General features: G+C 46.2%; 1 protein-coding gene across 1 annotated transcript; it reads left to right on the plus strand.

The window, feature by feature from the left end:
- The first annotated feature begins 17,476 nt into the window (after positions 1 to 17,476).
- On the plus strand, positions 17,477 to 46,281 carry LOC140202293 (mitochondrial import receptor subunit TOM40 homolog). The gene is made up of 9 exons (XM_072267189.1): positions 17,477 to 17,839; positions 19,779 to 19,846; positions 20,428 to 20,520; positions 20,777 to 20,878; positions 39,520 to 39,625; positions 40,866 to 40,988; positions 43,602 to 43,678; positions 44,002 to 44,104; positions 45,463 to 46,281. Exons 1-9 carry the CDS (start codon positions 17,629 to 17,631, stop codon positions 45,600 to 45,602), a joined length of 1,023 nt encoding a protein of 340 aa, XP_072123290.1. The 5' UTR covers positions 17,477 to 17,628; the 3' UTR covers positions 45,603 to 46,281.
- The last annotated feature ends 25,808 nt before the right edge of the window (positions 46,282 to 72,089 follow it).

Consider the following 72,089-nt stretch of genomic DNA (forward strand, 5'->3'; position numbering starts at 1 on the left):
TGTTGAAATTTTGAATTGTTCTTACTCATGTAAACATTTTGTATATATTGCTATTTTTATAAACAAAACTTACCTCCAGAAGTGTGTGTTTTCTTTTTCAATGTTTTTATTAATTTTCTACATAGGAGAATACAGAGTTCAAGAAAAAAGAAATATATCAAATACATTATACTGAATCGCACGTACAAACTCCTTACTCTATATTCATACAAACTGATTAATTCATAATATTGAAATATAGTAAATTTATTATATGGAAAAAAACTAACCCACTACCAAGACCGAAACTGATTAGTAAAGAAGAAAAAAGAAAAAAAGTATATTATTAGCCATCATCCGTGCTTCAATGGCAAATAATGGTTTGGAAAATAGTTCAAAAAAGGTCCCCACAATGTTTGAAAGTCTTGATTAGATTCAGAAATTGAACACCAAATTGTCTCTAAATTTAAACATGACATCACATCACGCAGCCATTGAACGAGACTGGGTGGGACCATATCTTTCCATTTAAGCAAGAGCACCCTCCTACCCATAAGAGAAATAAAAGCCAAAATGTGCAAACCAGATTTCTCCAAAATAATATCCTTTCCTCCAACATTACCAAATAAAGCGGTCAAAGGATTAGGCTTAAAGTTTATTTTAAAAAGTACCGAGAAGGTTTGAAATGCTTCTTTCCAATATTTTTCAAGACTCGGGCATGTCCAAAACATATGAATGAGTGAAGCTTCTCCATTATTACATTTATCACAATACGGAGATACATCTAAATAAAAACAAGACAACTTATCCCTGGTCATGTGGGCCCCATGGACCACTTTAAATTGTAGGAGGGAGTGGTGAGCATGTAACGATGAAGTGTTAACCAATTTAAAAATTTAATTCCAAGTTTCCTCAGAAATTGAAGTCTGTAAATCTTGTTCCCAAAGATTTTTAATTTTATCTAAAGGAACACTTCTCATTCTCAGCAACGTATTATAAATATTAGACATAGATCCATCATAAAAAGGTTTCAAATTAAAAATTACAGCTAGTAGATTCTTATCAGGACTTTTAGGAAATGTACATAATTGAGACAGAAAAAAGTCTCTTATTTGTAGGTATCGAGAAAAGTGAGTTTTGGGTAAGCCATAATTAGCTGACAGTTGCTCAAATGAAAGGAGACTTCTCTCCACAAACAAGTCCTGGAAGCATTCGTGACACTTCTCACACTCTTAAACTTTTCGATGACTTTAAGTTCCCTGGTCCCCACCGCTTTATTTTCACCATGGATGTCCAGTCCCTATATACTTCCATCCCCCATCAGGAAGGTCTCAAAGCTCCACGCTTCTTTTTGGATTCCAGACCTAATCAGTTCCCCTCTACCACCACTCTGCTCCATCTAGCGAAATTAGTCCTTACTCTTAATAATTTCTCCTTTGGCTCCTCCCACTTCCTCCAAACTAAAGGTGTAGCTATGGGCACCTGTATGGGTCCTAGCTATGCCTGTCTTTTTGCTGGCTTTGTGGAACAATCTATGTCCCAAACCTATTCTGGTATCTGTCCCCCACTTTTCCTTCGCTACATCAATGACTGCATTGGCGCTGCTTCCTGCACGCATGCTGAGCTCATTGACTTCATCAACTTTGCCTCCAACTTTCACCCTGCCCTCAAGTTTACCTGATCCATTTCCGACACCTCCCTCCCCTTTCTAGATCTTTCTGTCTCTGTCTCTGGAGATACCTTATCTACTGATGTCTACTATAAGACTACTGACTCTCACAGCTATCTGGACTATTCCTCTTCTCACCCTGTCTCTTGCAAAATTGCCATCCCCTTCTTGCAATTCCTCCGTCTCCACCGCATCTGCTCTCAGGATGAGGCTTTTCATTCCAGGACGAGGGAGATGCCCTAAATACGAGGGAGTCGGCTGGGGTGATATACAGCATCCGGTGCTCCCGATGTGGCCTTCTATACATTGGCAAGACCCGACGCAGACTGGGAGACCGCTTTGCTGAACACCTACACTCTGTCCGCCAGAGAAAGCAGGATCTCCCAGTGGCCACACATTTTAATTCCACATCCCATTCCCATTCTGACATGTCTATCCATGGCCTCCTCTACTGTAAAGATGAAGCCACACTCAGGTTGGAGGAACAACACCTTATATTTCATCTGGGTAGCCTCCAACCTGATGGCATGAACATTGACTTCTCTAACTTCCGCTGATGCCCCACCTCCACCTTGTACCCCATCCATTATTTATTTTTACACACACATTCTTTCCATCACTCTCCTTTTTCTCCCTCTGTCCCTCTGACTATACCCCTTGCCCATCCTCTAGGTTCCCCCACCCCCGTCTTTCTCCCCGGGACCCCTGTCCCATGATCCTCTCATATCCCCTTTGCCAATCACCTGTCCAGTTCTTGGCTCCATCCCTCCCCCTCCTGTCTTCTCCTATCATTTTGGATCTCCCCCCCCTCCCACTTTCAAATCTCTTACTAACTCTTCCTTCAGTTAATTCTGACGAAGGGTCTCGGCCTGAAACGTCGACTGCACCTCTTCCTAGAGATGCTGCCTGGCCTGCTGCGTTCACCAGCAACTTTGATGCGTGTTGCTTGAATTTCCAGCATCTGCAGAATTCCTCGTGTTTACCTGGAAGCATTTAATACCTAATCTATCCCATTCTTTAAAAGTCACATCTATCATAGTGATGGAGTGAAGGGATAGGTAAATAGGGGTATAGACTAAGAACAATGATTAACAATCACCTTGTAGGCACCTTAGTTTACTGTTTTGGACAGTCAAAAAGGAGCTTTACCCAGCAACCGGTGACGTAGTAGTCATTGTTCTCCAAAGATAGGCAAAGGTTCAAATCAGGAACTATCTGATCTTGCAGAAGCATCTCAAGGTATAGCTAAATATGGGAAGTATAGTGTAAGGGCTAGAATGTTCTGGAGAAAAGGGGAAGGGTCCAAGTGAGGAACTGATGGGCTAGCTTTGGCTTAAAATAATTATAACTGACTAACCAATGATTATTTTACATCTGATTGAATCTTAGCATGTGATTGAAATTATTCTAATATTATCTAAACTTGTAATCGTAAGATTTCCTGCTACCTGATCAATGTTATAAATTGTGGAGAACTGTGTAATTTGGGGGCAGTGTCTGGACTGGCTCTTTTGGGAGATCAGTCTGTAACTTTCCCCATAGCATGCTATGAGTAAAGAATAAAGGTTTGAAAAAAGAATTACGTGTGTTAGTGTATTTCTGGTACTATTGTCTTTGCATCGGTCGGTCCAGTACAACAATAGAAGATTTTAAAACATAATTAGAAAAAATGGGACTTGAAAGTGAGAATCTCAATAAGCCGAAGTATTTTCGGAATTGTACCCAAATGTTCATAGTATGTTTAACTACCAAATAGTCAGTTAACTTACTCAGGGATAAAGGAAGTGAGGATCCAAGAAGAGAAATAATAGAAAGTTTATTAACAGAGTTAGCTTCTAAAGAAACCTACATCGGACAATCCTCATAATTAATGTAATATAACCAAAATGTAAGATTACGTATATTAACTGCCCAATAATAAAACCTAAAGTTTGGTAAAGCTAGCCCTCCATTCTTTTTAGCTTTCTGAAGATGAATTTTGTTTAGTCTAGAACACTTATTTTTCCATATATAGGATGATATAATAGAATCAAGAGAATAAAAAAAAAGATTTAGGGATGAAAACAGGTAATGCCTGAAAAAGATAAATAAATTTAGGTAAAATATTCATTTTAATAGAATTAATTTGACTAATCAATGATAACGAAAGAGGCAACCAATTTGATAGTGTCCTTTTTACATAATTCAATAAGGTAAGAATTTTTTTTTTAAATAGGCACTTACAATTTTTAGTAATTGTTATACCTAAGTAAGTAAATTGGTTTCTTACAATCTTAAAAGGAAGGTTAGAATTAGTTGATATCCAATTATTCAAAGGAAAAAGTTCACTCTTATGTAAATTCAGTTAATAACCTGAGAACTGGCTAAAACAGGAGAGTAAAGAAAGCGCGCAGGATAACGAAGTCTCAACATTAGAAATAAAGAGCAATAGATCATCAGCATAGAGTGAAACTTTGCGGATAGTGCCTCTCCTTAAAATACCAGTGATATCATTGGATTCTCAAAAGGCTATGGCTAAGGGTTCTAAGGCCAGATCAAAAAGCAAAGGACTCAGCGGACAGCCTTGTCTGGTGCCACCTTGAAGCTTAAATGGTTTGGAGTTCTGAGAATTAGTAATAACCCTAGCGAGGGAGCTAAATAAAGTAATTTAATCCATTGAATGAAATCAAGTCCAAAATTGAATTTTTCTAAAATTTTAAATAAATAATTCCATTCAACTCTGTCAAAAGCCTTCTCGGCGTCTAGGGATACCACACATTCCGATATCTCCTTAGAAGGAGAATAGATAACATTTAATAAATGACGAATATTAAAATGAGAATATCGATTTTTCATAAATCCAGTCTGATTATCAGAAGTGACAGATGGTAAAATATTTTCAATTCTACGAGCCAAAACTTTAGATAGAATCTTAGTATCAACATTAAGTAAAGAAATTGGTCCATAGGAACAGCATTCAATTGGATCCTTCTTCTTTTTGAGGATAAGCAAAATGGAAGCCTCATAGAAAAATTGAGGCAACCTGCACAACTGAAATGAATATGAAAAAAACTGAACATAAATGAGGTATAAGCAGTGAGGAAAAGGTCTTATAAAACTCTCCAGAAAATCCAGCTGGACCCGGAGCTTTCCTCGAGTGCAATGAGTGCACAGCCTCGACAATTTCCTCATAAGGAAATAGGTTGTTCCAACTGCTTTCTGTTGTCAACAGAGATTGTGGGAATGTTTAATTGGTTTAAAAAATTGTTCATTACAGTGTTATCCTTAGGAGAGCCAGAGCTATAAAGTCCAGAATAAAATTCTCTAAAAGTATCATTTATTTCTAAATGGTCAATTGTCCTATCACTGTTAGCTTCACATATTTCTTTAATCTGCTGCTTAGCTATAAAGGTTTTAATTTGATTAGCCAATAATTTACCTATTTTGTCTCCATGAATATAAAATTGACTTTTGTCTTTTAGGAGTTGAGTTTCAATTGGATAAGTTAAAAGGAGATCATATTTAGTTTTAATTTCAACACGCCTTTTATATAAAGCAGGATCTGGAAACAAGGCATACTGTTGGTCTAATTATTTCAACTGGATAGCTAAATCACTTCTCTCTTTATTAGCTTTTCTCTTAATACTTGCAGTATAAGAAATAATTTGTCCTCTAGTATACACCTTAAAGACAGCCCATCTGATAAGACTAGAAGTCTCCTCTAACCTATTCTCTTCAAAAAAGAGTACTTTGTCTCTCCATAAACTTTAAAAAATCTTTATCAGATAACAAAGTTAGATTAAAACGCCAAAACCTGTCTGTTTGAAGAAGGCCAGGGAGATTTAAAGATAAGAGCACAGGAGCATGATCTGAGACAACAATCTCTTTATATTTCACGGGATCGAACTAATGGAATCATTTGGCTATCAGTAAAAAAGTAATCAATTCTGGAATATGTATGATGGACATGGGAGAAAAACAAACATTCCTTGTTGACTGGATGAAAAAAAAACGCCAAACATCAACAATACCACATTTCATTAGAAAAGATTTAATAAACACAGCTGATTTATTTGGATCACTAGTTTAGAAGATGAACGATCTAAAGCTGGATCTAAACAACAATTAAAATCTCCTCCCAGCACCGATGAGTACAGACTCAGATCTGGCAAAAATGAAAAAAAAAATGCTCAGAGAAGCCTGGGTTATCTATATTTGGAGCATACACATTGGTAAATACCATTAATTTGTTACCTAGCTTCCCTGATACTATAACAAAACACCCATTAGTATCAGAAATTACTTTATGTTGAACAAAGGAAACTTTATTATCTATAAGGATCGAAACTGCTTTGGCTTCAGCCTGAAACGAAGAATGGAAATGAGATCCTCTCCATCGATTAAAAAGGCCTGAATTGTCACATTTACGTACATGATTTTCTTTAAGAAAAACAATTGGTACCTTAAGTTTTTTAATATAGGCAAAAATCTTATTTCTTTTCACAAGGTGACTTAGCCCTTTCACATTAAAATTAAGTAAATTAATACTTTGATCTATTTTAAAACTATTTATAAGAAAGTTTAGAATATCAATTGGAGGAATGTATATTAAACCCAAACAATAAACCTTGAGATATGGTAAATAAGCAACAGAGTTGACTAAATTCCCAAATCAGCTTCAAGAAAAAAGAACTCCCCATACCCACCCCCACAAAGGAAGAAAATCAGCCAGAGGGCAGCCGACGCCTACCCCCACTAATATCATCCCCCCCAAAAAAGCCTGCTGGAACCGCTCCAAAAAATTCAAGATTGATTACTGTTCCAACCAAGACAAAGCAAAATGCAGTAAAAAAAATAAGCTTATACAGTTTTACCAAACAAACGAAGCAATTATTCATACTGAAAAATATTAAACAGTTATATTACTTAGTCTAAAAATTTCTGAGGCTCTTCATTCACAAGAAACCATTTCTTTGAGCCATCTTGCATTGTAATCCTCAGCCGAGCCGGGTAGCGAAGAGAAGGCTTGAAGTTTTTGCTATAAAATTCCGCCATAATTTTTAACTTAGCATGTTCTTCCATAACTTCTGATGAGAAATCTTCAACAATACGAATCTTCTGACCCTTGTAGTCAATCATACCATTCCAACGGGATTCATGAATCAAAAGGTCCTTTACTTGAAATTCATGAAGGCATATAATGACCAATCTTGGTCTTGATTCTGAAGTCGATCTATAAATAAGCGATCTGTGAACACGATCAATCAAAGGTAAAGACTGAATAATATCAGGGAATAATTCCATCAGAAGGTTTGCAAAGAATTCCTTAGGATTATCTCCTTCCATTAACTCTTTAAGTCCCAAGATTCGTAAGTTGTTTCTTCTACTTCTATTTTCTAAATCAATAATCTTCTGTCTCAGTTTTCCATTGGACTTGGATTGTTTTTCATACAGCTTTTGCAGATCATCAGTTTTCTTATCTAGTATCATTATAATCTCTTCATGCTCTTTTATCCTCTTATCATGCTCAATTAAAGTTTATTGAATAACATCCAGTTTTGTTCCTATTTGTTTAACTTCAAAGCTGATTTGTTGTGAATCGACCGACGCTTCTTTTCTGAACTGATGAAGCTCCTCGGTAAGCTTTTGAGAGTCTGTAGAAAGCTTTTGAAGCAAGCCCGTTATAGATTCCAAAGCTGCTTTGGTAGCCATAGTAAGACAATAACATGCTTAACAGTAATATTTCAAAAGGTTGGAAACAAATAAGGAAGTAAACTAGAAGTACCGGGAAAGACCTGTCACTCCATCAGCGACCAGCAGGCAGGTCCGTGTTTTCTATTCACTGTCTCCTTTCGGTATCTAAGGCTTCTGATAGCCCACAAGCACCTGATGTAACATAGAAACATGGAAAACCAGCAGCACAATACAGGCTCTTTGGCCCACAATGCTGTGCTGAACATGTACTTACTCTAGCAGTTACCCAGCGTTACCCGTAGCCCTCTATTTTTCTAAGCTCCATGTACCAATCTAGGAGTCTCTTAAAAGACCCTATTGTATCCGCCTCCACCACCGTTGCCATCAGCCCATTCCACGCACTCAGCACTCTCTGCAGAAAAAAAAATTACCCGACACCTCCTCTGTACCTACTTCCAAGCACCGTAAAACTGTGCCCTCTCATGTTAGCCATTTCAGCCCTGGGAAAAAGCCTCTGACTAGCCACACGATCAATGCCTCTCATCATCTGATACACCTCTCATCCTCCATCACTCCAAGGGGAAAAGGCCGAGTTCACTCAACCTATTCTCATAAGGCATGCTTCCCAATCCAGGCAACATCCTTGCAAATCTCCTTTGCACCTTTTCTATAGTTTCCACATCCTTCCTACAGTGAGGCGACCAGAACTGAGCACAGTACTCCAAGTAGGACTCCAAGGTCCTATATAGCTGTAACATTACCTCTCGGCTCCTAAACTCAATCCCACGGTTAATAAAGGCCAATGCCTTCTCAACCACAGAGTCAACCTGCTTAGCAGCTTTGAGTGTCCTATGGACTCGGACCCCAAGATCCCTCTGATCCTCCACACTGCCAAGAGTCTTGCCATTAATACGATATTCTGCCATCATATTTGACCTACCAAAATGAACCACCTCACAATTATCTGGGTTGAACTCCATCTGCCACTTCTCTGCCCAGTTTTGCATCCTATCGATGTCCCACTGTAACCTCTGACAACCCTCCACACTATCCAAGACACCCCCAACCTTTGTGTCATCCGCAAATTTAATAACCCATCCCACCACTTCCTCATCCAGGTCATCTATAAAAATCACGAAGAGTAGGGGTCCGAGAACAGATCCCTGACGCAGACCACTGGTGACCGACCTCCATGCAGAATATGACCTGTCTGCAACCACTCTTTGCCTTCTGTGGGCAAGCCAGTTCTGGATCCACAAAGCAATGTCCCCTTGGATCCCATGCCTCCTTACTTTCTCAATAAGCATTGCATGGGGTACCTTATCAAATGCCTTGCTAAAATCCATATACACTACATCTACTGCTCTACCTTCATCAATGTGTTTAATCACATCCTCAGAGAATTCTATCAGCCTTGAAAGGCTTTGACAAAGCCATACTGACTATTCCTAATCATATTATGCCTCTCCAAATGTTCACAAATCCTGTCTCTCAGGATCTTCTCCACCTACTTACCAACCACTAAAGTAAGACTCACTGATTATAATTTCCTGAGCTATCCCTACTCCCTTTCTTGAATAAGAGAACAAAATCCGCAACCCTCCAATCCTCCAGAACTCTCCCGTCCACATTGGTGATGCAAAGATCATCGCCTGGGGCTCGGCAATCTCCTCCCTCACCTCCCACAGTAGCCTCTGGTATAGATCATCCGGTCCCAGTGACTTATCCAACCTGATGCTTTCCAAAAGCTCCAGCATATCCTCTTCCTTAATATCTACATGCTCAAGCAAGTCATCCCTACAATCGCCAAGATCCTTTTCTGTAGTGAAGCAAAGTATTCATTGAGTACCTCTGTTATCTCCTGCGGTTCCATACACAGTTTTCCACTGTCACACTTGATTGGTCCTATTCTCTCACGTCTAATCCTCTTGCTCTTCACATACTTGTAGAATGCCTTGGGGTTTTCCTTAATCCTGTCCACCAAGGCCTTCTCATGGCCCCTTCTGGCTCTCCTAATTTCATTCTTAAACTCCTTCCTGCTAACCTTATAATCTTTTAGATCTCTATCATTACCAAGTGTTTTTTAACCTTTTGTAAGCTTTTCTTTTCTTCTTGAATAGATTTACAACAGCCTTTCTAAACCATGTACTATGTAATTTGATTTTACTGCTAAAGAGTGAAGCGACTAATCACAGAAGATCAGACCAGCACCTGACAAGTGTTACATTAGGTAAATGTCACACTCCAGTTCTGCTGGTTCTGACTCATCCAGCCTTTCACTGGCTTGGGCCTGTGGCTAGAGATGACATCACTTGTTGTTTGTCTCCCATATAAGGAGATGCTCTGGCTTTATAAGGATCAAACTCGGAGTATTGTGAGCAGTTTTGGGCCCTATATCTAAGAGAGGATATGCTGGCATTGGAGAGGGTCCTGAGGATGATGATCCTGGTAATGAAAGGGTTAACATATGAGGAGCACTGATGGTTCTGGGCCTGTACTCGCTGGAGTTCAGAAGAATGGGGGAGGGGGTCTCATTGACATCTATTGAATATTGAATGGACTAGATATAGTGAATTCAGAGAGGATGTTTCCTATAGTGGGGAGAATCTAGGACCAGAGGTAACAGGCTCAGAACAGAGATGAGGAGGAATTTCTTTAGTCAAAGGGTGGTGAGCCTGTGGAATTCATTGTCATAGACGGCTGTGGAGACTAAGTCATTGGGGGTATTTAAAGCGGAGATTGACAGGTTCTTGATTAGTAAGGGCATCAAAGTTAACTGGGAGAAGGCAGGAGAATGGGGTTGAGAGAGAAAAAAAATCAGCCATGATGGGATGGTGAAGCAGACTCGATGGGCCAAATGGCCTAATTCTGCTTCCATGTCTGATGGTCTCTGATGGTATTCGTGGGTCATTTTCCCCTGAATCAGGCAATTTCAAGTTATATCAGATCATGAACAGAAACTATCCTTATAAACTTGTATTGATTCTTCTACCTTATCCCATAATTGACATCTGACTCGGACGTGATCTCCAATTTAGCAGATTATCATTACAGTGACCACTGAGCACATGTACATTCTGTAAAATGCTGTTGCTGGAAAGCAGCATCCATCATCAAGGATTCGCACCCCCCACCACCAACCACACAGGACATGCTGTCTTCTCACTGTTGCCATCAGAAAGAAGGAACAGGAGCCTCAGGATCCACACCAAGTTCAGAAACAGTTATCATCAACCTCAACCATCCGCCACTTGAACCAGCGGGGATAACCACTGAACTAACTGTTCCTACATCTTTCAAGGACACGTCATCTCATGTTTTCAATACTTATTTCTTTATTAATATTATTATTTCTTTGTTCCCTTCATTTTTGTATTTGCTGTTTGTTGTGTTTCACACAGTGGTGGGGAAGATGCTGGAGTCAATTATAAAAGATGAAATTACGACACATTTGGATAGCAGTAACAGGATCAGTCTGACTCAGCATGGATTTACGAAGCGGAAATCATGCTTAACTAATGTCCTGGAATTTTTTGAGGATGTAACTATGAAAATGGACAAGGGAGAGCCAGTGGATGTAGTGTACCTGGACTTTCAGAAAGCCTTTGATAAGGTCCCATATAGGAGATTACTGGGCAAAATTAGAGCACATGGTATTGGGGGGTAGGGTACTGACATGGATTGAAAATTGGTTGGCAGACAGGAAACAAAGAGTAGGGATTAACGGGTCCCTTTCGGAATGGCAGGTGGTGACTAGTGTGGTACCGCAAGGCTCGGTGCTGCGACCGCAGTTATTTACAATATAAATGATTTAGATGAAGGGATTAAAAGTAACATTAGCAAATTTGCAGATGACACGAAGCTGGGTGGCAGTGCGAAATGTGCGGAGGATGTTGTGATAATGCAGGATGACTTGGACAGGCTGGGTGGGTGGGCAGATGCATGGCAGATGCAGTTTAATGTGGATAAATGTGAGGTTATCCACTTTGGTGGCAAGAACAGGAAGGCAGATTACTATTTGAATGGTATCAAGTTAGGAAAACGGGAAGTACAATGAGATCTAGGTGTCCTTGTTCATCAGTCACTGAAAGTAAGCATGCAGGTACAGCAGGCAGTGAAGAAAGCTAATGACATGTTGGCCTTCATAACGAGGGGAGTTGAGTATAGAAGCAAAGAGGTCCTTCTGCAGTTGTACAGGGCCCTGGTGAGACCACACCTGGAGTATTGTGTACAGTTTTGGTCTCCAAATTTGAGGAAGGACATTCTTGCTATTGAGGGAGTGCAGCAGAGGTTCACGAGATTAATTCCCGGGATGGCGGGACTGTCATATGTTGAAAGATTGGAGCGACTGGGCTTGTATACACTGGAATTTAGAAGGATGAGAGGGGATCTGATTGAAACATATAAGATTATTAAGGGATTGGACACGCTAGAGGCAGGAAACATGTTTCCGATGTTGGGGGAGTCCAGAACCAGAGGCCACAATTTGTGAATAAAGGGTAGGTCATTTAGAACGGAGTTGAGGAAACACTTTTTCACCCAGAGAGTTGTGGATCTGTGGAATGCTCTGCCTCAGAAGGCAGTGGAGGCCAATTCTCAGGATGCTCTCAAGAAAGAGTTAGGTAGAGCACTTAATGATAGCAGAGTGAAGGGATATGGGGAGAAGGCAGGAACAGGGTACTGATTGTGGATAATCAGCCATGATCACAGTGAATGGCAGTGCTGGCTCGAGGGGCCAAATGGCCTACTCCTGCACCTATTGTCTATTGTCTATTGTGGCTGTTCACTGTCCTGTTGGGGGTGGTCTTTCATTAACTCTAATGTGTTTCTTATGTTTACTGTTGGGAGTGGTTTAAACTAATATGACAGGTTGATGGAACCAGGATGATAGAGCTGAGGATGAGCCAGCAGGTTTACAAGTACATGATGAATGTAAGGAAGGACAACCCAATGATTGGGTACAAGTGCAGACTGAGCAAAGAGTTAAATTGTACCAGAGAGACAAAATTCAAAAGGCTGAAGCTGCTGTACTTAAATACACGTAACATTCAGAATAAGGCGGATGAACTCCTGGTGCATTTAGAGATTGGTCGGCATGACGTTCTGGGCATCAATGAGTTGTGGCTGAATGAAGGTCATAGTTGGGAGCCTAACCTCAAAGGATATACTTTATACCAAAAGGACAGGCAGGAAGGCAAAGGCAGTGGTGTGGCTCTGTCGTTAAGAGATGGAATTACATCTTTAGAAAGAAATGACATAGGATTAGAGTGTGTTGAATCTTTGTGGGTGCAGTTAAGAATCTGCAAAAGTAAAACAAGGCATGATGGGAATCATATATAAGCCTCCAAATAATAGCCAGGATGTGTCATTGAGATTAAAAAGGGAGCTGGAAAAGGCATGTAATAAGGGTAACGATACCATTGTAATGGGGGACCTCAATATGCAAGGGGATTGGGAAAATCAGGTCGGTGTCAGATCGCAAGAGAGGGTATTTGTTGAATGCCTACAAGATGGCTGTTTAGAGCAGCTTGTGGTTGAGCTTTCAGGGAAAGGCTATCTTAGACTGGGTGTTGTGTAATAACAGAGATCTTATTAAGCTTTTACATTAGGCTGCCTAATGGGATGTAATTGTCCATCATTGTCCCTGTACCTAAGAAAACCAAGGTAGCATGCCTGAACGACTGGTGCCCTGTTGCACTTACCTCCATTCTAAGCAAATGGTTTGAGAGGCTGGTTGAAGACCGCATCTGCAGCATGCTACAACCCGCACTGGACCCCTACAATTCACCTACCAAAGGAACCGGTCTACTGATGACACCATAGCCACAGCCCTACACACCATCCTCACTCACCTGGAGAAGAGGGATGCATACGTTAGAATGCTGTTCCTGAACTACAATTCAGCATTCAACACCATAATTCCCTCCAGAATTGACAGGAAGCTCAAAGAGTTCAGCCTGCACCCCACCTTCTGCAGCTGGATCCTAGACTTCCTATCGGATCACGAACAGGTGGTAAGGATGGGCTCCTTCACCTCTGCTCCTCCGCCCCTCAACACAGATGCCCCCAGGGTTGTGTCCTGAGATCCTTCTCTGCTCTCTTTACACTCACGACTGTACTGCCACACACAGCTCCAATCTGCTGATCAAATTCACAGATGACACAACTGATTGGCCTTATTTCTAGTGGTAATGAAACAGCCTAGAGGAGAGGTTGACACCCTGACACAGTGGTGCCAAGATAACAACCTCTCCCTCAGCGTCCAAAAATCAAAAGAGCTGATTGTGCAGAATGTGTGGGGAATGGTGGGATATGGACATTGTGTGGACAGAGGGGATTAGTGTGTCAGACACACACATGAATGGAGGGATATGGACATTGTGTAGACAAAGGGGATTACTGTGTCAGACACACACATGAATGTGTGGAGAATGGAGGGATATGGACATTGTGTAGACAGAGGGGATTAGTGTGTCAGACACACACATGAATGTGTGGGAATGGAGGGATGTGGACATTGTGTAGACAGAGGGGATTAGTGTGTCAGACACACACATGAATGTGTGGGTAATGGAGGGATATGGACATTGTGTAGACAGAGGGGTTTAGTGTGTCAGACACACACATGAATGTGTGGGGAATGGAGGGATATGGACATTGTGTAGACAGAGGGGATTAGTGTGTCAGACACACACATGAATGTGGGGGAATGGAGGGATAATTAAACTAATTACTAGTTTAATTAGTTTGGCATAACATGGTGGGCAGGGCAAAAGGGCTCTATGGTCTGTGATGGTGATGTAATGCTGCAGTGGTGGAAAACACACAGGCACCACCCAGAACAAAATGGACACTTGGAATTTGCCAGGACGTGCCCCAGACACACCCCCTTCAAAACACCATAAATCATATCCCTCACAACCGGATTAAAACAGTTCACCCTCACCTTCAGTCTTTACCAAGCCTGTTCACCGTGGCTCTGTGAAGGAGCAGTCCAGCTCCTGGAGCTGACTTGGTCCATTCTGAGGCTGCGGTACCTCACTGTTACCTGGGGAGCTCTACAGACCTGGTACTCTTACTTACAAGATGATAGAAGAGCTTTCGGGGTAATCTAGGGGAGACTCACCAGGCTAATTACTGGGAGATCTACCCTATCCAGAGTTTACAGGTCTATATTCTCTGGAGTTTAGAGGAACAGTGAGACCAAAGTTCAAAGGACATTCAAACATAGGACATATCAAAGACTGTATACTATATACAACCTTGAGATTCTGAGCTTACAGGCAGTCGCAGAACAAAGAAACCCAATAGAACCCGCTTTATAAAAGACCGTCAAACACCAGATGTACAAGGAAAAAAATAAATCGTGCAAGTAACAGGAAGCCAGTAGCATTCAGAACTGAAGTTCACGAAAGTGAGTCCACAGCGATGAAGCAGAATAAGGCCATTCAGCCCATTGAGTCTGCTGTCTTTTGATCATAGCAGATTCATTCAACCCTTTTTCCCCGTAGCCTTTGACACTTCTTACTTATCAAGAACCCATCAACCTCCGTTTTCAATACATGCAACGATGTGACAACGAATTCCATAGATTCACCACCCTCTAACATCAATTTTCTACCTCATCTGTTCTAAAGGGATGTCGTTGTGTTCTAAGGCTCTGCCCTCTGGTCTCACACTGAATTTTATTCCAGCATACAAGGCTAATTGGCTTATTATTGTCACATGTTAATAAGCTACAGAGAGGGTCCGAAATGTCGACCGTTTATTCATTTTCATAGATGTTGCTAATTTCCTCCAATATTTTATGAGTTTTGCATCTGCAATTTTTCTCCTGTGCAATAAAAGCTTGGTTGGTATGCATCTGTGTCCAGGATGTTATCGATACTACAGGAAAGATATTGATACAATTAAAATGAGTGCAGAGAAAACTTGCAAGGATGTTGCTGGACTTGTTGAACTGAGTTATAGGGAAAGATTGAATAGGTTAGGACTATGCTCTGGTGCGTAGGAGAATAAGGGTGATTTGATATGTACAAGTGGAATGGATAGAGTTACAGCAATCACAAACAAGAGAAAACCTGCAGATGCTGGAAATCTGAGCAACACACTCAGAAAGCTGGAGGAACACAGCAGGTCCAGCAGCACCAGCCCTGATGAAAGGTCTCGGCTTGAAATATTGACTGTACTCTTTTCCATGGATGTTGCCAGGCCTGCCGAGTTCCTCCAGCATTTTGTGTGCTTTGCTTGAAGTAAATGCAAGCAGTCTTTCCCCACCAAGTTTGGGTGAGACTGGAACTAAAGGTGCAAACACAAGGAAATCTGCAGATGCTGGAAATTCAAGCAACACACACAAAATGCCGGTGGAACACAGCAGGCCAAGCAGCATCCATAGGAAGCAGCACAGTCAACATTTCAGACCGAGACCCTTCGTCAGGACTGTGCATCTTCCTACGGATGCTGCCTGGCCTGTTGCATTCCACCGGCATTTTGTGTGTGTTGCTGGAACTAAAGGTCATGGGTTAAGGGTGAAAGATGAAATGTTCAAGGAGAACAGGAGGGGTAACTTCATCACTCAGTTGATGATGGGAGAGTATGGGATCAAGGAATTATCTTTAGTGTCCATTCAAGAGTCTGATAATAGCGGGATAGACGCTGCCCGAGCCTGGTCATGCATGGCCTTGAGCTTTTGAATCTTCTACCCAACAGAATGGAAAGGTAGAATGACTGAGTTCTGAGGGGTGATTGATTATATTGGCTGTTTTCCTGAGGCAGCAGGAAGAGAAGTCGATGAGGGTTTACAAGAATGCGGCAACTATACTGAATCATCTCAGTTCCCTAGGGGACAGGACAGTAGATATTGAGTCACCAATGAGTAAATATAACTCCCTCCATGTCAACCTGCCCCCTCCACACCACGCTCCTTCTTCAGAAGTTCAAAGGTCAGTTTTTTTTAAATCAAAGTACATATATATGTCACCATATACAATAGGATTCAATTTCCTGTGGGCATACTCAGCAAATCTATAGAGTAGTAACTGTAACAGGATCAAAGGAAAGATCAACTAGAGTGCAGAAGACAACAAGCTGTGCAGAAGCAAATATATATAACTAGTAATAGATAATGAGAGCATGAAATAACAAGAGTCCTTAACTCGAGATCATTGATTGTGGGAATACGGCAATGGATGGGCAAGTGAGTGTAGTTATCCCCTTTTGTTCAAGAGCCTGATCGTTAACTTCTTGAACCTGGTGGTGCGAGTCCTGAGGCTCTTGTACTTTATACTTGATGGCAGCAGCAAGGACACGGCCAGGATGGTGGGGATCTCCGATGCTGCATGCTGCTTCCCTACGACAACATTTCATCCATATGTGCTCAATGGTTGGGAGGGCTCTACGTGATGTATTGGATTGAATCCACTATCTTTTGTAGGATTTTTCATTCGAAAGCACTCCTCCCTTGCCGTTGCCTCCTCACTCTCTCCATTTCCTGCTGCGTGTGTAAATGCACAAAGAATGCTCACAACAGGGAGGGAGGCCATTTGTCCCCTATGGGTATACACTAGCCCTCTCAGCCCCGCCCTCTGCTAACTTCCCAGAAGTTCTTTTTCCTCACAAGGTTAATGCAGTTTCCCGAGATTGCTCCAGTTGTTTAGGCCTGCAATCATCCCCCGGCGTACCATATGCAGAGCCCAGCCACCGGCACTGAGTAAAGCAATCCTCAGCAGGACCGGCAGCTTCTCTGCAGCACTACATGCCGCAGTATGCGTGCAGCCGCGCCGCTGGCACACCCTTGGAGGACAGGAACGACACTGATCTTTCCCCCATTCATTCGCAATGGCTGCGACTTGGCTCCTGACCTTCAGAAGCACATGGGTCCGCTGCTCAACCTACCTTGGAAAGAGGCCCTTCTGACGGGCGGATCGGACAGCCAATAGGCGTCGCTGGTCGCGGGCAACTACCCAATGGCTAGAAACGGGTGGGCCAAGCGGCAACGCACAAGTTAGGGCGCCGGGGTGAAGGTGGGGGGTAAGCGTCAGACGAGCAAACCTCTGCCTGTGATTGACACCGGAATTAGACCAGTGGAAGGGCGACGTGATGACGTCAGTGGAGGGTAGTGGCCAATGGGAGGAGAAGAAGGCCAAGACGTGGGGCGGGAGAACGGCGCCCCGGAGCTTGGTGGCGCTGCGTGCCTTGCCGTGGATCTCTGCCGGTTGGCCGCCGGGAGCGGCGGTGTGGGATTGGCGAGACCTAGTTAGTCGCGAGTTAAATCTCTGGGTACTGGGCGGTTAACTGCTTCCCCGAGCATGGGCAACGTGTTTGCGGCTGGCTCACCCGTGCCCAGCGCCGGCTTCTCAGTGCCGCCAGGGTTCGCCGTGCCGCCGGTATCGGGCCCGGAGCAGCAGCGGGCGGCGGCGGCAGGGATCGGGCCTGGGACCGGTAACGGGAACGGAGCCGGCGGTGTCGGCGGGCTCCCGAACCCCGGCACCTTCGAGGAGTGTCACCGCAAGTGCAAAGGTAGAAATGTGCCCCTCCGGTCGCTCTGCACAGGGCCATCGCATTCTGACCCCCTCTGCCTAATGACCTGTCTCCTCCTCATTTACCCCAGTGTCCCCTCATTTCTTCCTCCCTCTCCTCTTAACCACTATCATTTCCTGTCCCTCCCTCCTGCCCTGCATTTCTAACCCTCGTCCCGTTGCCTCTTATTTCTGTGCTCAGGTGGTGATGTAGGCAGGAGCTTTTCCTCACGGATGGAGTCTGCGACCAGGGTCCCGGTCTCAGAATGACGGGTTGGATGTTCCTTCAGCTAGAGAGGCAGGGATCCTGGAGATTCTCTACCCGTACGCACTCCCACGCCAATCTCCCTGTGTCCAAGAGGGTCTTCCTAATATTGAGAGGGTAGATGGCTCTGGGAGAGGAGATCAGCTGTTATGATGGGGAAAGGGAGAGCATGGAAGAGAACCCGAATGGCCTCGTGGAGGATTAAATGTGGATAAATGTATAACACTTATATTGTCGCTGTGTAACACCAAGGTGCAGTAAGAACCTCCTGCTGGTCTTTCACTGTTAACCCCAGGGTACGGTACTGGTGGGGACAGATCTGTCACTGTATAATAACAGGGTTCAGTACTGGTGGGGATGGGCCTTTCACTGTATAACACTGGGGTACAGTACCAGTGGGGATGTGTCTGTCACTGTATAACACGAATACAGTACTGGTGGGGATGGCTCTGTCACTGTATAACACCGTGGTACAGTACCAGTGGGTACGGATCTGTCACTGTGTAACAAGAATACAGTAATGGGGACAGGTCTGTCACTGTACAACGCCAGGATACAATACCTGTGGGCTGGGTCTGTCTAGCACAGGCGTACAGTACCGGTGGGTACGTGTCTGTCAGTCTGTAACACCAGGGTGCAGTACAAGTGGGGATGGGTCTGTTACTGTGTAACACCGGGGTACAGTACTGGTGGGGATGGGTCTGTCACTCTCTAACACCAGGATACAGTACCGGTGGGGACGGGTCTGTCACTGTATAACCAGGGTGCAGTACCAGTAGGGATGGGTTCTTCACTGTATAATACGAACATAGTATTGGTGGGGATGGGTTTGTCACTCTCTAACACCAGGGTGCAGTACCGGTGGGGACAGGTCTGTCACTGTGTAACACCAGGGTGCAGAACAAGTAGGGATGGGTCTGTCACTGTAAAACCAGGGTACAGTATGGGTGGGGACGGGTCTGTCACTCTGTAACACCATGGTACAGTACCAGTGGTTTTGTGTCTGTCACTGTATAACACCAGGGTACAGTACCAGTGGGGACGGGTCTGTCACTATAACACAGGTATAGTATGGGTGGAGATGGGCCTGTCAGTCTGTAACACTGGGGTACAGTATGGGTGGGGACAGGTCTGTTACTCTCTAACACTGGGGTACAGTACAGGTGGGGACAGGTCTGTCACTGTGTAACACGGGTACAGTACAGGTGGGGATGGGTCTGTCACTGTAAAACCAGGGTACAGTATGGGTGGGGATGGGTCTGTCACTCTGTAACACCAGGGTACAGTACCAGTGGGGATGTGTCTGTCACTGTATAACACCAGGGTACAGTACCAGTGGGGATGGGTCTGTCACTGTATAACACCAGGGTACAGTATGGGTGGGGACGTGTCTGTCACTAACACCAGGGTACAGTACAGGTGGGGATAGGTCTGTCACTGTGTAACACTGGGGTACAGTACGGGTGAGGATGGGTCTGTCACTGTATAACATGGGTATAGTATGGGTGGGGACGGGTCTATCACTGTGTAACACTAGGGTACAGTGGTGGGGATGGGTCTGTCACTGTGTAACATCAGGCTACAGTACCGGTGGGGACGGGTCTGTCACTGTATAACACCAGGGTACAGTACCGGTGCGGATTGAGCATATTCTGATCTCTCTTCCTCCTCGCAGAGCTCTTCCCGATCCAGATGGAGGGAGTGAAGCTCATCGTCAACAAGGGACTGAGTAACCATTTCCAGGTGGGTTATGGCAGCTCAGGGTGCCACCAGCTATCTGACACATTTAGGTGGTATCCCTGTGTGCAGTGCTTTTACCCTGACCACCTCACCCACTCCGTCCCCACCACCCCTGCACTGTGACGCCTTTCGTACCCCTGTGGGTGTTGGCTATGCAGTGGGAAGAGGCTCTCCCAGATCCCAGAGACCCAGGTTCGATCCCCACCTTTGCCACTCTTTGGTGTTTGCATGTTCTCCCTGTGATCCCATAGGTTTTCCCTGGGGTGCTCCGGTTCCTTCCCATGTCTCAGTTACATATGGGATCGGCAGGTGAGGGGTGGGTGGGAAATGTGAGCAAGAATGGGATGAGTGGGTGGTGGTCAGCACGGACTCGGTGGGCCGATTAGCCTGTATGGCAGTGTAGGAGTTGCTGTTGGATCTTTTAAAATAGTCCTGCGATTGGACTGGGGTTAAATTGTTGGGTTGCTGGGTGATGGCTGGCTGTACCATGCTGCCTCTCCAGGTTAACAGATACATGAATCAGTCTTGTCCTGTGTGTTGTTGCCTAATGTTACTCTTCCTTCCACCTTCCTCCCATTCCACAGGTCAATCACACCGTCTCTCTCAGCACAACGGCAGAGTCCAGCTATCATTTCGGAGCCACGTACGTCGGCACCAAACAGATTAGTCCAACTGAGGTAAGATTCTCACGCACTTCATGTTGTGAAGGCCAGGAGAGAGCAGGAAACTCAATGCGTCGGGTGTGTGGAGAGGGGCTGGCAAGTGGTGTACACAGTGTGGGTAAGGATCTAATCCCGGGGGCCGGGGGTGGGGGGGCATTATATATGGAATAACAGATCCCTGGGAGTGGGTTGCAGGTGGGAATCTACTGAGCTGTGTTCTATTCATTGTATCTGTGTTCCAAATGTGTAACTGTGTTGTGCCATGTTACAGGCATTTCCAGTGTTGGTTGGGGACATGGACAACACGGGCAGCCTCAATGCACAGGTGATTCATCAGGTCACCAACAGAGTCCGCTCCAAAATGGTGCTGCAGGTGAGTGACCGGCGGACTGGCATTCTGGATGTGGGTCACTTTGGGAGGCGCTCCACACCAGCTTCATTCTGTGTCCAACCCTTCGACCACAGCCCCCAGTTTGTGCTGGGTAGTATCTTATTTATAATGAACACTGTCCAGAAGTCGATCAGCAGTGGGAGAGTCTACAAATCCACTGGGGAATTCCAAGACGCAATGTTTACGAGTCCACCAGAGGCTGTGTGGGTGGGTAGAAGGGTCTTGTTTACCTGATGTGCACACTGCATATGCTTCATCTGCAGGCATGGGCCTAACCTGTAGACCATCAGACATAGATGCAGAATTAGGCCATTCAGCCCATCAAGTGTGCTCCACCATTCCATCATGGCTTATCGCAGATCCTACTCAACCACAAACACCTGTTTTCTCACCGTAATCTCTGATGCCCTGACTGATCAGGAAACTATCAATTTTCACTTTCAATATAGCTTCGTACTTGGCTTCCACAGCTGCAGAGCATTCCACAGATTCGCTACTCTCTGGCTGTAAATTTCCTCCTTACCTCTGTTCTAAAGGGCTGCCTCTCAATTTTGAAGTTGTACCCTCTACATCTGGACACCCCACCATGGGAAACATCCCCTCCACATCCACCTTATCTAGGCCTTACAATATTCAGTAGATTTCAATGAGATCTCTCTGCTTTCTTCTAAATTCTAGTGAGTACAGGCCCAAAGCTGCCAAACTTTGCTCATATGTTAACCCCTTTGTCCCCAGAATCATCCTTGTGAACCTCCTCTGAACTCTCTCCAACGACAACACATCCTTTCTGAGATACGGGGCCCAAAACTGCTGACGGTGCTCCAAACGTGGCCTGAAAAAGCTTCAGCATTATCTCCTTGTTTCTATATTCTATTCCCCTTGAAATAAATGTCAACATTGCATTTGCCTACTTTACCACAGAGTCAACCTGTAAAATAACCTTCTGGGAGCTTACTACTAGGACTGTCAGGTCCCTCTGTACCTCTAATGTTTCAACGTTTTTCTCATTTAGATAATAGTCTGCACTATTGTTCCTTTTACCAAACTGCGTTATCATACATTTCCCAACACTGTATTGCACTTGCCACTTTTTTACCTATTCTTTCAATTTGCCTATGTCCTACTTAAATCCCATTGCTTTCTCAGCACTACCTACCCCTCCGCCTAACTTTGTATCACCCGCAAACTTTTCCACAAAGCCATCAATTCCATTATCTAATTCATTGACACACTATGTGAAAAGTAATGGTCCCAATACTGACCCCGAGGAACACCACTAGTCACTAGCAACCAACCAGAAAAAAAAACCGTTTATTCCCACCTGTCAGCCATTCCTCTATCCATGGCAGTATCTTTCCTGTAATGCCATGGGATTTTATCTTGTTAAGCAGCCTCGTGTGTGACACCTTACCAAATGCCTTCTGAAAATCCAAGTAAAGGACATCCCTGCCTCTCCTTTGTCCAATTTCCTTGTTACTTGCTCGAAGAACTCTAACAGATTTGTCAGACAAAATTTCCCTTACAGAAACCTTTACAGCCCTGAGGGGCACCTGTGTTGAGGATCAGAGGGGCGGAAGTGAGGGAGCCCACTCTTACCACCTGCCAGCGATCTGACAGGAAGTCCAGGATCCAGCTGCACAAGGCAGGGTGAAGGCTGAGGTCTCTGAGTTTCTGGTTGAGCCTGTGGTGTTGAATGCTGAACTGTAGTCCAAGAACAGCATTCTCACATAAGCATCCTACTCCAGATGTGTAAGGACAGCATGTAGAGCAGTGGCTATTGCGTCATCTGTCAATCGGTTGGGTACGCGAATTGTAGGGGGTCCAGTTTGGGTGGTAGCATGCTGCAGATGTAGTCCTCGACCAGCGCCTCAAAGTATTTGCTTGTTATTGAGGTGAGTGCAACAGGATGCCAGTTGTTCAGATATGTTACCTTGGTCTTTTTGGGTATAGGAACAGTAGTTTTCTGAACTAACTCTGGTTGGACGTAATGGGAGATGGCATAACAAACCTCAAAGGAAATTTAATATCAATTACATATGTCACCATATACTACCCTGTAATGTACTTTCTTGCACACATTTACAGAAAGACCATAAGGCATAGGAGCAGAATTAGGCCGTTCAGCCATTCCAGTCACCGTATCCTTTGACGCCCCAAACAATCAGGAAACTATCAACTTCCACTTCAGATATACCCATGGACTTGTCCTCCATCGCAATCTGTGGCAGAGCATTCTACAGATTCACTACTCTGGTTAAAAAAAGTTCCTGTTCTAAAGGGTTGCCCCTCAATTTTAAAGCAGTGCCCTCTATTTCTAGATACTCCCACCATAGAAAATATCCTCTCCATATCCCCCCTATCTACTCCTTTCAATACCTGGCAGGTTTCAATGAGATTCCCCCCCCCCCCACATTTTTCTAGATTCCAGTGAGTACAGGCCCAAAGCTGCCAAACGCTCCTCATATGTTAACCTCTTCGTTCCGGGAATCATCCTCGTGAACCACTTCTGGACTCTCTCCAATGACAGCACACCCCTTCTGAAATATGAAGCCCAAAACTGTTGACAATACTCCAAGTGCGGCTTGACCAGTGTCTTATAAAGCCTCAGCGTTATCGCCTTGCTTTTATATTAGAAAACCTACAGCACAATACATGCCCTTTGGCCCACAAAGCTGTGCCGAACATGTATTTACCTGAGAAATTACTGAGGGTTACCCATAGCCCTCTATTTTTCTAAGCTCCATATACCTATCCAGGAGTCTCTAAAAAGATCCTATCGTATCCACCACCACCACTGTCACCGCCAGCCCATTCCACGCACTCAGCACTCTCTGTGTTTAAAAAAAAAACTCACCCTGACATCTCCTCTGTACCTACTTCCAAGCACCTTAAAACTGTGCCCTCTGGTATTAGCCATTTCAGCCCTGGGAAAAAGCTCTCACTATCCACACGATCAATGCCTCTCGTCATCTTATACACCTCCATCAGGTCACCTCTCATCTTCTGTCGCTCCAAGGAGAAAAGGCTGAGTTCACTTAATCTGTTCTCATCAGGCATGCTCCCCAATCCAGGCAACATCCTTGTAAATCTCCTCTGACCCATTTCTATGGTTTCCACATCCTTCCTGTAGTGAGGTGACCAAAACTGAGCGCAGTACTCCAAGCGGGGTCTGATCAGTGCCCCATATAGCTGCAACATTACCTCTCAGCTCTTAAACTCAGTCCCACAATTGATGAAGGCCAATACACCGTATGCCTTCTTAACCACAGAGTCAACCTGTGCAGCAGCTTTGAGTGTCCTATGGACTCAGACCCCAAGATCCCTCTGATCCTCCACACTCCCAAAGGTCTTACAGTTAATACTATATTCTGCCATCATATTTGACCTACCAAAATGAACCACCTCACACTTACCTGGGTTGAACTCCATCTGCCATTTCTCAGCCCAGTTTTGCATCCTATCAATATCCCACTGTAACTCTGACATCCCTTCACACTATCCACAACACCCCCAACCTTTGTGTCATCAGCAAATTTACTAACCCATCCCTCCACTTCCTCATCCAGGTCATTTATAAACATCATGAAGAGTAGGGGTCCCAAAACCCTGAGACATGCCACTAGTCACCGACCTCCATACATAATATGACCCGTCTACAACCACTCTTTGCCTTCTGTGGGCAAGCCAGTCCTGGATCCACATAGCAAGGTCCCCTTGGATCCCATGCTTCCTTACTTTCTCAATAAGCCTTGCATGGGGTACCTTATCAAATGCCTTGCTGAAATCCATATACATTACATCTACTGCTCTACCTTCATCAATGTGTTTAGTCACATCCTCAAAAAATTCCATACACACTTTTCCATTGTCACACTTGATAGGTCCTATTCTCACATGTCTCATCTTCTTGCTCTTTACATACTTGTAGAATGCCGTGAGGTTTCCTTCATCCTGTCCGCCCGCGTTGGCCTTCTCATAGCCCCCTCTGGCTCTCCTAATTTCATTCTTAAGCTTTTCCTGCTTGCCTTATAATCTTCTAGGTATCTATCATTGCCTAGTTTTTTAAACCTTTCGTTCTCTTCTTTTCTTCTTTACTAGATTTACAAAAGCCTTTGTACACTACGGTTCCTGTACCCTACCGTCCTTTTCCTGTCTTATTAGAACGTATCTACGCAGAACTCCACAGAAATATCCCCTGAACATTTGCCACATTTCTTCCTTACGTTCCCCTGAGATCATCTGTTTCCAATTTATGCTTCCAAGTTCCTGCCTGATAGCCTCATATTTCCCCTTGCTCCAATTAAACACTTTCCTAACTTGTCTGTTCCTATCCCTCTCCAATACAGTGGTAAAGGAGACGGAATTGTGATCACTATCTCCAAAATGCTCTCCCACTGACAGATCTGACACCTGACCAGGTTAATTTCCCAATACCAGATCAAGTACAACCTCTCCTCTTGTGGGCTTATCTACATATTGTATCAAGACACCTTCCAACACTTGTGTTGGGCACGTGGCCAAGTGGTTAAGGCATTCGTCTAGTGATCTGAAGGTCGCTAGTTCAGCTGTGGAAGCGTCTTTGTGTTCTTGAGCAAGGCACTTAACCACACATTGCTCTAGTATCTGTGTGAGGAGTGGCGCACCACACAGATTTCCAATCTGCGCTTTGTGAGGCATGAAAATGCCCGACACAGGCTTCATGGTCTAAGTCGACGTTTCCCTCCTCTCACCTTCTTGAACACACCTAACAAACTCCACCCTATCTAAGCCCCTTGCTCTATGGAGATGCCATTGAAAAACACCCAGTAGAGTTATTGACCCCTTCCTGTTCCTAACTTCCACCCACAGAGACTCCATAGACAATCCCTCCATGACTTCTTCCTTTTCTGCAGCCGTGACACTATCTCTGATCAACAGTGCCATGCCCCCACCTCTTTTGCCTCCCTCCCTGTCCTTTCTGAAACATCTAAAGCCTGGCACTTGAAGTAGCCATTCCTGCCCCTGAACCATCCAAGTCTCTGTAATGGCCACAACATCATAGCTCCAAGTACTGATCCACGCTCTAAGCTCATCCGCTTTGTTCATAATACTCCGTTCATCCCAAACCATTGGTCTGAGTGCGTCCCTTCTCTATTACCTGCCTGTCCTCCCTCTCGCACTATGTCCAAGCTTTCTCTATTTGTGAGCCAATAGCCCATTCCTCCATCTCTTCAGTTTGGTTCCCACCCCCCAGCAATTCTAGTTTAAAATTTCCCCACGTAAACACGAGGAATTCTGCAGATGCTGGAAATTCAAGCAACACACATCAAAGTTGCTGGTGAACGCAGCAGGCCAGGCAGCATCTCTAGGAAGAGGTACATTCGACGTTTCGGGCCGAGACCCTTCGTCCAGTCCTTACGGAGAGTCTCAGCCCGAAACGTCGACTGTACCTCTTCCTAGAGATGCTGCCTGGCCTGCTGCATTCACCAGCAACTTTGATATGTGTTGCTTAAAATTTCCCCAATAACCTTTGCGAACTTCCCCGCCAGGGTATTGGTCCTTCTCGGATTCAAGTGCAACCCGTCCTTTCTGTACAGGTCACACCTGCCCCAAAAACGGTTCCAATGATCCAGGAATCTGAATCCCTGTCCTTTGCTCCAATCCCTCAGCCACGCATTTATCCTCCACCTCATTCTATTCCTATACTCACTGTTGTGTGGCACAGGCAGTAATCCTGAGATTACTACCTTTGTGGTGCTGCTTCTTCCATCCTAACTCCCTGTAGTTTGTTTTCAGAACCTCCTCCCTTTTCCTACCTATGTCGTTGGTACCACAACCTCTGGCTGTTCTCCTTCCCACTTCAGGATATCGTGGACGCAATCAGAAACATCCCGGACCCTGGCACCTCGGAGGCAAACTACCGTCCGTGTTTCTTTCCTGTGTCCACAGAATCGCCTGTCTGACCCCTAACTATAGAGTCCCCTATCACTGCTGCCATCCTCTTCCTTTCCCTACCCTTCTGAGCCACAGGGCCGGACTCTGTGCCAGAGGTGTGACCATTGTTGCTTCCCCCAGGTAGGCCGGCTCTCCCAACAGTACTCAAACAGGAATACTTATTGTTAAGGGGTACAGCCGCTGGGGTACTCTCTAGTCTGCCTCTTGCCCTTCCCTGTCCTGACTGTTACCCACTTATCTGTCTCCCGAGGCCCCGGTATGACTACTTGCCTGTAGCTCCTATCTATCACCTCCTCACTCTCCCTGACCAGAAATTCCCATTGAAATAAATGACAACATTGCATTTCCCTTCTTTACCACAAATTCAACCTGTAAATTAACTTGCTGGGAGTCTTGCACAAGTGCTCCTAAGTCCCTCTCCACGCTGACGTTTGAACCTTCTCCCTATTTGGATAATAGTCCACACTATTGTTCATTTTACCAAAATGCATTATTGTACAATTTTGCCCGTTTTTCCAATTTTCCTCAGCACTACCTAACCCTTCACCATCTTCATAATCACCTGCAAACTGCCACAAAACCATCAATTTCATTATCTGAATCACTGACAAACAATGTGAAAAGTAGTGATTCCAATATTGACCCCCGACGAACACCACTAGTCACTGGCAGCCAACCAGAAAATGCCCCCTTTATTCTCAATCACTACCTCCAGCCTGTCAGCCGTTCCTCTGTCCATGCCAGTATCTTTCCTGTAATGCCATGGGATTTTATCTTGTTAAGCAAACAGCCTTGTATGTGGCACGTTATCAAATGCCTTCTGAAAATCCAAGTAAATGACATCCATTACCTCTCCTTTGTCCAACCTGCTTGTTACTTCCTCAAAGAATTCTAGCAGATTTGTCAGGTACAAACAGAAACCATGCTGACTTTGACATATTTTATCGGTAGTCTTCAAGTACCCCGAAACCTCATAATTAATTATGGACTCCCAACACTTCGCCAACCACTGAGGTTTGGCTAACTGACCTATAATTTCCTTTCTTTTGCCTTCCTCCCCTCTTTTAAAAAGTGGAGTGACATTTGCAATTTTTTAGTCCTCCGGGACCATGCCAGAATCAAGTGGATTCTTGAAAGATTAAGACCAATGCATCTGTCATCTCTTCAGTGACCACTCTCAGGTCTCTGGGATGTAGCCCATCTGGCCCAGGTAACCTATCACCCTTAGATCTTTCAGTTTGCCTACCACTTTTTCCTTTGTAATAGCAATGGCACTCACTCCTGCTCCCTGACGCTCACGGACCTCTGGCACACTGATGCTGTCTTCCACAGTGTTGACCAATGCAAAGTACTTATTAAGTTCATCTGCCATTTTCTTTTTGTCCCTCATTGCTACCTCACCAGCATCAGTTTCCAGTGGTTCAATATCAACTCTCACCTCCCTTTTACTCATTATATAACTGAAAAATCTTTTGGTATCCTGTTTTATATTATTGGTTATTTTGCCTTCATATTTTGTCTTTTCCCTTCTTATAGCTTTTTTAGTGGCCTTTTTTTTTTTAAAAGCTTCCCAATCATCCAACTTCCCACTCACTTTTTACTACCTTATATGCCCTGACCTTGGCTTTTACGCAGACGTTAATTTCCCTTGTCAGCCATGGTTGCCTACCCCTGCCATTTGAGAAATTCTTCTTTGGGACATATCTATCCTGTGCCCTGTTAACTATTCCCGGAAACTTCAGCCCCCTCTGCTCTGCCGTCATTCCCCACAGTGTCTCCCTCCAATCCATCTGGGCAAGCTCCTCTCTCAAGCCTCTGTAATTCCCTTTATTCCATCGCGATACTGATACATATGACTTATGTTTATAGAAACATAGAACACCTGCAGCACAATACAGGCCCTTCGGCCCACAAAACTGTGCTGAACATGTTCTTACCTTAAAAATTACCTCGGGTTACCTATAGCCCTCTATTTTTCTGAGCTCCATGTACCTGTCCAGGAGTCTCTTAAAAGACCCTATCGTATCTGCCTATCACCGCCAGCCCATTCCACGCACTCACCACTCTCTGCGTTAATAAAAAAAAACTTACCCCTGACATCTCCTCTGTACCTACTTCCAAGCACCTTAAAACTGTGCCCTCTCGTGTTAGCCTTTTCAGCCCTGGGAAAAAGCCTCTGACTATCCACACAATCAATGCCTCTCATCTTATACACCTCTATCACAGTGGTCCCCAACCTCCGGGCCGCGGACCGATACACTGCCGTGAAGAATCCAGTGGTGCAGCGGTAGTCGGAACGCACCCAGCACACCTTTAAGAAAAAAGCCGAAATAAACAAGCTAATTAATTAGTTGCTGCCTGGCATGTCTGATCTGGGCCAACATTTACATGCCGGGTGGCACCTAATTAATAAGCTGCTTTATTTTGGCTTTTTTCTTAAAGGTGTGCTGGGTGCGTTCCAACTACTGCTGCACCACTTCATTCTTCGCGGCAATGTATTGGTCCGCGCCCCGGAGGTTGGGAACCACTGCTCTATCAGGTCACCTCTCATCCCCCGTCGCTCCAAGGAGAAAAGGCTGAGTTCACTCAACCTATTCTCATAAGGCATGCTCTCCAATCCAGGCAACGTCCTTGTAAATCTCCTCTGCACCCTTCCTATGGTTTCCACATCCTTCCTGTAGTGAGGCGACCAGAACTGAGCTCAGTACTCCAAGTGGGATCTGACCAGGGCCTTACATACGGTTGGAGTCAGAAGTTTACATGTACCTCAGTCAAATACATTTAAAGTCAGTTTTTCACAATTTCTGACATTTAATCCTAGAAAACATTCTGTCTTAGGCCAATTAGGATCACTACTTTATTTTAAGAATATGAAATATCAGAATAATAGTAGAGAGAATGATTTATTTCAGCTTTTATTTCTTTCATCAGTTTCCCTGTGGGTCAGAAGTTTACATACACTTTGTTAGTATTTGGTAGCATTGCCTTTAAATTGCTTAACTTGGGTCAAACGTTTTGGGTAGCCTTCCACAAGCTTCTCACAGTAAGTTGCTGGAATTTTGTTCCATTCCTCCAGACAGAACTGGTGTAACTGAGTCAGGTTTGTAGGCCTCTTTGCTCGCACACGCTTTTTCAGTTCTGCCCACAAATTTTTTTATTGGATTGAAGTCAGGGCTTTGCAATGGCCACTCCAATACCTTGACTTTGTTGTCCTTAAGCAATTTTCCCACAACTTTGGAGGTATGATTGGGGTCATTGTCCATTTGGAAGACCCATTTGCGACCGAGCTTTAACTTCCTGGCTGATGTCTTGAGATGTTGCTTCAATACATCCACATAATTTTCCTTCCTCATGATGCCATCTATTTTGTGAAGTGCACCAGTCCCTCCTGCAGCAAAGCACCCCCACAACATGATGCTGCCACCCCCATGCTTCACGGTTGGGATGGTGTTCTTCGGCTTGCAAGCCTCACCCTTTTTCCTCCAAACACAACGATGGTCATTATGGCCAAACAGTTCAATTTTTGTTTCGTCACACCAGACGACATTTCTCCAAAAAGTAAGATCTTTGTCCCCATGTGCACTTGCAAACTGTAATCTGGCTTTTTTTTTATGGCAGTTTTGGAGCAGTGGCTTCTTCCTTGCTGAGCAGCCTTTCAGGTTATGTCGATGTAGGACTCGTTTTACTGTGGATATAGATACTTGTCCACCTGTTTCCTCCAGCATCTTCACAAGCTCCTTTGTAAACTTCTGACCCAATGGGAAAGTGATGAAAGAAATAAAAGCTGAAATAAATCATTCTTTCGACTATTATTCTGACATTTCACATTCTTAGATAAAGTAGTGATCCTAAGTGACCTAAGACAGGGAATGTTTTCTAGGATTAAATGTCAGGAATTGTGAAAAACTGAATTTAAATGTATTTGGCTAAGGTGTATGTAAACTTCTGACTTCAACTGTAGCTGCAAAATCACCTCTCGGCTCCTAAACTCAATCAGCCGATTGATAAAAACCAATGCACTGTATGCCTTCGTAACCACAGAGTCAACCTGCGTAGCAGCTTTGGGTGTCCTATGGACTCGGACCCCAAGATCCCTCTGATCCTCCACACTGCCAAGAGTCTTACAATTAATACTATATTCTGTCATCATATTTGACCTACCAAAATGAACCACCTCCCACTTAGCTGGGTTGAACTCCATCTGCCTCTTGTCAGCCCAGTTTTGCATCCTATCAATGTCCTGCTGTAACCTCTGACAGCCCTCCACACTATCCACAACACCCCCAACCTTTCTGTCATCAGCAAATTTACTAACCCATCCCTCCACTTCCTCATCCAGGTCATTTATAAAAATCACAAAGAGTACGGGTCCAGAACAGATCCCTGAGGCACACCACTGGTCACCGACCTCCATGCAGAATATGACCCGTCTGCAACCACTTTTTGCCTTCTGTGGACAAGCCAGTTCTGGATCCACAAAGCAAGGTCTCGTTTGGATCCCATGCCCCCTTACTTTCTCAATAAGCCTTGCATGGGGTACCTTGTCAAATTCCTTGCTGAAATCTGTATACACTACATCTACTGCTCTACCTTCATCAATGTGTTTAGTCACATCCTCAAAAATATTCAATCAGGCTCGTAAGGCACGATCTGCCTTTGACAAAGCCATGCTGACTATTTCTAATCATATTAGCCTCTCCAAATATTCATAAATCCTGCCTCTCAAGATCTTCTCCATCAACTTACCAACCACTCAAGCAAGATTCACTGTATATAATTTTCTGGGCTGTCTTTACTCCCTTTCTTGAATAAGGGAACAACATCTGCAACCCTCCAATCCTCCAGAACCTCTCCCATCCCCATTGATGATGCAAAGATCATCACCAGAGGCTCAGCAATCTTCACCCTCACCTCCCACAGTAGCCGGGTACATCTCATCCAGTCCTGGTGACTTATCCAACTTGATAGTTTCCAAAAGCTCCAGCCTAATGGAGCTCTTCCTTCATGCCTAAATGCTCAATCTTTTCAGTCCACTGCAAGTCATCTCTACAATCGCCAAGATCCTTTTCCGTAGTGAATACTGAAGCAAAGTATTCTGCTATCTCCTCTGGTTCTTTATACACTTTTCCACTGTCACATTTGATTGGTCCTATTTTCTCACGTCCTATCCTCTTGCTCTTCACATACTTGTAGGAAGCCTTGGGGTTCTCATTAATCCTGTCCGCCAAGACCTTCTCATGGCCCCTTCTGGCTCTCCCTAATTTCATTCTTAAGCTCCTTCCTGCTAGCCTTATAACTTCTAGATTTCTATCATTACCTAGTTTTTGGAACCTTTCGTAAACTCTTTTCTCCTAGACCAGATTTACAACAGCCTTTGTACACCATGGTTCCTGTACCCTACCATCCTTTTCCTGTCTCATTGGAACATACCTATGCAGAACTCCACGCAAATATTCCCTGAACGTTTGCCACATTCCTTCCGTATGTTTCCCTGAGAACATCTATTTTCAATTTATGCTTCCAAGTTCCCTCCTGATAGCCCGTTACTCTAATTATACACTTCCCTAACTTGTCTATTCCTATCCCTCTCCAGGACTATGGTGAAGGAGATAGAATTGTGATCACTATCTCCAGAATGTTCTCCCACTGAGAGACCTGAGTTCTGACCAGGTTCATTTCTCAATACCAAATCAAGTACAGTCTCTCCTCTTGTAGGCTTATCTACATATTCTGTCAGGAAACCTTCCTTAACACACCTAACAAACTCCACCCCATCTAAACCCCTCACTCTAGGGACATGCCAATCGATATTTGGGAAATTAAAATCTTCCACCATAACAACCCTGTTATTATTACAACTTTCCAGAATCTGTCTCAGTATCTGCTCCTCGATGTCCCTGTTACTTTTGGGTGGTCTATAAAAAAACACCCAGTAGAGTTATTGACCCTTTTCTATTCCTAACTTCCACGCACAGAGACTCCGTAGACAATCCCTCCATGACTTTCTCCTTTTCTGCAACCGTGACACTATGTCTGATCAACAGCACCATGCCCCCACCTCTTTTGCCTCCCTCCCTGTTCTTTTCTCTGAAGCCTGGCACTCGAAGTAACCATTCCTGCCCCTGAGCCATCCAAGTCTCTGTAATGGCCACAGCATCTCAAATTGCAGTATGAATTCAATCATATTATCATCACTGCCTCCTAAAGGTTCCTTTACGTTAAGCTCCCTTATAAGATCTGGGTTATTACACAACACCCAATCTAAGTTACCCTTTTCCTGATTAGGCTGAAGTACAAGCTGCTCTGAAAAGCCATCTCATCTGCATTCAACAAATTCCCTCTCTTGTGATCTGACACCAACTTGATTTTCCCAATCCCCAATCTCCTTGCACATTGAAGTCCCCCATTGCAATTGTGTCATTACCCTTATTACATGTCCTTTCCAGCTGTCATTGCAATCTCAACCCCATATCTTGGCTACTATTAAGTGGCGTATTTATAATTTCTATAATAATTTTTTTTACCCTTGCAGTTTCTTAACTTCACCCACAAAGCTTCAACATTCTCTGACCCTATGTCATCTCTTTCAAAAGATGTAATTCCATCTCTTAACAACAGAACCACATCACTGTCTATGCCTTCTTGTCTGTCCTTTTCATACAAAGAATATCCTTTGATAATAAGCTCCCAAATATGGCCACCTTTCAGCCACGACTCAGTGACACCCACAACGTCATACTGACCAATCTCTAATTGTGCCACAACTTTGTTCACCTTATTCTGAAAGCTACGTGTATTTAAATACAGCATTCTTCGCCCTTTTGAATTTTCCCTCTGTGGTACAATTTAGCTCTGTCTGCATTTGTATCCAGTCATTGGCTTGTCTTTCCTGATATTCATGTTACACTCATCTTGTCGACCTGCTGTCCCATCCTCAGCTCTATCATCATGGTTCCCATCCCCCCCGCCATATTGGTATAATCCACTCCCAACAGCTTTAGCAAATCTGCCCACTAGAATATTGGTCTCCCTCGGATTCAACTGCAACTTAATACAGGTCACACCTGCTCCTGAAGACGTCCCAATGACCCAAAAATCTGAATGTCTGCCTCCTGCCTCAATTCTTCAGCCATGCATTTATTTGCCACCTCATTTTATTCCTATCCTCACTATCCAGTGGCACAGGCAGCAATCCCAAGATTACTACCCTTGAGGTCCTGCTTCTCAACTTCCTTCCTATCTGCCTGGATTCTGTCTTCAGGAACCTCCTCCCTTTTTCTACCTATGTTGTTGGTACCTATATGACCCACGACATCTAGCTGCTCACCCTCCCTTTTCGGGCACAGGGTGAGACTTGGTGCCAGAGGCACAGCTACTGTGCTTTCCCTGTAGGTCACCACCACCCCCCCCCCCCCCAAACAGTACTCAAAATGGAGTACTTATTGTTGAGGGGCACAGCAACGGGGTGCTCTCCACTATCTAATGTTTTCCATTCTCTCAGTCACCCATTTATCTGACTCCTGTAGCCTTGGGGTGACTACCTCCCTGTAGCTCCTGTCTATCACCTCCTCACTTTTCCTAACAAGTCATCGAGCTGCGGCTTCAGTTCCCTAACACGGTCTCTAAAGAGCTAGGTAACGATAGAGATCTAGAAGTTTATAAGGCTAGCAGGAAGGAGCTTAAGTATGAAATTTGGAGGGCCAGAAGGGGCCATGAGAAGGCCTTGGCAAGCAGGATTAAGGAAAACTCCAAGGCATTCTACAGGTATGTGAAGAGCAAGGGCAGTGGTCCCCAACCACCAGGCCGCGAGGAAACGATATTATTTGGCGGTATGAAGCGATATAAGTCAGCTGCACCTTTCCTCATTCCCTGTCACGTCCACTGTTGAACTTGAACGTGCGCAAGATCATCTGTCGGTATGAGTAAAAAACAAACGTCGCTTGAGAGTTTCTTTGGAAGAGGTGGAAGAGGACATAGAAGGCCTAACGATGATGATAATGTAGAGACTGTAAAAAAAAAAAAAAAAAGCTTCCTTCAACAGAAAATACGACGAGTCGTACATAAAATATATCTTTATTGCGACTGGTGACTGGCACGCTCCAAGCCCCCTGTGTGTGGTATATGGAGACAAGCTGTCTAATGAGGCAATGAAGCCCTCAAAACTGCTTCGGCGCCTTGAGTCCGAGCACCCTGCAATTAGAGACAAACCTGTTGAGTTTTCTGAGAGGGAAAAACGTGAGCAAGCGGGACATAAGCAAGTGCTGAGAGCAAGCACCTCCACAAATGCTGCTGCTCTGAGAACGTCGTACTTAGTGGCTATCTGTGTGACATCTTCAACCTGCTCGATGAACTCAGTTTGTTACTTCAGGGGAGAATGACAACTGTCTTCAAGTTGGCAGACAAAGTGTCTGCTTTCAAAGCCAAAGTGGAACTGTAGGGACAGAGAGTGGACAGGGGCATATTTGGCATGTTCCCAATGTTAACTGGGATTTTGGGAGAGACTGACTCTGCACCGTCTTTCTCACAGTTGGTGCGCGATCACCTAACTTTGCTGTCGGCAGAATTCGAGCGTTACTTCCCAACCACAAATGACCCAAGACGTGCAAAGGAATGGGGCCATGACCCATTTGTGAATGTTCCCAGTGAATCATCCATATCAGCACGGGAAGGAGATCAACTCCTCGAGCTCGAAAATGGCGGTGGGCTGAAAAGTATATTTGACATAACATCTCTGCCGGCATTCTGGAGCAAAGTCAAGGCTGAATATCCTGAGATAGCCACGAAAGCACTGAAAACGTTGCTTCCATTTCCAACATCATATCGCTGCGAAGCAGGGTTTTCTGCAATGAATGCAATGAAAACTAAATTGAGGAATAGACTGGACATAAGGAACCCCCTTCGAGTATCGCTGTCTCCCATCACCCCTCGATAGGACCGTCTTGTTGCAGGAAAACAAGCTCCGGTTTCCCACTGATTCGCCGATATTGGTGTGTTGCAATGATTTTATATGTTCATATGAGGAAAATATGTGCTGTGTGTTTAATATTAAATTTGTCAGATAAACCCTTTTAGAAATGAAATTGAGTATTATTAGCCACTTATAAGTGACTTGTAGTTTCTCCTATATTCCGGTCGTGATTAACGCAACCACCCCCCCACCCCCATTGGGCCGGTCCGCATGCAAAACAGGTCAGGGACCCCTGAGCAAGAGGATAAGACATGGGAGAATAGGACCAATCAGGTGTGACAGTGGAAAAGTGTGTAAGGAACCGAGAAGGTAGTGGAGGTTCTTAATGAATATTTTATTGTCGCCAAACAATTGATACTAGAGCGTACAATCATCACAGCGATATTTGATTCTGCACTTCGCGCTCCCTAGAGTACAAATCGATAGTAAATAGTAAAAATTTAAGTTATAAAGCATAAATAGAAAAAAGAAAAGGGAAAGTAAGGTAGTGCAAAAACCGAGAGGCAGGTCCGGATATTTGGAGGGTACGGCCCAGATCCGGGTCAGGATCTGTTCAGCAGTCTTATCACAGTTGGAAAGAAGCTGTTCCCAAATCTGGCCGTACGTGTCTTCAAGCTCCTGAGCCTTCTCCCAGAGGGAAGAGGGACGAAAAGTGTGTTGGCTGGGTGGGTCGTGCCCTTGATTATCCTGGCAGCACTGCTCTGACAGCGTGCGGTGTAAAGTGAGTCCAAGGACAGAAGATTGGTTTGTGTGATGTGCTGGGCTGTGTTCACGATCCTCTGCAGCTTCTTCCGGCCTTGGACAGGACAACTTCCATTCCAGGTTGTGACGCACCCTAGAAGAATGCTTTCTACGGTGCATCTATAAAAATTAGTGAGGGTTTTAGGGGACAGGCCAAGTTTCTTTAGCTTTCTCAGGAAGTAAAGGCACTGGTGGGCCTTCTTGGCAGTGGACTCTGCTTGGTTGGACCAAGTCAGGTATTTTGTGATATTGACCCTGAGGAACTTAAAGTTTTTGACCTGTTCCACTTGCGCACCACCAATGTAAATGGGGTCCTGCAATCCACTACTCCTTCTGAAGTCAACAACCAATTCCTTCGTCTTGCTGACGTTGAGGGATAGGTTATTGTCTTCGCACCATGCCACCAGGTTCTTAATTTCCTCTCTGTACTCAAACTCATCATTACCCGAGATACGGCCAACCTTGCTTTGGTATTCATTACTGAAAAGGACCTTGGCGATTGTAAGGATGACTTACAGCAGTCTGAGCATATAGACATTAAGAAAGAGGATGTGCCGGAGCTTTTGGAAAGCATCAAGTTGGACCGGATGACATGTACCCCAGGCTACTGTGGGAGGCGAGGGAGGAGATTGCTGAGCCTCTGGCAATGATCTTTGCATTATCAGTGGGAACGGGAGAGGTTCCGGAGGATTGGAGGGTTGCAGATGTTGTTCCTTTATTCAAGAAAGGGAGTAGAGATAGCCCTGGACATTATAGACCGGTGAGTCTTACTACAGTGGTTGGTAAGTTGATGGAAAAGATCTGAGAGGGAGGATTTATGAACATTTGGAGAGACATAATATGATTAGGAATTGTCAGCATGGCTTTGTCAAAGGCAGGTCGTGCCTTACAAGCCTGATTGAATCTTTTGAGGATGTGACTGAACACATTGACGAAGGTAGAGCAGTAGATGTAGTGTATGTGAATTTCAACAAGGCAACAATACCTAGCTGCTTAGAGACCGTGTTAGGGAACTGAAGCTGCAGCTCGATGACTTGTTAGGGAAAGTGAGGAGGTGATAGAAAGGAACGACAGGAAGGTACTCACCCCGAGGCTACAGGAGACAGATAAATGGGTGACTGTGAGAAGGGAAAACATTAGATAGTGGAGAGCACTCCATGCAAGGCTCATTGAGAAAGTCAGGAGGCATGGGATCCAAGGGAACATTGCTTTGTGGATCCAGAACTGGCTTGCCCACTGAAAGCAAAGAGTGGTTGTAGACGGGTCATATTCTACATGGAGGTCAGTGACCAGTGGTGTGCCTCGGGGATCTGTTCTGGGACCCCTTCTCTTTGTGATTTTTATAAATGACCTGGATGAGGAGGTGGAGGGATGGGTTAGTGAATTTGCTGGTGACATGAAGATTGGGGGTGTTGTGGATAGTGTAGAGGGCTGTCAGAGGTTACAGTGGGACATTGATAGGATGCAAAACTGGGCTGAGAAGTGGCAGGTGGAGTTCAACCCAGATAAGAGTGAGGTGGTTCACTTTGGTAGGTCAAATATGATGACAGAATACAGTATTAATGGTAAGTCTCTTGGCAGTGTGGAGGATCAGAAGGATCTTGGGGCCTGAGTCCATAGGACACTCAAAGCTGCTGCGCAGGTTGACTCTGTGGTTAAGAAAGCATACGGTGCATTGGCCTTCATCAATCATGGGATTGAGTTTAAGAGCCGAGAGGTAATGTTGCAACTATATGGGACCCTGGTCAGACCCCACTTGGAGTACTGTGCTCAGTTCTGGTCACCTCACTACAGAAAGGACGTGGAAACTATAGAAAGGGTGCAGAGGAGATTCACAAGGATGTTGCCTGGATTGGGGAGCATGTCTGACAAGAATAGATTTTCTCCTTTTCTCCTTGAAGAATGAGAGGTGACCTGGTAGAGGTGTGTAAGGTGATGTGAGGTATTGATCGTATTGATAATCAGAGACTTCTTCCCAGGGCTGAAATGGCTAACACGAGAGGGCATAGTTTTAAGGTGCTTGGAAGTAGGTATGGAGGAGATGTCAGGGGTAAGTTTTTTACGCAGAGAGTGGTGAGTGTGTGGAATGGGCTGCTGGTGGTGGAGGCAGATACGATAGGGTCTTTTAAGAGACTCCTGGACAGGTACATGGAGCTCAGAAAAATAGAGATCTCTGGGTAACGCTCGGTAATTTCTAAAGTAAGTACCTGGTTTGGCACAGCTTTGTGGGCCGAAGGGCCTGTATTGTGCTGTTGGTTTTCTATGTTTCTGTGAGCTGCATCTCGATGTACCTGGTGCAGATGTAGCCACTGGGGAGGCTGGAAGTCTGCTGGGAATCCCACATTGCCATCCAGAACATAACACTGGTGCTGAAAGCATAATGCCTTTTCAAGAGTTAAATGAGAAGTAAATTCGCCTCCTTACCTCGCCAAAGCCTTACCACTCTGATTCTGGTTGGTCCGCTAGACGGTACCTCTCTTTTATAGAGGCTGGCTTTTTCAAACTCCGCTCTGGGCCTGTGTGGGAATGCTTCTACTGCATCTGTGTTGCTGTCCACCCCCAGAGGATTCAGTAGAAGCCTTCACTGCCTGTCACCCGGACCTGTGAATGGTCACCTTGACCAGGCCTAGGAACGCAATGACTAGGAAATACTCTGGACGACCTTCTCCTCTGCACATCACATGACTGAAATCAACAGTGTGGCTTTGAAGGATGTCCAGAATTTAATTTCAGAGACCCTAATAAGGGCCTCAACATCTCAAAGCAATTGACCACAGGCCATGGAAGGAGCTTCACTCTGAATCTCACCCTGGGATTGGGTGATGGGACGGTGTGGAGAGAGCTTCACTCTGTGTCTGACCCAGGGAGTATGTGAGGGACAGTGTGATGGGAGTTTTACTCTGTTTGATCCTGGGAGTGTCTGATTGGATGGTGTGAAAGATTTACATTGGATTTGATCCCACATTTTTTTCTTCTACAGACGCAACAGTCGAAGTTCATTAACTGGCAGGTGGACTCAGAGTATCGGGGTGAGGATTACACAGCAACACTAACCCTTGGGAACCCTGATATTCTCCTTGGCTCAGGTGAGTCGCAATCTGTATTTGTTTGTCTGCCCTGGAACCTTCTGCATAGGACGCAAAATTTATCCCATCCCCACTAGTACAATACCCGGTGTTAGACAGTGACAGACCTGTACCCTGATATTACTCAGTGAGAGACCCATCCCCACTGGTACTGTACCCCAGTGTTATACAGTGACAGAATTTGCTCCACTTGTACTGTACCACTGTGTTACACAGTGACAGACCCATCCCTACCAGTACTGTACCCTGGTGTTATACAGTGACAGACCCGTCCCCACCAGTACTGTACCCTGGTGTTATACAGTGACAGACCCATCCCCACCAGTACTGTACCCTGGTGTTACACAGTGACAAACCTGTCCCCACTGGTACTGTACCCTGGTGTTACACAGTGACAGACCCATCCCCACCAGTATTGTACCCTGGTGTTACACAGTGACAGACCCGTCCCCACTGGTACTGTACCCTGGTGTTACACAGTGGCAGACCCATCCCCACCCGTACTGTACCACTGTGTTACAGAGTGACAGACCTGTCCCCACCGGTACTGTACCCTGGTGTTACACAGTGGCAGACCCGTCCCCACCCGTACTGTACCACTGTGTTACAGAGTGACAGACCCGTCCCCACCGGTACTGTACCCTGGTGTTACACAGTGACAGACCTGTCCCCACCGGTACTGTACCACTGTGTTACAGAGTGACAGACCTGTCCCCACCGGTACTGTACCACTGTGTTACAGAGTGACAGACCTGTCCCCACCGGTACTGTACCCTGGTGTTACACAGTGACAGACCTGTCCCCACCAGTACTGTACCACTGTGTTACAGAGTGACAGACCTGTCCCCACCGGTACTGTACCACTGTGTTACAGAGTGACAGACCCGTCCCCACCGGTACTGTACCCTGGTGTTACAGAGTGACAGACCTGTCCCCACCAGTACTGTACCACTGTGTTACAGAGTGACAGACCCGTCCCCACCGGTACTGTACCCTGGTGTTACAGAGTGACAGACCTGTCCCCACCAGTACTGTACCACTGTGTTACAGAGTGACAGACCTGTCCCCACCGGTACTGTACCACTGTGTTACAGAGTGACAGACCCGTCCCCACCGGTACTGTACCACTGTGTTACACAGTGACAGACCTGTCCCCACCGGTACTGTAACTGGACATCCCATCTACATGTAAGGCCCTGCGCATGCTGTCTACCTTCATTAAGCAGTGGTGTCCCTGCAGGGATCGTGGTGGCACACTTTCTGCAGAGTATTACTCCTCGCCTGGCACTCGGGGCCGAGTTAGTTTACCATCGTCGACCCGGTGAGGAAGGGGCGGTGATGTCAGTTGCCGGTCGGTACACAGGTACGTTTGGAGAGAAGGGTCAGAGAGTCCTGGGTTCGGGTTTAACTGTTTCAATGAGAGGTGAGGAAGGGGTTTCCTCTCGCTTGAATCCTCTCCGACAGTGACCATAAGACATTAAAGCAGAATTAGGCCATTTGGCCCATTGAGTTTGCTGCTCCATTCCATCATTGTTGACTTATTAACCCTCTCAATTCCATTCTCTTGCCTTCTCCCGTTACCTTTGACGCTCTGACTAATCAAGAACCTATCAACTTCTACTTTAAAAATACACAATGACTTGGGCTCCACAGCAGTGTGTGTTTCACAACCCAGTCGCTAAAGGAATACCTCATCTCTGTTCTAAAGGGATGTCCCTCTATTCTGAGGCTGTACCCCCTGGTCCCAGTTTCTCCCACTATAGGAAACATCCTCTGCCCGTCCACTCTATTAGGCCTTTTGAAATTGAATAAGTATCAGTGAGATCCCCCTCCCACCCAAGGTCTTCTAAACTCCAAGCATAGACTGAGAGCCTTCAAATGCGCCTCATGTTTTAACCCTTTCATTCTTGGAATCATTCTCGTGAACTTCCTCTGGACCATCTCCAATACTTGCACATCTTTCCTTCGATTTGGAACCCAAAACTGATCACAAGACTCCCAAATGTGATCTGGCCAATGACTTGTAAAGCTTCAGCATTACATCCTTGCTTTTATATTCTAGAGCTCTCGAAATTAATGCCAGCATTGCATTTGCCTTCCTTACCACCGACTCAACCTGCAAGTTAACCTTTAAGGAGTCTTCCATGAGAACTCCCAAGTCCCATTGCACCTCTGTATTTTATGTCTATTAGAAGATAGTCTACACCTTTATTTCTTATATCAAAGTGCATGACCATACACTTCCCTATACTGTATTCCATCTGACACTTTCTCCTAATCCTCCTGCACACTCCCTGATTTCTTAACACCAGCTGTCCCTCCACCTACAGAGAAAGTCTGCAGATGCTGGAAATCCAAGCAATACACACAAAATGCTGGAGGAACTGAGCAGGCCAGGCAGTATCTATGGAAAAAAGTATAGTCGATGTTTCGGGCCGAGACCCTTCATCAGGATAGGACTCTTCTTTCAGTCCTGATGAAAGGTCTCCGCCTGAAAGATTGATTGTTTACACTTTTCCATAGATGCTGCCAAGCCTGCCGAGTTCCTCCAGCATTTTGTGTGTGTTCCTCTCCACCTATCTTTGTATTGTCCCCAAAGTCACCCAAATCATTGACAAATAACATGAAAAAAAAGTACATGTCCACAGTCCCTTGTCTGAAATCCTTGGGGCCAGTTGCATTTCAGAATTCAGAATTTTTCAGATTTCAGAATCCCTCCTTATTGGTTCCGGGACCCCCCCGGCCGCGGATACCAAAAAAATCGTATGCTCAAGTGCCTTATTTAACCTGTCTCCGTGCAGTGGATTTTAGGACCCAGCAGAACTCCAGACCCACACACCTCCTCCCATATATTTTAAATCATCACTAGATTACTTATAATACCTAATGCAATGTAAATGCTATGTAAATAGTTGTTTTACTGTATTGTTTAGGGAAAAATGACAAGAAAAAAATTCAATAAAACATAAAAATATACAGCTTCAAAATAACCGAATTAAACACATGGTAAATGACTTATTGGAATAAATGTAGAACGTCACTGTCACTATAAAACTTCAGTAACTTGTCTTTCTGTTTCTTTAAATCATATACAGTGGTCGTTCTGACACCATATTCTTCAGTAAGGTGCTGCACAGGCACATCATGATCAAGCTTCTGCAATAACTCCACTTTCTTCGTTATTGATGCTTCCTTCTCTTTTTCTCATTGTTACCCATCTGTAGCTCTTTTTGACATTTTCATTTTAAACACAAAGTCAACAGTGAACGCAAAATATCGGCGAACAGCAAATGCACGTGTAACCAGTACGAGCGCTGAGCCACAACTGACGTCTGGCGGCCTCTGCTAGTGCTGCCACGTCACACCTGAGTGACGTCAGCTGTTGGCAAAAAACTTTGGTTTTCGGAGCTTTTTGGATTTCAAAATTTTGGATAAGGGATTGTGGACCTGTACCAACACTGCCCCTGCCTAATTTGTCAGGCAAGATTTTCCCTTAAGAAAATCATGTCTACTTGCTTCCAAGTACCCCAAAATCTCATCCAGAATGATGGACTCTTGCCAAACAATGAAGTCGGGTTTGTTGACCTATAATTTTCAGTCTTTTGCCTCCCTCCCTTGTTAAAGAGTGGAGTGAGGGAAAGGTCATTGACTGTATAGAGGTGGTGAGGCTCACTGGCTGGATGTTGTCCAGGCAGCAATTCCACCAGCAGCCAGTAGGTGGTGGTGTCGTTTTACTGGAGCCAATGGAGGCTACCAGCTGAGAAAGAATGGATGCAGGGGCCAGAGGGAATCGCTGAGACGAGGAGGGCGTGTAGGGTCTGAAGGGGATTAAACTGGTAGGGTGGGTGGGGGCTGACTGATGTGGAGGGGTGTACAGGTCACATGGGGAGGAATGTAGTGGGCGGGGGGGGTGACAGATGGGGATGGGTGTATTCAGTGACCCTGTCTGACCAGTGACCCTTGGCCTCTCCCACAGGCAGTAACTGGATTGGGACACTGACCCTCAACCCAGCAGGAGGACATGCTACGTACTACCACAAAGCTAACGAGCAGGTAACAGGGTATGCTGCGGTTGGGGCATGAGCAGGGTGCGCCGTGTTGTCTCCAGACGGTGACAAACTGGGAGGGGTGTTGGTGGTAATCAGCCCCTCACCCCATGACAACCTCCAGAGACTTCCTGGGTCAGTGACATTCTGTGGGATCTTGCTATTCCTAAGGCTACACACTGGACATCGCTGCTTTCCCCTCGCGCCGACTGTGCCTCTCCAGTGTCAGGGAGAAGCTACATTGGGAGCCCACGCCCCTCAGTCTGTAACTTCAGGGGATTCAGGATGTCCGAGGCTGTCCCTAAATCACTGTCCTCTTTCCACTCCCAGTTACAGGTGGGCGTGGAGCTAGAGGCCAGTCTCCGCATGCAGGAAACCAATGTCACCTTTGGCTACCAGCTGGACTTACCAAAGGCCAACCTACTGTTTAAAGGTGGGTGATGGACAGAGGGTGTGGAGAGGGGAGGAGTAAATTTATCGTGGTAGGAAACAGCAATGTCTCAGGTCGTGGTTTCTTTTTAGTGTATCTGAGGGAGGGTAGTGACTTGTTGAATTCTGATCTCCCATGTCTGAGGGAGGTGTCCAGAGAGTTGGTGTTGGAATGTGTGGTGACACTTGCAAGCTTCCCTCAGCACATCCTTGGGGGGTGATGACACATTTCACTGTGAGTTGCGATGTACACTTGGAAATGTACATGGACATGACAGGGAGAAGCACTGTACAGGAATACTGTGGCACAGGGGATCTGAAATGGCAGGGAGAGCTGTAAACACTTTGCAGTTTGTGGAGCGAGGAAGTCTGGGAGCATCGTAAGTCAGATGACAAAACATGGTTGGTTTAGTGACAAACAGGAATGGCTAAGTACCTAATGTTAGATGAGTTTGAGTGAGAGGCCAATGGTGCAGACTCTGCCCTTCCAGGACACACTCCTCCCATCCTCCTCAGCTGCTCCCCCACCCCTTATCACCACCCCCATCCTCTCTCCCACCCTCCAGGTGATTCGATGAGCTGACAACCAGTTTCTATGAATGCTTTGGCTGTTCAGTCCATCCCATCCATTCTAGACTTCCCAGCACTGTGTGTGTGTGTGTGTGTCTGTCTCTCTCTCTCTCTCTCTCTCTCTCTTCTCTCCCCCCCCATTCCAACTGTCCACCCAACCCCCCCCCTCCAGGCGCATGCTTTTCCACCCCTCCCCCAGTTGAACTTTGCTTCTTCTGTATCAGGAAAGAGAACTTCCCATTTATCCTGGTTTCCCATTGTTTTGTGGTCCTCAGTTCAACCTCCTCTCAGTGTTCCAAAATGATCCTGGCTCCTCTAAACTCCATCCCATTCTGTTCTTGACTGATCCTGGCCTTCGTTAAGAAAATTTCCACCCCCTTCAAACTCCCCCCAGCACCCGTTCCCAAGCAGTTCCATCAGCACCGTATTGTGGATCCAGAGGGAGTTTCCACAGTGGAGGCTAGGATTTGTCCCTGAAAGGGGGAGTACCTCCCACAGTCCAAAGACGTACTGGGTAAATTAATCATGCTAAGATTAAGTTAGGGTTAACTCAGGGTTGTGGGGTTGTGATGCAGCAGGAGGACCTACTCTGAGCTGTATCACTAAGTAAGTAAATAGATCCACGAGCACAGGCTGATTTCTAAGAGCACAGTGCACTGTGTGGAGAGCAGGGGCCTGTGGGGTGGGTCGTCTGTACTTCAAGTAGTGACCTGATGTGGGGTAGAGTTAATGGAATAAGGCACACTTAATTCTTTTCTCTTCTACCCTCCCCTCCAAACTGTGTGCCTGCAGGTTCCTTGGACAGTAACTGGGTGGTAGGTGCCACCTTGGAGAAGAAATTGGTGCCCCTGCCCCTGACACTAGCTCTGGGAGCCTTCCTCAACCACAGGAAGAACAAGTTCCAGTGTGGCTTCGGTCTGACGATTGGCTAGTCCTGGGACCCCCACCCGCCGCACGCAGACGAGGAGGGAAACAATGGACGTTTTTATATTTTACTGGAATGTACAGAGACCTTGTTTTCCAAGGGTCCCGTCGTCAGTGGTCCAGTGCGGGGGACAGAGGAGTGGGGGCCGGGGATGTAAGGTCTCTCCTGTCATCCCCTAGAGGTGCGACTGAAGTTGGTTTCTCAGAACCTTGGGTTGTGGGGGGAGGCAGAGGGAGGTGGGAGAGACAGCTCCACCCCTCCATCCCACTCATCTGTGGGGTGTGTTAAATCCTGGGGTGCTCTCTTGGTTTGAATTCACTTGTTCTTGTTCAATCCCTCCCCCTCTCCCTCCTTCTTTCCCCCTGTGAGGAGATATCCCATTTCTGAGTGTGGTCTACCCTCCTCTTCCTTTTAACAAACGGTTCCCCAGTCTTACCAGGTCCCAAGAGGTGGTGGCCTCTGCTCTCCTGGGCCTTCTCTCTGACTTCCCCCCCACAGCGGCCAATGTACAGAGTGTGGCCCTGTCACTGCAGGGACGTGTGCATGGAAATCATGTTTCATAACGTAACCCACACCAGACATGTTCCTCTTTCGTTTTTTTTGCAAACGAGATTGTGCATTTACTCTGTTAATAAACCAAATGGAGCCACAGGACCCAGGACCCAGGACTGGGTGTCTGCCATACACACCCGTGTCTCTGTCTGTCTGTGTTCATCGTCCTCCCCAATGTGGCACTCCCTCCTGGAAGTAATCTCTGTTCTGGGTGTTGGGACTCATTCCCACCCTCGTTCCCCTCTTCCGGTTTTCCATTCTTGCCGGTGTGTAGAACCCAGTGACAGGATTGGCATGGTATCTGGGGCTGCTGGGCTGCATCCAGTTCTGGAAGGCTGCAGCCAGCGATTGTGTAACCAGCTGTTTTCAGCAGCAGCAGCCTGGGCTGTGAATTGGCAAGCTGCCCATCTGTGTGGTATGCCGCTATGATTACACAACATCCCCTCGCTGGCAGCCTGCCTGGCCTCTCCATACAACAACAGACCTGTTGTTTTGCTCTTTATTAACCTCCAGCTTCCCTGCCTCCCCCTGGTTTCTGACCCACTGACACAGCACAAACTCTGTATTCCTCCACCCCCACTGCCTCCAAATATCTCACACCCTCACCACTATCCATGACAGAGTATCCCGCTCAATCAGAATCCCCCCAGTCCCTTTCGAAACATCCTCCTCCTGCAGCGTTGCAGCATCTACCGGTCAGGAGTGTGATGGGACGCTTCACAATTACCTAGGTGGAGTATGTCCATACACTCCACACCCGCCACATTATCTGTCCTCCACCTATAGGTCAGGAGTGTGATGGGACACTCCCGACTTCCAGGGAGCTCTTACAACACTCTAGGAGTTCGACTGGTTCACCAACCACCCCCATAAACGGTGGCTGCGGTGTGCACGGTCTGCTGAACCTGCCCCAGTCACTTGTCCAGACTACTCCAACAGCCCCTCCTGCAGCTCCATCTCTCCCGCAGTGCAGCGCCCACAGAGGACATAAAAATAGAGGGTAGGGGTAAGGTGAGGCTGCGGCACAGGAAGTGGGGGAGGGAGGGAGGGAGAGGACAGAGACGGAACAGACGCTGTGATTATCCAGTGAAGTTATTGCTTCAACATGCAGGCATGCCTCCACCCACCCCCCCCTCCCGCTCACCACACATGACTTCACTCTGCAGAAACCCGTGTCTGATCCACCACCCAGCACTCCGTCTGCTCGTGATTGTCTGACCTCTCCCCTGCTTCCCCTTCACCTCGATCACCATCGCCAAAACCAGCAAAGGAAGATAAATGCCGTCTGGGGAATTGCAAGCACAGCACAGATGGGAGTTGGAGAGATCACAGCGGGGGTGTGGAGGGGGGGGCACTTAAGTGCGAGGGGCTTAGAGGGTAACAGACCGGGAGGACTGTAGGGATATTTGAGGTGAGTGACATTTCCTTCTAATGAAAGGCCATTTACATAGAACAGCATAGGAATAGAGCTGATTCAATAAGTTGTTGAACGGTGAACTAAACTAATTACCCTCTGTCGACACAATGTCCACATCCCTCCATTCCCCACGCATTCATGTGTGTGTCTAACACACTAATCCCCTCTGTCTACACAATGTCCATATCCCTCCATTCCCCACGCATTCATGTGTGTGTCTGACACACTAATCCCCTCTGTCTACACAATGTCCATATCCCTCCATTCCTCACACATTCATGTGTGTGTCTGACACACTAATCCCCCCTGTCTACACAATGTCCATATCCCTCCGTTCCCCACACATTCATAGAAAATAGGTGCAGGAGTAGGCCATTCGGCCCTTTGAGCCTGCACCGCCATTCAGTATGACCATGGCTGATCATCCATCTCAGTACCCTATACCTGCCTTCCCTCCATACCCCCTGATCCCTTTAGCCACAAGGGCCATATCTAACTCCCTCTTAAATAGCCAATGAACTGGCCTCAACTGTTTCCTGTGGCAGAGAATTCCACAGATTCACCACACTCTGTGTGAAGAAGTTTTTCCTCTTCTTGGTCCTAAAAGGCTTCCCCTTTATCCTTAAACTGTGACCCCTCGTTCTGGACTTCCCCAACATCGGGAACAATCTTCCTGCATAAGCCTGTCCAATCCCTTTAGAATTTTATACATTTCAATAAGTTCCCCCCTCAATCTTCTAAATTCCAGCGAGTATAAGCCTAGTCGATCCAGTCTTTCATCATAGGAAAGTCCTGCCATCCCAGGAATGAATCTGGTGAACCTTCTTTGTACTCCCTCTATGGCAAGGATGTCTTTCCTCAGATTAGGGGACCAAAACTGCACACAATACTCCAGGTGTGGTCTCACCAAGGCCTTGTACAACTGCAGTAGTACCTCCCTGCTCCTGTACTCGAATCCTCTCGCTATAAATGCCAGCATACCATTCACCTTTTTCACCGCCTGCTGTACCTGCATGCCCACTTTCAATGACTGGTGTATAATGACACCCAGGTCTCGTTGCAACTCCCCTTTTCCTAATCGGCCACCAGTCAGATAATAATCTGTTTTCCTGTTCTTGCCACCAAAGTGGATAACCTCATATTTATCCACATTAAATTGCATCTGCCATGAACTTGCCCACTCACCTAACCTATCCATGTCACCCTGCATTCTCTTAGCATCCTCCTCACAGCTAACACTGCCACCCAGCTTCGTGTCATCCGCAAACTTGGAGATGCTGCATTTAATTCCCTCGTCTAAGTCATTAATATATATTGTAAACAACTGGGGTCCCAGCACTGAGCCTTGCGGTACCCCACTAGTCACTGCCTGCCATTCTGAAAAGGTCCCATTTATTCCCACTATTTGCTTTCTGGCTGCCAACCAATTCTCTATCCACATCAATACCTACCGGGTGCTTTAAGTTTGCACAGTAATCTGTGTGGGACCTTGGCAAAAGCATTTTGAAAATCCAAATGTACCACGTCCACTGTTTCTCCCCTATCCACTCTACTAGTAACATCCTCAAAAAATTCAGAGATTCGTCAGACATGATTTTCTTTTCACAAATCCATGCTGACTTTATCCGATGATTTCACCGCTTTCCAAATGTGCTGTTATCACATCTTTGATAACTGACTAGCATTTTCCCCACCACCGGTGTCAGGCTAACAGGTCTATAATTCCTGTGTGTGTCTGACACACTAATCCCCTCTGCCTACATTATGTCCATATCCCTCCTTTCCCCACACATTCATGTGTGTGTCTGACACACTAATTCCTCTGTCTACAGAATGTCCACATCCCTCCATTCCCCACACATTCACGTGTGTCTGACACACTAATCCCCTCTGTCTACACAATGTCCATATCCCTCCATTCCCCACACATTCATGTGTGTGTGTGACACCCTAATCCTCTCTGTCCACATAATGTCCATATCCCTCCATTCCCCACACATTCATGTGTTTCTCTGACACCCTGATTCTCTCTGTCTATGTAATATCCATATCCATCCATTCCCCACACACTCATGTGTGTGTCTGACACACTAATCCCGTGTCTACACAATGTCCATATCCCTCCATTCCCCACACACTCATGTGTGTGTCTGACACACTAATCCCGTGTCTACACAATGTCCACATCCCTCCATTCCCCACACATTGATGTGTGTGTCTGACACACTAATCCCTCTGTACACACAATCTCCATATCCCTTCATTCCCCACACATTCATGTGTGTGACTAACACACTAATCCCTCTGTCTACACAATGTGCATATCCCTCCATTCCCCACACATTCATGTGTGTCTAACACACTAATCCCCTGTCTACACAATGTCCATATCCCTCCATTCCTCACACATTCATGTGTGTGTTTGACACACTAATCCCCTCTGTCTGCACAATGTCCACATCCCTCCATTCCCCACACATACAGGTGTTTAACACACTAATCCCCTGTCTACACAATATCCGTATCCCTCCATTCCGCACACATTCATGTGTGTGTCTGACACACTAATCCCCTCTGTCTACACAATGTCCATATCCCTCCATTCCCCACACATTCATGTGTGTGTCTGACACACTAATCCCCTCTGTCTACACAATGCCCACATCCCTCCATTCCCCACACATTCATGTCTGTGTCTGACACACTAATCCCCTGTGTCTACACAATGTCCACATCCCTCCATTCCCCACACATTCACGTGTGTGTCTGACACACTAATCCCCTGTCTGCACAATGTCCACATCCCTCCATTCCCCACACATTCACGTGTGTGTCTGACACACTAATCCCCTCTGTCTACACAATGTCCATATCCCTCCATTCCTCGCACATTCATGTGTGTGTCTAACACACTAATCCCCTCTGTCCACACAATGCCCACATCCCTCCATTCCCCACACATTCATGTGTGTGTCTGACACACTAATCCCCTGTGTGAGCACAATGTCCACATCCCTCCATTCCCCACACATTCACGTGTGTGTCTGACACACTAATCCCCTCTGTCTGCACAATGTCCACATCCCTCCATTCCCCACACATACAGGTGTTTAACACACTAATCCCCTGTCTACACAAAATCCGTATCCCTCCATTCCGCACACATTCATGTGTGTGTCTGACACACTAATCCCCTCTGTCCACACAATGTCCGTATCCCTCCATTCCCCACACATTCATGTGTGTGTCTGACACACTAATCCCCTGTGTCTACACAATGTCCTTATCCCTCCATTCCCCACACATTCATGTTTGTGTCTGACACACTAATCCCCTCTGTCCACACAATGTCCATATCCCTCCATTACTCACACATTTTGTGTGTGTCTGACACACTAATCCCCTCTGTCCACACAATGTCCACATCCCTCCATTCCCCACACACTCATGTGTGTGTCTGACACACTAATCCCGTGTCTACACAATATCCATATCCCTCCATTCCCCACACATTCATGTGTGTGTCTGACACACTAATCCCCTCTGTCTACACAATGCCCACATCCCTCCATTCCCCACACATTCACGTGTGTGTCTGACACACTAATCCCCTCTGTCTACAGAATGTCCATGTCCCGCCATTCCCACACATTCACGTGCATAACACACTAATCCCCCCTTTCTACACAATATCCATATCCCTCCATTCTCCACACATTCATCTGTGCGTCTAACACACTAATCCCCTCTGTCTGCACAATGTCCATATCACTCCAATCCCCACACATTCACGTGTGTCTGACACACTAATCCCCTCTGTCTACATAATGTCCATATCCCTGCATTCCCCACACATTCATGTGTGTGTGTGACACCCTCATCCTCTCTGTCTACATAATGTCCGTATCCCTCCATCCCCCACGCATTCATGTGTGTGTCTGACACCCTGATCCTCTCTGTCTATGTAATGTCCATATCCATCCATTCCCCACACATTCATGTCTGTGTCTAACACACACATCCCTTCTGTCTACAGAATGTCCATGTCCCACCATTCCCACACATTCATGTGTGTAACACATTAATCCCCTCTGTCTACACAATGCCCACATCCCTCCATTCCCCACACATTCATGTGTGTGTCTGACCCACTAATCCCCTGTGTGTACGCAATGTCCACATCCCTCCATTCCCCACACATTCACGTGTGTGTCTGACACACTAATCCCCTCTGTCTGCACAATGTCCACATCCCTCCATTCCCCACACATACAGGTGTTTAACACACTAATCCCCTGTCTACACAATATCCGTATCCCTCCATTCAGCACACATTCATGTGTTTGTCTGACCCACTAATCCCCTCTGTCTACACAATGTCCATATCCCTCCATTCCCCACACATTCATGTGTATGTCTAACACACTAATCCCCTGTGTCCACACAATGTCCATTTCCCTCCATTCCCCACACATTCATGTGTGTGTCTGACACATTAATCCCCTCTGTCTACACAATGTCCACATCCCTCCATTCCCCACACGTTCATGTGTGTGTCTGACACACTAATCCCCTCTGTCGACACAATGTCCATATCCCTCCGTTCCCACACATTCACGTCTGTGTCTGACACACTAATCCCCTCTGTCTGCACAATGTCCACATCCCTCCATTCCCCACACATACACGTGTTTAACACACTAATCCCCTGTCTACACAATATCCGTATGCCTCCATTCCGCACACATTCATGTGTGTGTCTGACACACTCATCCCCTCTGTCTACACAATGTCCATATCCCTGCATTCCCCACACATTCATGTGTGTGTGTGACACCCTGATCCTCTCTATGTAATGTCCATATCCATCCATTCCCCACACATTCATGTGTGTCTGACACGCTAATCCCCCGTCTGTACACAATGTCCATATCCCTCCATTCTCCACTCATTCATGTGTGTGTCTGACACATTCATCCCCTCTGTCTACACAATGTCCATATCCCTCCGTTCCCACACATTCACGTGTGTGTCTGACACACTAATCCCCTCTGTCTACACAATGTCCACATCCCTCCGTTCCCCACACACTCGTGTGTGTCTGACACACTAATCCCGTGTCGACACAATCTCCATATCCCTCCATTCCCCACACATTCATCTGTGTGTCTGACACACTAATCCCCTCTGTCTGCACAATGTTCACATCCCTCCATTGCCCACACATACAGGTGTTTAACACACTAATCCCCTGTCTACACAATATCCATATCCCTCCATTCTGCACACATTCATGTGTGTGTCTGACACACTAATCCCCTCTGTCTACACAATGTCCATATCCCTCCATTCCTCACACATTCATGTGTGTGTCTGACACACTAATCCCCTCTGTCTACACAATGTCCATATCCCTCCATTCCCCACACATTCATGTGTGTGTCTGACACACTAATCCCCTCTGTCTACACAATGTCCATATCCCTCCATTCCCCACACATTCATGTGTGTTTCTAACACACTAATCCCCTCTGTCTACACAATGTCCACATCCCTCCATTCCCCACACATTCATGTGTGTGTCTGACACACTAATCCCCTCTGTCTGCACAATCTCCACATCCCTCCATTCCCACACATTCATGTGTGTGTCTGATACACTAATCCCGTGTGTCTGATACACTAATCCCTTGTGTCTCCACAATGTCCATATCCCTCCATTCCCACACATTCACGTGTGTAACACACTAATCCCCCCTGTCTACACAATATCCATATCCCTCCATTCTCCACAGATTCATCTGTGTGTCTAACACACTAATCCCTTCTGTCGACACAATGTCTATATCCCTCCGTTCCCACACATTCACGTGTGTAACACTAATCCCCTTTGTCTACAGAATGTCAACATCCCTCCATTCCCCACACATACACGTGTTTAACACACTAATCCCGTCTACACAATATCCGTATCCCTCCATTCCGCACACATTCATGTGTGTGTCTGACACACTAATCCCCTCTGTCTACGCAATGTCCACATCCCTCCATTGCCCACATGTTCATGTGAGTGTCTGACACACTAATCCCCTCTGTCTGCACAATGCCAATATCCCTCCATTCCGCACACATTCATGTGTGTGTCTGATACACTAATCCCCTCTGTCTACACAATGTCCACATCCCTCCATTGCCCACATGTTCATGTGAGTGTCTGACACACTAATCCCCTGTGTCTACACAATGTCCATATCCCTCCATTCCCCACACATTCATGTGTGTGTCTGACACACTTATCCCCTGTCTGCACAATGTCCATATCCCTCCATTCCCCACACATTCATGTGTGTGTCTAACACACTAAACACCTCTGTCTACACGATGTCCATGTCCCTCCATTGCCACACATTTACGTGTGTGTCTGATACACTAATCCCCTCTGTAAACACAATGTCCACATCCCTCCATTCTCCACACATTCACGTGTGTCTGACACACTAATCCCCCCCGTCTGAACAATGTCCATATCCCTCCATTCCACACACATTCATGTGTGTGTCTGACACACTTATCCCCTATGTCTACACAATGTCCATATCCCTAAATTTCTCACAAATTCATGTGTCTGACACACTAATCCCCTCTGTAAACACAATGTCCATATCCCTCCATTCCCCACACATTCATGTGTGTAACACACTAATCCCCACTGTCTACGCAATATCCACATCCCTCCATTCCCCACACATTCATGTGTGTGTCTGACACACTAATCCCCTCTGTCTACACAACGTCCATATCTTCCATTGCCCACACATTCACGTGTGTGTCTGACACCCTAATCCTCTCTGTCTACATAATGTCCATACCCCTCCATTCCCCACACATTCATGTGTGTCTGACACGCTAATCCCCCGTCTGTACACAATGTCCATATCCCTCCGTTCCCACACATTCACGTGTGTAACACTAATCCCCTCTGTCTACACACTGTCCATATCCCTCCATTCTCCACACATTCATGGGTGTGTCTGACGCACTAATCCCCTCTGTCTACAGAATGTCAACATCCCTCCATTCCCCACACATTCATGTATGTATCTGACACACTAATCCCCTCTGTCTACACAATGTCCATATCCCTCCATTCCCCACACGTTCATGTGTGTCTGACACACGAATCCCCTCTGTAAACACAATTTCCATATCCCTCCATTCCCCACTCATTCACGTGTGTCTGACACACTAATCCCCTCTGTCTACACAAAGTGCACATCCCTCCATTCCCCACACATTCATGTGTGTGTTTGACACACTTATCCCCTCTGTCTACACAATGTCCATATCCCTCCGTTCCCACACATTCACGTGTGTGTCTGACACACTAATCCCCTCTGTCTGCACAATGCCAATATCCCTCCATTCCGCACACATTCATGTGTGTGTCTGATACACTAATCCCCTCTGTCTACACAATGTCCACATCCCTCCATTCCCCACACATGCATGTGTGTGTCTGACACACTTATCCCCTGTGTCTACACAATGTCCATGGCCCTCCATTCCCACACATTCACGTGTGTCTGACACATGAATCCCCTCTGTAAGCAGAATGTCCATATCCCTCCATTCCCCACACATTCATGTGTGTGTCTGACACACTAATCCCCTCTGTAAACACAATGTCCATATCCCTCCATTCCCCACACATTCATGTGTGTGCCTGAGACACTAATCCCCCCCGTCTGCACAATGTCCATATCCCTCCATTCCACACACATTCATGTGTGTCTGACACACTTATCCCCTCTGTCTACAGAATGTCCATATCCCTCCATTTCTCACAAATTTATGTGTCTGACACACTAATCCCCTCTGTAAACACAATGTCCATATCCCTCCATTCGCCACACATTCATGTGTGTGTCTGACACACTAATCCCCTCTGTCTACACAACGTACATATCTTCCATTCCCCACACATTCACGTGTCTGTCTGACACACTAATCCCCTCTGTCTACACAATGTCCACATCCCTCCATTCCCGACACATTCACATGTGTGTCTGACACACTAATCCCCTGTCTGCACAATGCCCATATCCCTCCATTCCGCAGACATTCATCTGTGTGTCTGATACACTAATCCCCTTTGTCTACACAATGTCCACATCCCTCCATTCCCCACACATGCATGTGTGTCTGACACACTAATCCCCCCTTTCTACATAATATCCATATCCCTCCATTCTCCACACATTCATCTGTGTGTCTAACACACTAATCCCCTCTGTCTACACAATGTCCATATCCCTCCATTCCCCACACATTCACGTGTGTCTGACACACTAATCCCCTCTGTCTACACAATGTCCATATCCCTCCGTTCCCCACACATTCATGTGTGTGTCTGACACACTAATCCCCTGTGTGTACACAATGTCCACATCCCTCCATTCCCCACACATTCACGTCTGTGTCTGACACACTAATCCCCTCTGTCTGCACAATGTCCACATCCCTCCATTCCCCACACATACAGGTGTTTAACACTCTAATCCCCTGTCTACACAATATCCGTATCCCTCCATTCCGCACACATTCATGTGTGTGTCTGACACACTAATCCCCTCTGTCTACACAATGTCCATATCCCTCCATTCCCCACACATTCATGTGTGTGTCTGACACACTAATCCCCTCTGTCTACACAATGCCCACATCCCTCCATTCCCCACACATTCATGTCTGTGTCTGACACACTAATCCCCTGTGTCTACACAATGTCCACATCCCTCCATTCCCCACACATTCACGTGTGTGTCTGACACACTAATCCCCTGTCTGCACAATGTGCACATCCCTCCATTCCCCACACATTCACGTGTGTGTCTGACACACTAATCCCCTCTGTCCACACAATGCCCACATCCCTCCATTCCCCCACACATTCATGTGTGTGTCTGACACACTAATCCCCTGTGTGAACACAATGTCCACATCCCTCCATTCCCCACACATTCACATGTGTGTCTGACACACTAATCCCTGTCTGCACAATGCCCATATCCCTCCATTCCGCAGACATTCATCTGTGTGTCTGATACACTAATCCCCTTTGTCTACACAATGTCCACATCCCTCCATTCCCCACACATGCATGTGTGTCTGACACACTAATCCCCCCTTTCTACATAATATCCCATATCCCTCCATTCTCCACACATTCATCTGTGTGTCTAACACACTAATCCCCTCTGTCCACACAATCTCCATATCCCTCCATTCCCCACACATTCATGTGTGTGTCTGACACACTAATCCCCTCTGTCTACACAATGCCCACATCCCTCCATTCCCCACACATTCATGTGTGTGTCTGACACACTAATCCCCTGTGTGTACACAATGTCCACATCCCTCCATTCCCCACACATTCACGTCTGTGTCTGACACACTAATCCCTCTGTCTGCACAATGTCCACATCCCTCCATTCCCCACACATACAGGTGTTTAACACTCTAATCCCTGTCTACACAATATCCGTATCCCTCCATTCCGCACACATTCATGTGTGTGTCTGACACACTAATCCCCTCTGTCTACACAATGTCCATATCCCTCCATTCCCCACACATTCATGTGTGTGTCTGACACACTAATCCCCTGTGTCTACACAATGCCCACATCCCTCCATTCCCACACATTCACGTGTGTGTCTGACACACTAATCCCCTGTCTGCACAATGTCCACATCCCTCCATTCCCCACACATTCACGTGTGTGTCTGACACACTAATCCCCTCTGTCCACACAATGCCCACATCCCTCCATTCCCCACACATTCATGTGTGTGTCTGACACACTAATCCCCTGTGTGAACACAATGTCCACATCCCTCCATTCCCCACACATTCACGTGTGTGTCTGACACACTAATCCCCTCTGTCCACACAATGTCCGTATCCCTCCATTCCCCACACATTCATGTGTGTGTCTGACACACTAATCCCCTGTGTCTACACAATGTCCTTATCCCTCCATTCCCCACACATTCATGTTTGTGTCTGACACACTAATCCCCTCTGTCCACACAATGTCCATATCCCTCCATTACTCACACATTCATGTGTGTGTCTGACACACTAATCCCCTCTGTCCACACAATGTCCACATCCCTCCATTCCCCACACACTCATGTGTGTGTCTGACACACTAATCCCGTGTCTACACAATATCCATATCCCTCCATTCCCCACACATTCATGTGTGTGTCTGACACACTAATCCCCTCTGTCTACACAATGCCCACATCCCTCCATTCCCACACATTCACGTGTGTGTCTGACACACTAATCCCCTCTGTCTACAGAATGTCCATGTCCCGCCATTCCCACACATTCACGTGCATAACACACTAATCCCCCCTTTCTACACAATATCCATATCCCTCCAATCTCCACACATTCATCTGTGCGTCTAACACACTAATCCCCTCTGTCTACATAATGTCCATATCCCTCCATTCCCCACACATTCACGTGTGTCTGACACACTAATCCCCTCTGTCTACACAATGTCCATATCCCTGCATTCCCCACACATTCATGTGTGTGTGTGACACCCTCATCCTCTCTGTCTACATAATGTCCGTATCCCTCCATTCCCCACGCATTCATGTGTGTGTCTGACACCCTGATCCTCTCTGTCTATGTAATGTCCATATCCATCCATTCCCCACACATTCATGTCTGTGTCTAACACACACATCCCTTCTGTCTACAGAATGTCCATGTCCCACCATTCCCACACATTCATGTGTGTAACACATTAATCCCCTCTGTCTACACAATGCCCACATCCCTCCATTCCCCACACATTCATGTGTGTGTCTGACACACTAATCCCTGTGTGTACGCAATGTCCACATCCCTCCATTCCCACACATTCACGTGTGTGTCTGACACACTAATCCCCTCTGTCTGCACAATGTCCACATCCCTCCATTCCCCACACATACAGGTGTTTAACACACTAATCCCCTGTCTACACAATATCCGTATCCCTCCATTCAGCACACATTCATGTGTTTGTCTGACCCACTAATCCCCTCTGTCTACACAATGTCCATATCCCTCCATTCCCCACACATTCATGTGTATGTCTAACACACTAATCCCCTGTGTCCACACAATGTCCATTTCCCTCCATTCCCCACACATTCATGTGTGTGTCTGACACATTAATCCCCTCTGTCTACACAATGTCCACATCCCTCCATTCCCCACACGTTCATGTGTGTGTCTAACACACTAATCCCCTCTGTCGACACAATGTCCATATCCCTCCGTTCCCACACATTCACGTGTGTAACACTAATCCCCTCTGTCTACAGAATGTCAACATCCCTCCATTCCCCACACATTCATGTGTGTGTCTGACACACTAATCCCCTCTGTCTACACAATGTCCACATCCCTCCATTCCCCACACATTCACGTCTGTGTCTGACACACTAATCCCCTCTGTCTGCACAATGTCCACATCCCTCCATTCCCCACACATACACGTGTTTAACACACTAATCCCCTGTCTACACAATATCCGTGTGCCTCCATTCCGCACACATTCATGTGTGTGTCTGACACACTCATCCCCTCTGTCTACACAATGTCCATATCCCTGCATTCCCCACACATTCATGTGTGTGTGTGACACCCTGATCCTCTCTATGTAATGTCCATATCCATCCATTCCCCACACATTCATGTGTGTCTGACACGCTAATCCCCCGTCTGTACACAATGTCCATATCCCTCCATTCTCCACTCATTCATGTGTGTGTCTGACACATTCATCCCCTCTGTCTACACAATGTCCATATCCCTCCGTTCCCACACATTCACGTGTGTGTCTGACACACTAATCCCCTCTGTCTACACAATGTCCACATCCCTCCGTTCCCCACACACTCGTGTGTGTCTGACACACTAATCCCGTGTCGACACAATCTCCATATCCCTCCATTCCCCACACATTCATCTGTGTGTCTGACACACTAATCCCCTCTGTCTGCACAATGTTCACATCCCTCCATTGCCCACACATACAGGTGTTTAACACACTAATCCCCTGTCTACACAATATCCATATCCCTCCATTCTGCACACATTCATGTGTGTGTCTGACACACTAATCCCCTCTGTCTACACAATGTCCATATCCCTCCATTCCTCACACATTCATGTGTGTGTCTGACACACTAATCCCCTCTGTCTACACAATGTCCATATCCCTCCATTCCCCACACATTCATGTGTGTATCTAACACACTAATCCCCTCTGTCTACACAATGTCCACATCCCTCCATTCCCCACACATTCATGTGTGTGTCTGACACACTAATCCCCTCTGTCTGCACAATCTCCACATCCCTCCATTCCCACACATTCATGTGTGTGTCTGATACACTAATCCCGTGTGTCTGATACACTAATCCCTTGTGTCTCCACAATGTCCATATCCCTCCATTCCCACACATTCACGTGTGTAACACACTAATCCCCCCTGTCTACACAATATCCATATCCCTCCATTCTCCACAGATTCATCTGTGTGTCTAACACACTAATCCCTTCTGTCGACACAATGTCTATATCCCTCCGTTCCCACACCTTCACGTGTGTAACACTAATCCCCTTTGTCTACAGAATGTCAACATCCCTCCATTCCCCACACATACACGTGTTTAACACACTAATCCCGTCTACACAATATCCGTATCCCTCCATTCCGCACACATTCATGTGTGTGTCTGACACACTAATCCCCTCTATCTACACAATGTCCACATCCCTCCATTCCCCACACATTCATGTGTGTGTCTGACACACTAATCCCCTATGTCTACACAATGTCCATATCCCTCCATTCCCCACACATTCATGTGTGTGTCTGACACACTAATCCCCTCTGTCTACACAATGTCCATATCCCTCCATTCCCCACACATTCATGTGTGTGTCTGACACACTAATCCCCACTGTCTACGCAATATCCACATCCCTCCATTCCCCACACATTCATGTGTGTGTCTGACACACTACTCCCCTCTGTCTGCACAATGCCAATATCCCTCCATTCCGCACACATTCATGTGTGTGTCTGATACACTAATCCCCTCTGTCTACACAATGTCCACATCCCTCCATTGCCCACATGTTCATGTGAGTGTCTGACACACTAATCCCCTGTGTCTACACAATGTCCATATCCCTCCATTCCCCACACATTCATGTGTGTGTCTGACACACTTATCCCCTCTGTCCACACAATGTCCATATCCCTAAATTTCTCACAAATTCATGTGTCTGACACACTAATCCCCTCTGTAAACACAATGTCCATATCCCTCCATTCCCCACACATTCATGTGTGTAACACACTAATCCCCACTGTCTACGCAATATCCACATCCCTCCATTCCCCACACATTCATGTGTGTGTCTGACACACTAATCCCCTCTGTCTACACAACGTCCATATCTTCCATTGCCCACACATTCACGTGTGTGTCTGACACCCTAATCCTCTCTGTCTACATAATGTCCATACTCCTCCATTCCCCACACATTCATGTGTGTCTGACACGCTAATCCCCCGTCTGTACACAATGTCCATATCCCTCCGTTCCCACACATTCACGTGTGTAACACTAATCCCCTCTGTCTACACACTGTCCATATCCCTCCATTCTCCACACATTCATGGGTGTGTCTGACGCACTAATCCCCTCTGTCTACAGAATGTCAGCATCCCTCCATTCCCCACACATTCATGTATGTATCTGACACACTAATCCCCTCTGTCTACACAATGTCCATATCCCTCCATTCCCCACACGTTCATGTGTGTCTGACACACGAATCCCCTCTGTAAACACAATTTCCATATCCCTCCATTCCCCACTCATTCACGTGTGTCTGACGCACTAATCCCCTCTGTCTACACAAAGTGCACATCCCTCCATTCCCCACACATTCATGTGTGTGTCTGACACACTAATCCCCTCTGTCTGCACAATGCCAATATCCCTCCATTCCGCACACATTCATGTGTGTGTCTGATACACTAAACCCCTCTGTCTACACAATGTCCACATCCCTCCATTCCCCACACATGCATGTGTGTGTCTGACACACTTATCCCCTGTGTCTACACAATGTCCATGGCCCTCCATTCCCACACATTCACGTGTGTCTGACACATGAATCCCCTCTGTAAGCAGAATGTCCATATCCCTCCATTCCCCACACATTCATGTGTGTCTGACACACTAATCCCCTCTGTAAACACAATGTCCATATCCCTCCATTCCACACACATTCCTGTGTGTCTGACACACTTATCCCCTCTGTCTACAGAATGTTCATATCCCTCCATTTCTCACAAATTTATGTGTCTGACACACTAATCCCCTCTGTAAACACGATGTCCATATCCCTCCATTCGCCACACATTCATGTGTGTGTCTGACACACTAATCCCCTCTGTCTACACAACGTACATATCTTCCATTCCCCACACATTCACGTGTCTGTCTGACACACTGATCCCCTCTGTCTACACAATGTCCACATCCCTCCATTCCCGACACATTCACATGTGTGTCTGACACACTAATCCCCTGTCTGCACAATGCCCATATCCCTCCATTCCGCAGACATTCATCTGTGTGTCTGATACACTAATCCCCTTTGTCTACACAATGTCCACATCCCTCCATTCCCCACACATGCATGTGTGTCTGACACACTAATCCCCCCTTTCTACATAATATCCATATCCCTCCATTCTCCACACATTCATCTGTGTGTCTAACACACTAATCCCCTCTGTCTACACAATGTCCATATCCCTCCATTCCCCACACATTCACGTGTGTCTGACACACTAATCCCCTCTGTCTACACAATGTCCATATCCCTCCATTCCCCACACATTCATGTGTGTGTCTGACACACTAATCCCCTGTGTGTACACAATGTCCACATCCCTCCATTCCCCACACATTCACGTCTGTGTCTGACACACTAATCCCCTCTGTCTGCACAATGTCCACATCCCTCCATTCCCCACACATACAGGTGTTTAACACTCTAATCCCCTGTCTACACAATATCCGTATCCCTCCATTCCGCACACATTCATGTGTGTGTCTGACACACTAATCCCCTCTGTCTACACAATGTCCATATCCCTCCATTCCCCACACATTCATGTGTGTGTCTGACACACTAATCCCCTCTGTCTACACAATGCCCACATCCCTCCATTCCCCACACATTCATGTCTGTGTCTGACACACTAATCCCCTGTGTCTACACAATGTCCACATCCCTCCATTCCCCACACATTCACGTGTGTGTCTGACACACTAATCCCCTCTGTCTGCACAATGTCCACATCCCTCCATTCCCCACACATACAGGTGTTTAACACACTAATCCCCTGTCTACACAAAATCCGTATCCCTCCATTCCGCACACATTCATGTGTGTGTCTGACACACTAATCCCCTCTGTCCACACAATGTCCATATCCCTCCATTCCCCACACATTCATGTGTGTGTCTGACACACTAATCCCCTGTGTCTACACAATGTCCATATCCCTCCATTCCCGACACATTCACATGTGTGTCTGACACACTAATCCCCTGTCTGCACAATGCCCATATCCCTCCATTCCGCAGACATTCATCTGTGTGTCTGATACACTAATCCCCTTTGTCTACACAATGTCCACATCCCTCCATTCCCCACACATGCATGTGTGTCTGACACACTAATCCCCCCTTTCTACATAATATCCATATCCCTCCATTCTCCACACATTCATCTGTGTGTCTAACACACTAATCCCCTCTGTCTACACAATCTCCATATCCCTCCATTCCCCACACATTCACGTGTGTCTGACACACTAATCCCCTCTGTCTACACAATGTCCATATCCCTCCATTCCCCACACATTCATGTGTGTGTCTGACACACTAATCCCCTCTGTCTACACAATGCCCACATCCCTCCATTCCCCACACATTCATGTGTGTGTCTGAGACACTAATCCCCTGTGTGTACACAATGTCCACATCCCTCCATTCCCCACACATTCACGTCTGTGTCTGACACACTAATCCCCTCTGTCTGCACAATGTCCACATCCCTCCATTCCCCACACATACAGGTGTTTAACACTCTATTCCCCTGTCTACACAATATCCGTATCCCTCCATTCCGCACACATTCATGTGTGTGTCTGACACACTAATCCCCTCTGTCTACACAATGTCCATATCCCTCCATTCCCCACACATTCATGTGTGTGTCTGACACACTAATCCCCTCTGTCTACACAATGCCCACATCCCTCCATTCCCCACACATTCATGTCTGTGTCTGACACACTAATCCCCTGTGTCTACACAATGTCCACATCCCTCCATTCCCCACACATTCACGTGTGTGTCTGACACACTAATCCCCTGTCTGCACAATGTCCACATCCCTCCATTCCCCACACATTCACGTGTGTGTCTGACACACTAATCCCCTCTGTCCACACAATGCCCACATCCCTCCATTCCCCACACATTCATGTGTGTGTCTGACACACTAATCCCCTGTGTGAACACAATGTCCACATCCCTCCATTCCCCACACATTCACGTGTGTGTCTGACACACTAATCCCCTCTGTCTGCACAATGTCCACATCCCTCCATTCCCCACACATACAGGTGTTTAACACACTAATCCCCTGTCTACACAAAATCCGTATCCCTCCATTCCGCACACATTCATGTGTGTGTCTGACACACTAATCCCCTCTGTCCACACAATGTCCATATCCCTCCATTCCCCCCACATTCATGTGTGTGTCTGACACACTAATCCCCTGTGTCTACACAATGTCCATATCCCTCCATTCCCCACACATTCATGTTTGTGTCTGACACACTAATCCCCTCTGTCCACACAATGTCCATATCCCTCCATTACTCACACATTCATGTGTGTGTCTGACACACTAATCCCCTCTGTCCACACAATGTCCACATCCCTCCATTCCCCACACACTCATGTGTGTGTCTGACACACTAATCCCGTGTCTACACAATATCCATATCCCTCCATTCCCCACACATTCATGTGTGTGTCTGACACACTGATCCCCTCTGTCTACACAATGCCCACATCCCTCCATTCCCCACACATTCACGTGTGTGTCTGACACACTAATCCCCTCTGTCTACAGAATGTCCATGTCCTGCCATTCCCACACATTCACGTGCATAACACACTAATCCCCCCTATCTACACAATATCCATATCCGTCCATTCTCCACACATTCATCTGTGCGTCTAACACACTAATCCCCTCTGTCTGCACAATGTCCATATCACTCCAATACCACACATTCACGTGTGTCTGACACACTAATCCCCTCTGTCTACATAATGTCCATATCCCTCCATTCCCCACACATTCACGTGTGTCTGACACACTAATCCCCTCTGTCTGCACAATGTCCATATCCCTGCATTCCCCACACATTCATGTGTGTGTGTGACACCCTCATCCTCTCTGTCTACATAATGTCCGTATCCCTCCATTCCCCACGCATTCATATGTGTGTCTGACACCCTGATCCTCTCTGTCTATGTAATGTCCATATCCATCCATTCCCCACACATTCATGTCTGTGTCTAACACACACATCCCTTCTGTCTACAGAATGTCCATGTCCCACCATTCCCACACATTCATGTGTGTAACACATTAATCCCCTCTGTCTACACAATGCCCACATCCCTCCATTCCCCACACATTCATGTGTGTGTCTGACACACTAATCCCCTGTGTGTACGCAATGTCCACATCCCTCCATTCCCCACACATTCACGTGTGTGTCTGACACACTAATCCCCTCTGTCTGCACAATGTCCACATCCCTCCATTCCCCACACATACAGGTGTTTAACACACTAATCCCCTGTCTACACAATATCCGTATCCCTCCATTCAGCACACATTCATGTGTTTGTCTGACCCACTAATCCCCTCTGTCTACACAATGTCCATATCCCTCCATTCCCCACACATTCATGTGTATGTCTAACACACTAATCCCCTGTGTCCACACAATGTCCCTTTCCCTCCATTCCCCACACATTCATGTGTGTGTCTGACACATTAATCCCCTCTGTCTACACAATGTCCACATCCCTCCATTCCCCACACGTTCATGTGTGTGTCTAACACACTAATCCCCTCTGTCGACACAATGTCCATATCCCTCCGTTCCCACACATTCACGTGTGTAACACTAATCCCCTCTGTCTACAGAATGTCAACATCCCTCCATTCCCCACACATTCATGTGTGTGTCTGACACACTAATCCCCTCTGTCTACACAATGTCCACATCCCTCCATTCCCCACACATTCACGTCTGTGTCTGACACACTAATCCCCTCTGTCTGCACAATGTCCACATCCCTCCATTCCCCACACATACACGTGTTTAACACACTAATCCCCTGTCTACACAATATCTGTATGCCTCCATTCCGCACACATTCATGTGTGTGTCTGACACACTCATCCCCTCTGTCTACACAATGTCCATATCCTTCCATTCCCCACACATTCATGTGTGTTTCTAACACACTAATCCCCTCTGTCTACACAATGTCCACATCCCTCCATTCCCCACACATTCATGTGTGTGTCTGACACACTAATCCCCTCTGTCTGCACAATCTCCACATCCCTCCATTCCCACACATTCATGTGTGTGTCTGATACACTAATCCCGTGTGTCTGATACACTAATCCCTTGTGTCTCCACAATGTCCATATCCCTCCATTCCCACACATTCACGTGTGTAACACACTAATCCCCCCTGTCTACACAATATCCATATCCCTCCATTCTCCACAGATTCATCTGTGTGTCTAACACACTAATCCCCTCTGTCGACACAATGTCTATATCCCTCCGTTCCCACACATTCACGTGTGTAACACTAATCCCCTTTGTCTACAGAATGTCAACATCCCTCCATTCCCCACACATACACGTGTTTAACAAACTAATCCCGTCTACACAATATCCGTATCCCTCCATTCCGCACACATTCATGTGTGTGTCTGACACACTAATCCCCTCTATCTACACAATGTCCACATCCCTCCATTCCCCACACATTCATGTGTGTGTCTGACACACTAATCCCCTCTGTCTACACAATGTCCATATCCCTCCATTGCCCACACATTCACGTGTGTGTCTGACACACTAATCCCCAATGTCTACGCAATATCCACATCCCTCCATTCCCCACACATTCATGTGTGTGTCTGACACACTAATCCCCTCTGTCTGCACAATGCCAATATCCCTCCATTCCGCACACATTCATGTGTGTGTCTGATACACTAATCCCTTCTGTCTACACAATGTCCACATCCCTCCATTGCCCACATGTTCATGTGAGTGTCTGACACACAAATCCCCTGTGTCTACACAATGTCCATATCCCTCCATTCCCCACACATTCATGTGTGTGTCTGACACACTTATCCCCTGTCTGCACAATGTCCATATCCCTCCATTCCCCACACATTCATGTGTGTGTCTGACACACTTATCCCCTGTCTGCACAATGTCCATATCCCTCCATTCCCCACACATTCATGTGTGTGTCTAACACACTAAACACCTCTGTCTACACGATGTCCATGTCCCTCCATTGCCACACATTCACGTGTGTGTCTGATACACTAATCCCCTCTGTAGACACAATGTCCACATCCCTCCATTCTCCACACATTCACGTGTGTCTGACACACTAATCCCCCCCGTCTGAACAATGTCCATATCCCTCCATTCCACACACATTCATGTGTGTGTCTGACACACTTATCCCCTATGTCTACGCAATGTCCATATCCCTAAATTTCTCACAAATTCATGTGTCTGACACACTAATCCCCTCTGTAAACACAATGTCCATATCCCTCCATTCCCCACACATTCATGTGTGTAACACACTAATCCCCACTGTCTACGCAATATCCACATCCCTCCATTCCCCACACATTCATGTGTGTGTCTGACACACTAATCCCCTCAGTCTACAGAACGTCCATATCTTCCATTGCCCACACATTCACGTGTGTGTCCGACACCCTAATCCTCTCTGTCTACATAATGTCCATACCCCTCCATTCCCCACACATTCATGTGTGTCTGACACGCTAATCCCCCGTCTGTACACAATGTCCATATCCCTCCGTTCCCACACATTCACGTGTGTAACACTAATCCCCTCTGTCTACACACTGTCCATATCCCTCCATTCTCCACACATTCATGTGTGTGTCTGACGCACTAATCCCCTCTGTCTACAGAATGTCAACATCCTTCCATTCCCCACACATTCATGTATGTATCTGACACACTAATCCCCTCTGTCTACACAATGTCCATATCCCTCCATTCCCCACACGTTCATGTGTGTCTGACACACGAATCCCCTCTGTAAACACAATTTCCATATCCCTCCATTCCCCACTCATTCACGTGTGTCTGACACACTAATCCCCTCTGTCTACACAAAGTGCACATCCCTCCATTCCCCACACATTCATGTGTGTGTTTGACACACTTATCCCCTCTGTCTACACAATGTCCATATCCCTCCGTTCCCACATATTCACGTGTGTGTCTGACACACTAATCCCCTCTGTCTGCACAATGCCAATATCCCTCCATTCCGCACACATTCATGTGTGTGTGTGATACACTAAACCCCTCTGTCTACACAATGTCCACATCCCTCCATTCCCCACACATGCATGTGTGTGTCTGACACACTTATCCCCTGTGTCTACACAATCTCCATGGCCCTCCATTCCCACACATTCACGTGTGTCTGACACATGAATCCCCTCTGTAAGCAGAATGTCCATATCCCTCCATTCCCCACACATTCATGTGTGTGTCTGACACACTAATCCCCTCTGTAAACACAATGTCCATATCCCTCCATTCCCCACACATTCATGTGTGTGCCTGAGACACTAATCCCCCCCCGTCTGCACAATGTCCATATCCCTCCATTCCACACACATTCATGTGTGTGTCTGACACACTTATCCCCTCTGTCTACAGAATGTCCATATCCCTCCATTTCTCACAAATTTATGTGTCTGACACACTAATCCCCTCTGTAAACACAATGTCCATATCCCTCCATTCGCCACACATTCATGTGTGTGTCTGACACACTAATCCCCTCTGTCTACACAACGTACATATCTTCCATTCCCCACACATTCACGTGTCTGTCTGACACACTAATCCCCTCTGTCTACACAATGTCCACATCCCTCCATTCCCGACACATTCACATGTGTGTCTGACACACTAATCCCCTGTCTGCACAATGCCCATATCCCTCCATTCCGCAGACATTCATCTGTGTGTCTGATACACTAATCCTTTTTGTCTACACAATGTCCACATCCCTCCATTCCCCACACATGCATGTGTGTCTGACACACTAATCCGCTGTGTCTACACAATGTCCTCATCCCTCCATTCCCCACACATGCATGTGTGTGTCTGACACACTAATCCCCTGTGTCTACACAATGTCCATATCCCTCCATACCCCACACATTCATGTGTGTGTCTGACACACTAATCCCCCCATCTAGACAATGTCCATATCCCTCCGTTCCTCACACATTCATGTGTGTCTGTCACACTTATCCCCTCTGTCTACACAATGTCCATATCCCTCCATTCCCCACACATTCATGTGTATCCCTGACACGCTTATCCCCTCTGTAAACATAATGTCCATATCCCTCCATTCCCCAAACATTTATGTGTGTGTCTGACACACTAATCCTCTGTCTGCATAATGTCCATATCCCTCCATTCCCCACACATTCATGTGTGTGTCTCACACACTAATCCCCTCTGTCTACACAATATCCATATCCCTCCATTCCCCACACATTCATGTCTGTGTCTGACACACTAATCCCCTGTGTCTACACAATGTCCACATCCCTCCATTCCCCACACATTCACGTGTGTGTCTGACACACTAATCCCCTGTCTGCACAATGTCCACATCCCTCCATTCCCCACACATTCACGTGTGTGTCTGACACACTAATCCCCTCTGTCCACACAATGCCCACATCCCTCCATTCCCCACACATTCATGTGTGTGCCTGACACACTAATCCCCTGTGTGAACACAATGTCCACATCCCTCCATTCCCCACACATTCACGTGTGTGTCTGACACACTAATCCCCTCTGTCTGCACAATGTCCACATCCCTCCATTCCCCACACATACAGGTGTTTAACACACTAATCCCCTGTCTACACAAAATCCGTATCCCTCCATTCCGCACACATTCATGTGTGTGTCTGACACACTAATCCCCTCTGTCCACACAATGTCCATATCCCTCCATTCCCCACACATTCATGTGTGTGTCTGACACACTAATCCCCTGTGTCTACACAATGTCCATATCCCTCCATTCCTGACACATTCACATGTGTGTCTGACACACTAATCCCCTGTCTGCACAATGCCCATATCCCTCCATTCCGCAGACATTCATCTGTGTGTCTGATACACTAATCCCCTTTGTCTACACAATGTCCACATCCCTCCATTCCCCACACATGCATGTGTGTCTGACACACTAATCCCCCCTTTCTACATAATATCCATATCCCTCCATTCTCCACACATTCATCTGTGTGTCTAACACACTAATCCCCTCTGTCTACACAATGTCCATATCCCTCCATTCCCCACACATTCACGTGTGTCTGACACACTAATCCCCTCTGTCTACACAATGTCCATATCCCTCCATTCCCCACACATTCATGTGTGTGTCTGACACACTAATCCCCTCTGTCTACACAATGCCCACATCCCTCCATTCCCCACACATTCATGTGTGTGTCTGACACACTAATCCCCTGTGTGTACACAATGTCCACATCCCTCCATTCCCCACACATTCACGTCTGTGTCTGACACACTAATCCCCTCTGTCTGCACAATGTCCACATCCCTCCATTCCCCACACATACAGGTGTTTAACACTCTAATCCCCTGTCTACACAATATCCGTATCCCTCCATTCCGCACACATTCATCTGTGTGTCTGACACACTAATCCCCTCTGTCTACACAATGTCCATATCCCTCCATTCCCCACACATTCATGTGTGTGTCTGACACACTAATCCCCTCTGTCTACACAATGCCCACATCCCTCCATTCCCCACACATTCATGTCTGTGTCTGACACACTAATCCCCTGTGTCTACACAATGTCCACATCCCTCCATTCCCCACACATTCACGTGTGTGTCTGACACACTAATCCCCTGTCTGCACAATGTCCACATCCCTCCATTCCCCACACATTCACGTGTGTGTCTGACACACTAATCCCCATTGTCCACACAATGCCCACATCCCTCCATTCCCCACACATTCATGTGTGTGTCTGACACACTAATCCCCTGTGTGAACACAATGTCCACATCCCTCCATTCCCCACACATTCACGTGTGTGTCTGACACACTAATCCCCTCTGTCTGCACAATGTCCACATCCCTCCATTCCCCACACATTCATGTGTGTGTCTGACACACTAATCCCCTCTGTCTACAGAATGTCCATGTCCCGCCATGCCCACACATTCACGTGCATAACACACTAATCCCCCCTATCTACACAATATCCATATCCCTCCATTCTCCACACATTCATCTGTGCGTCTAACACACTAATCCCCTCTGTCTACACAATGCCCACATCCCTCCATTCCCCACACATTCACTTGTGTGTCTGACACACTAATCCCCTCTGTCTACAGAATGTCCATGTCCCGCCATGCCCACACATTCAAGTGCATAACACACTAATCCCCCCTATCTACACAATATCCATATCCCTCCATTCTCCACACATTCATCTGTGCGTCTAACACACTAATCCCCTCTGTCTACATAATGTCCATATCCCTCCATTCCCCACACATTCACGTGTGTCTGACACACTAATCCCCTCTGTCTACACAATGTCCATATCCCTGCATTCCCCACACATTCATGTGTGTGTGTGACACCCTCATCCTCTCTTTCTACATAATGTCCGTATCCCTCCATTCCCCACGCATTCATATGTGTGTCTGACACCCTGATCCTCTCTGTCTATGTAATGTCCATATCCATCCATTCCCCACACATTCATGTCTGTGTCTAACACACACATCCCTTCTGTCTACAGAATGTCCATGTCCCACCATTCCCACACATTCATGTGTGTAACACATTAATCCCCTCTGTCTACACAATGCCCACATCCCTCCATTCCCCACACATTCATGTGTGTGTC

The sequence above is a fragment of the Mobula birostris genome, chromosome 8, assembly GCF_030028105.1.
Source record: "Mobula birostris isolate sMobBir1 chromosome 8, sMobBir1.hap1, whole genome shotgun sequence".
NCBI lineage: Eukaryota > Metazoa > Chordata > Chondrichthyes > Myliobatiformes > Myliobatidae > Mobula > Mobula birostris.

Coding starts and splice junctions, on each gene's coding strand:
- LOC140202293 (XM_072267189.1), top strand. CDS start 17,629: ATGGGCAACGTGTTTGCGGCTGGCTCACCCGTGCCCAGCGCCGGCTTC. Junction 39,626..40,865: donor TGATATTCTCCTTGGCTCAG/GTGAGTCGCAAT, acceptor GTGTCCCTGCAG/GGATCGTGGTGGCACACTTT. Junction 43,679..44,001: donor ACCACAAAGCTAACGAGCAG/GTAACAGGGTAT, acceptor TTCCACTCCCAG/TTACAGGTGGGCGTGGAGCT.